At 41.2% G+C, this 72,089-nt stretch overlaps 1 protein-coding gene across 7 annotated transcripts; it reads right to left on the bottom strand.

Annotated features, from left to right (window-relative positions):
- Positions 1-33,384: 33,384 nt before the first annotated feature.
- On the bottom strand, positions 33,385-69,925 carry LOC147884084 (uncharacterized). Of its 7 annotated transcripts, none has more exons than XM_087398285.1 (16): positions 69,123-69,925; positions 64,558-64,832; positions 63,400-64,141; positions 63,205-63,270; positions 61,177-63,106; positions 60,607-61,082; positions 60,295-60,417; positions 59,971-60,051; positions 59,785-59,838; positions 59,532-59,683; positions 59,364-59,431; positions 54,185-54,317; positions 53,954-54,078; positions 47,015-47,147; positions 41,708-41,784; positions 33,385-33,744 (listed from the first exon to the last, which is right to left on the bottom strand). In XM_087398285.1, the coding sequence occupies exons 1-11, from the start codon at positions 69,318-69,320 to the stop codon at positions 59,410-59,412; spliced, it is 4,119 nt and encodes a 1,372-aa protein (XP_087254411.1). In that variant the 5' UTR covers positions 69,321-69,925; the 3' UTR covers positions 33,385-33,744; positions 41,708-41,784; positions 47,015-47,147; positions 53,954-54,078; positions 54,185-54,317; positions 59,364-59,409. The 7 variants fall into 7 exon arrangements, with proteins under 7 accessions (XP_087254411.1, XP_087254413.1, XP_087254412.1 ...); XM_087398286.1 differs by lacking the exon at positions 33,385-33,744 and adding an exon at positions 40,981-41,064; XM_087398287.1 differs by lacking the exon at positions 47,015-47,147.
- Positions 69,926-72,089: the final 2,164 nt, after the last annotated feature.

Raw genomic sequence — 72,089 nt, 5'->3', positions numbered from 1 at the left:
AGAAACTATTCACCTAGGAGGACTGCCAAAAAAACGTGCAGAGTTGCTCATGGGAATAGCGCCTTCTTTGACTGGTCTATGAATTCTCCTCATTCTAGCAAGCATTTGAGCTCAAATTTCAACACAAGGTAGCTTGTGGCATTGTCCACTTGTGGCTATAAGGAATTAGAGAATAGTTGTGGCTATGGGTGGAATTACGTGAAAAGTCATTGAGTAAAGAAAGTGTCAGCACAGGCGACACAGGTGAAATGTAGGGAAACACTTGGAGCCAGAGGTGCACCTAAGAGAGAGGAAACTTCAGATTAGAGGGCTCTGGAAATGGTTGTGTGAAGATGGAGAACAAAGCTAATAAAATTTTGATGAGAAAGAGGGCAAAAATGAAGAAGAAGATGAGGTGGCATATTGAAGCTAGAATGGGCTAGGGGCTCAAGGAGGCTTTGATACCACATGTTGGGGAGTGGGAGAGAAGATGGACATCATGGAGAAGAGTGTGGGAACCAAAGGGAAAAATGTTCAATTGATTTGGGAGGAAGTCCTCTCTTTTATAGAATGGGAGAGAGATTTTAGGCACCTCTCCTACATCACATGAAATCATTTCCTACATCATAGGGACTCCTAAATCAAAGGCACCTCCCCATGTGGGAGCCTTTGCATTACATCATCACTTATGTCATAGTCTAGGCACATCATAGCACTTGGTGTGATACACATACACACACACATGATCATAGGACAAGCCCTTGATCACACAATTCCCAACAATCCATCCTTGGATCATACTCGGTGAAGCACATTGGATCTGATGGTCACTTGCATAAGGGAGGATCTATCCAATTGTTTGTCCAAGGGAGATTTTGAAAAATTGGGGCCTCAGCTTTCAGAAGTGGGTGTCATGCATGTTCTCATATGTGCAGATGTGGTAGCCATGTAGATAATAAACCTGGATACGTGCGTATGTCTTGCCCTTATAATGGCCCCTTATTCACCTTAAGGCAATTTCAAAGTCAAGACAAAGGTGGCACTCTTCTACTATTTTTTTCCCGGTCAGGAATGTCCTAAAGAAGAATTATAATAAGCCAAAAAAAGTGGATTGTAGCTACTCATGCAAGATCAGGAACCAAGCCATAAATGTCATTAAAATTTTGCAATTACTAGACAAAACTGGCTATCATGGTGATGGGAGGGAAGTCAAAGTGAGAAAAATTAAACAACACATTGGGGTTGCTCACTTGAAGGGCCCTAAAATCTCGCAAAGTCCATAGACAACACATTGGCATGTATGTGGGATGTACTCTCTGGTCTCTTGACTAGCTTGGCAATAGATGGGGTCCAAAATTGATATTGCTTTAGTAAGGGGGATTCTCTAGGCCAGCTAGATCCCTACGTTTACATCTTGTACTAGAGGTTTGGATCATAGTATCCACCTCAGGTCTCTCGGGGATGCTCTTCTTGCCACTATTGATAACTTTTTTTAATGAATGTTATGAGTGGTTTTACCACCATTAATCAACCAGATGTATGACCCTTTTAATTGTGCCTTTTGCTATTGGAGAGTCCCTAGATTAATTATGGGATGAAAGTGTTTGAGTAGCTAATACCAATAGGGGTCTAAAGGAATAGCATCTGGTGGAGCTTAGTACTTTCGATGTGACTGGAAACTAAAACTGCTCTTCTTCTTCAATAGATGGGTTTGTGGTAGAAGGAGAGGGAGGTTGGCTAGAGGCAAAGATTGCAAGGGCAGTATAATTTTCCTCTTTGAGAATTTCTTCGGGGTAGGCTACATGAGCTGTTTCAAAATTGCTCATGCCAAATTGTAACAACGGTTGCATGGCTTTGAGGGTGTGGTTATACAATACTATAATGCCAGTCGGGTGGTATTGTTGGACATTATTATAAAGCATATATTCTTGAGTTCTTATGGCCTGTTGGCATGCCTGGTGTTGTTGCCACCCAAGGACTTCAGCCAAGGAATGTGGATCACAAGGCCATGTGTCTAAGTTATTAGGCTTAGAGAGGGAAAAAGAGAGGATTCTTGGATGAGCCTACACCAATCTTGAAAATTTGCAATTATATGGTGTACGTCAAGCTGGAAAATATATGTGGCTTGTTATAGAGCAAGCTCATGGTCTTTGAAAAATGCCATGGCTAGAATGGATTGGCAAAAGATAGTATGTCGGTGAAGCAGGTCCTAGAAGGCATTATGAGGGAGGGGTGCGATGAGGTCAAAGTTGTAGGGTGTGGATTGTGCAATGAGTGGGCATAGAGGAGTTTGAACGTGTTTTCAACTGTGTGAGGGCCAAGTGAGTGCCTGGCAAGATAACGGGATGCATGCATGAGCCAGACAAATCCATCCACTTGTTGCCTATTCGGACTTGAGTATTTTAGGAGTTTCTTTAAGAAGGCCATGAGCCAGCATCGCTACCACTTGCTATCTCTCTCCATTCAGAGAGTATTGTGTAGGGCTAAATTTTGAATATTATGTGCAACTGCTTGTGTCTCTACTATCACTTGATAGTCTTCAAATGCTTTCTGCTACTTCAAATAGTTGTCTTGAGTAGTGAGGTACCTCTGGCACAGCTCTTCATTTTGACTCTTCTTCTTGGACAGTTGGTCCTCCAACTGTTTGAGGCGTGCTTGCATTTCTCCACCTACTCTCTATACTTCTTTGCTGACCTGTATGCTGGCTTCTCTTACTACTTGCACTATTGTTATAGAATGGTGCTCGTTAATTAATTGTTGCTATAACTCATAGTTGTGGAGATTTGCCATTTATGAATTGGGTGTTCGTGGTAGCTTGTGCTTTGTGTAACCATTGTTGGATGATATTGAGTGCCATCTATTGGTACTCGATCATTAACATCATGACCGATTCTTCCATCCGACTGTCCTGATGAAAATTTTGAGCCCTTTAGTGTCATAGGTTGCCAAGGAACAAAAAGCAATCACTTCCTATGCTTTGGTCTAGTTGATTCCATAGGAGAGGATCGATTGGGCTGAGGGATGGGCCATGGTGGTATTGCTTAGATGCTGATGGCCCAGTGGACTGCGTTTGCAAGCGATACTACAAGATAATCTAAAGGGAGTCTAGAATTATTGTTATTCTTTGTTGGCCCAGCGGATTGCGTTTGCAAGTGCTACTACAAGATAATCTAAAGGGAGTCTAGAATTATTGTTATTCTTTGTTTGCTAGTAAGTGTCGTGTACCGCCTCATCGTGCAACTCTAGTACATTTTTCTACTCATCATAGAGCCCACTATCATTTGGGTTCTCAATAGCCTTGCCCTTCTCCTATTCTTTTTCTTATTCATTTTTTTATTGCTCTACTTGTGCTACACATAGTTTTGTAGCCTCCTTTTCATCCTTGTTTCTCTTGTGTTGTTCGATGTCATCCTTGTAAGCATTTTGTACCTTATCCTCTTCTGCTACCTTAGCCCTGGCTACATCCTCTTCCTTTGTGTCTTTATCTTTGTTGCACTTTATTGGTGTACAACCAGTGCTGCCCTATCCTATCTTGTTGCCACTCCAAGACTATCAAGAGCTCTTGGGGTGCAATCTTTGGTGGCCAAGCCAAATTCTCCATGAGGGAATTCCTTGTCCCCCCTCATGTGGTAGATAATTGGAATTAGCATCATTGGGTTGCCGATTTTGTGTTCAAGGGGTTCGTAAAAGTTTTTTATCCTCTTTATGAAGAACATTCTCTAGTTTGTGGGTTGGGGTTGGTGTAAGCAGGCCAAAAAATTTGGTATAATATTGTTGGGATGATCCGTCATCTCTACCTTGATTAAGAAGTAGAGGATTCGAGTAGGCTTGACCGAGATGGAAATCTGAACGGCGTCAAAGGGAATTTTACCTCTATGCTTCTTTGTGGTATCGTCCCACCCCTTGCAACTTTGCAACCATGTTTTGCATACTCATATATTCTTCTACTACCACTAGAATTCTATATGCAACTCGCACTTTTTGATATCAAGATGGTGTTGAGTGAGCTAGCCTTCCTTGCTGTTGTGAATAATTGTAATATCCATGGCTGCATCATAGTTCTCCAAGAATTCAATAATAAGTGACATATTAATGGAACACGGGAATAATTTAGCAAGGCCCTAGAGTCTAAGTGCTTGTAGGCAAGGCTGGACTCTAGGATCTCGGAGGGCTTCATAGCATGGTCTTGTGTCATAATATAATAAATATTCTCCTATGGCATTGAACTTGTATTTGAAGTGAATGGCCTAGCCACCTAGCTCATTGAGCCACTATGCACCCAGAGGGGAGTGTGTTGTTTGAGACATGACATACTCAATGTCATAGCCAATTCCTTGATCTCATCCGCTCCTTTTCTCTTCTCCCTAACCACTACCTATTTGACCTTGGGGTTGGCCTCATTTTTTGCCTCATTTTTGAGTTCCCATTCATGGACCTAGGATGTCATGACAAGGGAGGCGGGGTGGGGGCTAGAGATGTTTATGGACTGGGTTGCTGCTGCTAGGAGAGATGGGTGTGTTTGGGGATGTCAGTTTCAAACTTGAATTTGACTTTTGGATTCATGGGAAGCTAGTATTTGAGGCTCTTAATGAGGGTATCAGATGACATTCAAGAAGGGGGAAAGGTTGCTGGAAGGTAGGCAGAAGCTGAGAGAAATTTTGGGAAAATTTTGGCAAAACCTTCTTAAAAATGTTAACATAGCATGGAGGGTTCCCAAGGCCTATTTTATATAGGATTTCTTAACACAACACGAGGCATTAGTACATTGCAATAGCATGGCATTAGATCACAACAAGACAAGGTGTTAGCAATGATGCATTAGGGGTAATGCAGTGTGTGTGTCTATGATGATATTGCAGCATGGTAGTGAATTAGGCATATTGTGATGTGTTGGAGCATTAGTGGATGTGGCATTAAGATTATAGAAATTCGGTGGTGCATTAGCAGGTAGGATGCTATTATTGAAGTGTGTGCTGTGTTGTGGACATTGCAACCTGATGCTGCATTAGATTCATTGCATCGTGGTCAGTCTAGCTAGGTAGTTAGCTCGGGGAGGGGGGACTGATCTATACCCTTCTTGTTTGGTTCCTTTGTGCACTTAGCGTGTGAGTGCCTAGCTCAAAAACTTACATGGTAGGGTACTCATGAATACGAATTTGTAATTTCCCCATCTTACAACACGTTGGTTAACCTAGAACCAAGTTGTGCTTTTAGACCCTATTCACCTAGTAATTACTTCGCATGACAGAGGTAGAAGCAATCGGTGGACTTGATTTGTGCAAGAGCCCTATGACCATACATCTAACCGACAGACTCACCTAGATGTATTATTTGATTTGTGTGAGTGAGTGTCTGAAATTTATTCAAGAGAATAGCAGAGCGGCATACCTCGTCGCCACCAATATGGAAATGCGTTGGTTGTTTGGGATGCCATCTTAGGTGAGGGTCTCATTGTAGACTTCTCAAGCATGTTAATGGGGACTTTTGTTACTCCATGTTGCTTTGGGGATAGCAGCATTATGTCCAATTGTTGGAGATCATCTATTATAGTAGCTTCTTGTGATACTACCCCCATTAAGAGATCGATTCTTGTGGAGCGGTTGAGTTGGAAGGATGTGAGAGCTCTTCTTTTTCTTCTTCAATTGAAGCCCTATGATGAAGATTGAAAAGATTAAAACATTGAGGGGGTGTCAATGTTGAGGCCAGGGCCTTCCTTGGAATAGTTTCTTGTGGCACTACCTCCATTTTAGAAGCAGGTTCTTGTGAGGCTACCACATGTGCCCTTGGTATCCAAGTGGTGGTCGATTGTTTTTGCTTGGGCTACCATGCTAGTTGTTGTGGTTGGGATGGCAACCCTCACATAAGTGACCTTTGCAGTGGGGATATAAGTGTGTGGATTTAGTAGCCATATGTGACAATCTCCCTTGTAGTACCCTTGAGCCCTCCGTAGTAATGATTTTGGAACCTAGCGAGATTTGTGTTGTCGCCTGGGCATGGCACACTCTTTTCCTTTCCTTGGGGTGAGTCCTTGGCGGGGCATCTTGCTGGACACAAATAGTTTGTGGTAGTTCAACGTCCTTCTTCCTCTAGACTTGCTTTGGTTGTTGTTGCCTTGGCTAAAGTGGGGCGTTCAATGAGGAGGAAGTAGCAACATTCTTAGGTACCTGGGGAGCGGGGGGGCAATGGGGCCGATGCAATTGCTAGGGTGGGCTTGTCATTTTGATCTTAGTGCCATAGAGGCACCATTGAGGTTCATCCATCATTTGTCAGGGTTTCCATTCTTTCACACTAGTCTATCTGGCGGTTGATGTGTGGAAGCACCTTTTCCTACCTAGAATGACATGCTCGTTCATTGTACCTATGGCCATCACATAGGTATGGCTCCCTATTCTATTGTTATTTATAGTTACTTCAATATCTACATAACCAATTACAGGCATGCTTTGACCGTTAACAACTCTAGTACTCTAGTAGGGCTGGTTTTAAGGGTACTACTAATAATTATTCCCATACCTCCTATGAGTGAAACTTGTGACCCAAGGCTACTTCAGAATGTGTGGTTTGTTTGTTGTCCTATAATTGAATCTAGCAACTTAGGAGGGCTGATTGTTAGATTGTCCAAATCATCTTTCTATTCTAAGGTGACCTTAAAATTGTCATCAGGGCTTTTTGACCGTTAACAACTCTAGTACTCTAGTAGGGCTGGTTTTAAGGGTACTACTAATAATTATTCCCATACCTCCTATGAGTGAAACTTGTGACCCAAGGCTACTTCAGAATGTGTGGTTTGTTTGTTGTCCTATAATTGAATCTAGCAACTTAGGAGGGCTGATTGTTAGATTGTCCAAATCATCTTTCTATTCTAAGGTGACCTTAAAATTGTCATCAGGGCTTTTTGTTTAAGCCTAGCATGATGGGCTCGGGCCTCTTTGATGGCTTGTCTTTTCATGTGAGGGACCTCTTTTTCTCTATGAACGGCTTGAAGGTTGTGTTGGGTCAGAGGACCATAGTACCATTTAAGCTTACTCCCATTGATAAAACCATCCATTTGACTCCATCAAGAGTCACAATTTGGCATGTCCCTTGTGGATCTACAATCTGGTACAGACCCATACTGCAATACTTCAATTTATGTTTGGTATTCCTTACACAAGGTCACCTTTGCTAAGGTCCTTATTTTTAAAATTGCAATCAAACCAATGTTTTTTGCATAGTTTCTCAACTTTCATGCCATATGCCACCCTAAGTTAGGTCTCATCAAGTTTCTTAAGCTCTATTAGCCTCTTAGGGATGACTTCTTCAGATAGTGTTTCTTGAACTCCCACCCCTAGGCTTAGTACTATGAGATCCATGGGCATTACCACTTCCACCTAGAAGGTAAGATTGAATGGGGTGCAATTGGTTGCAACTTTATATGTAGTGCGATATGCCCATAGTGCAGCAGGGAGCTTGTGCTCCAAGTCATTTTGGCTAGTCTGTACTGTGCATGTCATTGTGTTACATAGGGTTTTATTAGAGCTCTTGACTTGGTTGTTTGCTCTAGGGGGTTGACGTCCTATGAACAATCACAAATCACTGACATTCTCATACATGAACTTAGTTCTTGCCTTAGCATCAGCTTTGCTGGTTCCCTTGGCTTCTGCCCACTTGGTGAAGTAGTCTATTGCCACTATAATATATCAGGCTTGTGTCCCCTTAGTTGCTAGACTAATAGGCCTTATAAAATTAATGCACCACTTTTCAAATGGTTGGTCTGTAAGGATTCTTGTAAGGGTCATATAATCCTTCTTTTGAGGGATGAAGTTCTTTGGGAGGGGTCGCAATGTTTAGCAAATTTACCTGCGTTGGCAAAGAGAGTAGGCCACCATAATTTGGCTTGCAATACCTTGCAAGATGTAAGCTTTCCTACAAAATGACTGCCTGCTATGCCTGAATGGAGGCTTCTTCCAATACCTTGATTAACTCATCTTCACGAGAGGGAAGGCCTCACAATGGTTTTATGCCATGAAGAACTTCTACCACTATTTGTTGGCAAAAAAATCTGTATTCTTCATAGACCATCAGGCACTTCTCTACTTAATGAACAAGCCTTGTATAATTGGATGCATCATGTGGTGGATGCTCATATTACTAAGAATTTAGTTTCAACATTGTGGCCTATAAGGGAAGGAACATTTTATGGTCGACCACGTGTCTCAAATTCCCAATGGAGAGCCAGCAATATCTGGCATTGATGAATAATCTCCCTAATGCCCCACTATTCCTCATTGATTTAATACTAGAATGGGCTCAAGAGGTTGGCCACTTCTTGGTCAATGGGTTTCTATAGGACAAGGACCTTAACAAAGATAGGGCCTAGAAACTTATTAAGGAAGTGGTTCTATAGTTCATCTCAGCATCTTTATGTTTGCAACATGTGAAGTATGTGGGGTAATCCAAGTTATACTCGCTTGGCTACACCAACATACATCCTATTGTAAAATTTGAGGCATCAATATGCACATGCAATAAAAAATCCCAATTTGGTGCTTGTGAGATAGGAGATGAAGCCAGTATGAGTTTAATGGTTTGAATGAGGCTTGGCATGCCATTGTCCATTTAAATACAATTAAAAGCTTAGATAAAGGGCAAGCAATCTCAGCATAGATATATATTTTATAATAGCCCATATGCCTAGTGACACGTTGGACCAAAGTCAAACTTTTCATCTTATATACATCTTACATCCTAAAGGGAGGGCCAACCCTCCTTCCACACTCTCTCTTCTCTCTTTTTACAATTCTCTTGAACCTGTCTAGCTCCAAGGAATATTCTCCTACACAAGCTACTCTATGATCCTTATAAGATGCCCGTAAATATGTCTCAATATCAAAATGGCACCTTTGTTAGCCACCAATGTGATTAGCATTTATTTGTTGGATGATGTTCGTATTAGAATATATCATGAATACAATTGATGTTTCCACCTCTTTGTTCATTCTATTCATTATGATGAATATGTAGATGATTCTCTCCTGTTACATTTTGTTGTTATCTTCTGCATTTGAGATTGCAACAATCATGAGAGTTGTGAGATTTTTTTCTTTCACAACTACATACGTATTAGGTTTTGGAGTCTATATGTACCCGTAAACAGTGGCGATCATGTTGTTTAACTACTCTACCAACTCTGAGACAGATGATGCCTAGGAAAATGGACCTATGCATTTAAAACAATGGGCAGTTGGAGAAGATACCTTCTAATCAAATGGAATCAATGGATTTTGTACACTTTAGAGGAAATTTCTTCCCATGGATGAGTGGTGATACATTTTAGATTGTCTAATGACACTCATGGTTGAAGTTACTAATGATTGCACTATGACCATTAAAAATTCAAGATTCGGCCGATAGCAGAGTTTTGACAAGACTTGGAAGAATATGGTTATGACATTGTTTTGGATCTGGCCTGCATGCATCAAACTTCTAAAGTGGTTGCCAGTATGAAAACTATGAGCCAAGTGTCTACATGTCAGAGAGTATGAATGATCAAGGTTTTATCTCCTAACAATTTTGAGAGTATAGGCATTGAAGTGCATTAGTGATCCATCTACGCAACCCCTTATGAGGTTTAAAAATTAAGTTTAGAAATTGTAGATTCAAGAAACCATGAGATAATTCTTGTATCAAGGTATACATGTTCCCAGTTACCACATCCTTAATATATATGATGGCATCCCTCTCGCCATTAATTAAGCATGGTAAAATGTCAGAACACTTTAGGGCCTCTAACTTGATCCCATGGGTGCACTCATACATTAGGGTACTGCTCCTCTTGGAAAACCTTGAAATGAGTAATTTGGATTGCAACCAATTTAACTCATTCGATAGTTCATGATTTTTTATTAATTCATCATATTTCTTTAAATGGAACTGTTTATTATGAATATGCCCCAATTGCTCTTTACATAAAGAAATAAAATGGCATTTAGAATTCACATCTCATGAGACATTCATGGCATTCATGATGTCCTCCCAAAGTAAATCTAGACATTTTAAAGGGAAACCCATCTTGCAAGGTTGGCAAGAGATGTGACTTATCAGATATGGTTTGCATGGTCAGGGATGAATTATACCATGTTTTTCACCACCTGTCATGCACAAGGGTCAAAAAACACACTTCGGGGTGTCTTATTCAAATGTGTGAGTATTCAATGGGCACAATACTTTGCACACATTCAATGTCACCTATTTAAAGGTGTGTGCAAAGTACCATGATCATCGTATATTGTTTGCATGGTCGAGGACGCATTATGCCATGTTTTTCACAAGGATAAAAAAACATACTTCAAGGTGTCTCATTCAAACATGTGAGATGGGCATGATACTTTGCACACACCTCAATGTCACCTACTTTAAGGTGCATGCAAAGTATTGTGAATATTGAATATGGTTTGTGTGGCTAGAAACACATTATACCATGTTTTTTTTTTTTTTGAAGAGATAACACCTTTGGGCTATTAATAATAAGAGAAGTAATGGGTGTATCATATCTCCATCCAATAGTACACTTAAAACAATCTCAAGTTTATATCAAAGGAGACTTTAAAGGCTTCAACTATATTAGTCTTTATAGTCATCAATTCCATGATTCTAGTACTATGGAAAAGATGCATTAAACCATATTCAACCTCCCAAAATCATCCACTACTTCTCTTGTACCTATGTTACATTGAGGACCATTTTAGTTTCTTGGCAACGGATGCATCATATTCTACCATAATTGCAAATATTTTGCCCCTATTGGTATGCAAAGCATGGGATCTTTCTCCAATGCCCATGATAGAACTTGGAGAATCATTTTGAGATAGACATTTATGAGGTTTTGACACATCCATTATTTATTTAATTTATATTTTTGAACCTCTATCAGAATGGCTTCTTCCTCCATGATACGAGTTACCTCTTCTAGATCGAGGAGCTGATCTAAAAGATACCTCTTCTAGTGCCTCTATTTTTTGGATTTCAGTGCCCCACTGAAAAAGAAGCTAGTTTAATCAATTCTTCAATAATGATAAATCCATTTTCATTGGATAATTGGCAAATAGATTGGCATTATGATTCTTAGTGTACTCCATGACTCCTTGTACCATGTACTCTCTAAGATAGACGAACCTGACCTATGTAAGAACAGTTGGTCTAGAAAAACCATTTAGCCACATAATGAATCTGTAAAGGATGCATCTAGGGTCATTACTAGATAGAACATCATGTGAGGATGATTCACCATGTACCATAGCATATTATCCATCCATCCACCACAACTGTCAGAAGTGCATGTGCACCTTAAGTATGGATAGCAGACCCAACTCCACCAAAGACTCTTATAGTTAGCTTCTTTATTGGCCCGATATTTGGCCTGAGATTTGAATACTCATCTAACCATAAGATTAATTTGTCTATTGGAGCATTCTTTCCCTTGTATGATGAAAGCACACAAAATATTCACTTTTTTGAAAGCAATAAGGGATTGCCTAAGGGCACCTTCTTGAATATATAAATCTTTGTATCCAACAATGATGCTCAAAACTTTAGGATATCAATGCTTGTTGGGGCCATTAGATTGATATTATTCATTGTCCGCATTACAGGCCACAATTTAGAACTCAATTTCTCTTGTAGGAAGCAAGGAAATAAAGGTCATTCCATAAGGCTCGTTAAATTGTCCTTGGCTTCCTCTTCAAAAAAAGATGAAAGAAGCATTGAGAGACCATATAATTTCTCTTATTTTTGAGAGGGAAGATAGCATATTTTAAACCAAGGAGCATTATTTTCATCATTATCTCTTACTTCATCAATAGGAACTGCTCTCCATGCTTTAGCCTACACCTTCCACTGAATATGACCCGAGGACCTATGCGACACTTGTGAACACCTATGTTATATCAAGCAACAGCACAATTGTACACCCTGAAAACCTGGACTTGGGAGAGACATTGACAACAATCTATCACCTTATTTTGAGTGTCCCAAGTTTTTTAAGGCATTGGCAACAGACAGGTCAAGCCCTTTTTTCATATAAGACACGTTCATTTATCAAGCATAAACATAAATTATATTGCAAGTTCAAACATAAGTTTGTTTGCAAATTCAAACACAAATTTGTGTAGAAGAAACTTAGATTTCTGAAGAAGAAATCAATAGTACAATTTGCTCCTTCCCTTGGCTAATTCTAAGGCATGGCCCCATGGGTGCCAGTCTGCAAGTTTGTGATGCTCAGGCTGTGCTCCACCCAAATGGACCTGAAGGACTAGTGTATGAAAAAAACATAGTAGTAATCACTGCCACCCTTCATGGCCAAGCAATTCTAGGCATCTTGCTTGATGGCGGCTTCAAGGTAAGCTGATTTTATGTGTCAGAGTCCCAAATTCTCTGGTTGAGATCTGACGCCATTTGCGGGATTAGTTCACCTCTAGTACTATTTAAGAGTCAAGCTGTATTTCTAATGGTGTAATGCCAACCATCTATAAAAGTGCATTTTTTTGGTGATCGCTAACTATCCAGTCATTTGAGCATATTCCATAATGAGACACTAAAGATGTATCTCAGAGGTATGATCCAACTACACAAGCTATACAATGGACCACAAATGAACTCCAAGAGATCCCAAGGGATCAAAACATCGATGGAAATGCATAATCCATCCCTTGTACCACAAACACCTAATTGTGCAACGATATAGCGATGTCCTGGAAAAGCTAAACTCCAAGAGATCCCAGGGGATAAAAACATCAATGGAAACATATAGTCCATGTCTTGCACCACGAATACCTGATTGTGTAATGATGTAGCAATGTCCTCGAAAAGTTGAGGACCCTTAACTAAAAAGAACACACTTTTTTTAAATAAACACGATCAAAATTAGCCCATGATGATGGAGTTATGTGGGATCATCTAGGGAGTTTATGGAATAGGTACAAATTACATTGTTCATTATAGGATTGATGTTATACCTTTATCTAAACCAATCTAGCCATCCAAATATATTCACAGGCAAGCTAATCAATCACCTAGAATCAACATGACATATGATCTATGCAAAAAAATGACAGATATACTTTGTGAAGCATGACTTATGATTTCAAATCAACTTGATGTCCTTTTATATTCTCATTACAAAAAATGTGCATTTGTGAAGAACCTAGTAGACTACTAAAAGAAAAAGTGCATTCATGTAATCTCCATTTTGATAGAAGCATTGCTAGACGCCAAAAAACTACATCATGGCACCATTATGGAAGGAGTGACATGTATTCTAGCTAGCAATTGCTTTAGTTTTCTTCATAAAAGACAATATGGACGAAATACAAGGGTGAAAGATAATACAAAACCATACCTTAGATTGAATGATGAAGAGTAATTCTACTTCCAACAAGCATTGTGTATGATTATCACAGTGTCCATTAGAGAAAGTGAACACTTTACTAACATCCACCTCCTACATGAAGTTGAAACCAAATGAACGCCTTCAAAGGTTTCATTTATCTTGCTGATTATGTCAAATTTAGTCCCCAACCCATATTGCCTTTTTTTTTTTTTTTTGAAAAAATAACCCTTCATTCTCCATTCCTCCCTGTCCTCATATATGGGAGGAGTTTTGGGATTCCTTGTACTATGTTCATGATAAAAGGTTTACGATCCTTTTATAATTGCATAACTTGTTTGCTTGGGTAGTTGACCACCAATAGGGCTTACGTTAGAAAAATATATTATTCAAAATAGAGTGAGCCTCATCAATATTGTATAGTAGTCCTTGCCAATATTTGTCAAGAACTCTATGTGTGTGTGTGTGTGTGTGTGTGTGTGCATGCACGTGCATGTGCGTGCATGTGCGTGCATGTGCATGCATGAGAGAGAGAGAGAGAGAGAGAAAGAGAGAGATGGATTGGGGGTTGGCGGGTGTGAGCACGTGTGTGTGTGTGTGTGTGTGTGTGTGTGTGTGTGTGTGTGTGTGTGTGTTTACACATGTGTGTGTGTGTGTGCTCATGTGCATGCAAATGCACTCATATTGTATGTACATGCAAATATATATATAAAGAGAAGGGGGAGGGAAAAACCAAACAAGAGGAAAGGGAACTAAATAAGTAAGGGGGAGGGGGGAGGAAAAAATGGTGTGAGAGTTTAATAGATTTTTAATGTTTTTAAATGTTTTAAAGAAAAAGTGAAAAAATAGATTTAATAAGAAGGAAAAAATAAAGGGAACATAGAGAGGAGGGAGGAGGGGGGTGGGGGGGGAAACAAGGGGTAGCATAGAGAGGGAAAGAGGGGGGGGGAAGAGAAAGGGGTTTTTTTAGTAAATAGAGTCTTGGGAGGGTAGTAAGGTATAGAAGGGGGGATATTATACTAATAAGAAGAAAAAATCGAGTGAAAAAAAGTTGCATTTTGTTTTAATGAAAAACCATAGAGAAGGTACTAACAAGATTAGAAGGGGGACGAGATAGAGTATGGACTCCAGCTTATGCATGACACAATAACTAGAGAAGCTTGGTTCTTGTAGCACAGAGAGATATTGCCATCTGTTGGGAACTTGGGACGTTTATCATTGGCAACTAGCTGCTCTGCTTCCAATAAATGAAGGCTCTAGCTACTCATGACACCCTATTGAATTATTTCATTGACGATTCTACATACCAACAAGGACCTGTACTTGTCGCTATCCTAATGACGAAGCTCACAGGGGGGGGTTTTAATGTATGAAAGACAAATAAGGGAAAAATTTTGAGAATGCATTTCAAAGGTGCATCCGTGACCCTGTGTATAGCCAATGGACAGTCGGAATGATGATTTGTAAGTTCGTATGGCTATGCGCATGGGGCAAAATTGGAAGTGGTACGCTTTGTGGGGGTTAAAGGTCACTGTGCCTTTACCCCAATTATGTACAATACTCAAACACATATATAAATGAATGAAAAATAAGATTAGGGTGTTGTGCACCCATGAAAAACTTGTGTGGCTCTCTGTTTCTCTCTCTCTCCCTCTTCCGTTGAGAGCACTCTCAACTGGTATCAGAGCTCGGGTGATCTAGCTGAGCGTGCATGAATGCCTGGAAGCTCAGCAGCACTATGGGAGGAAGGAGAAGCTTTGTGGGAAGCTTTGTGGGTGATTTTACTTGCATTTGAGTGTGCAGAGACCTTGAAGGAACCTTTGGAAAAGTCACTTTGGTTTTGCGAAGTGGTTTTGAGAGCCTGTTAAGTGTTTTCAAAGAAAAAGTCGTTTTTTTAGCTTTTCCTTATTCCGTTTGACGATAGAGACTCCGTATTGACTTGTAGAGGTAACCATTGCCTGCTTTTGGTGTCCATTTCAGTTCAGGAGCTTGGAAACACCTTCATTCTTGAATTTGGGATCATTTCGTTGGATTTCTAACTCACTATGTCAGTTTCAACGTTTTTTTACCCGGGTGTTGGAACTTAAGTTTGGAGCAACCATTTGCAGATCTGTCAGTTTCGATGGACTCAAGAGGTCCTAAAACTTCTATGTTGCTCGTCATTCACACTCCGGTGGAGTTTACAAACAATTCAGTTTCCAAAAACTTTTTTCAGTCCGTGTGTTGGACCTAGTAATTGGGACCACGATTTCCAAAACTGTCTATCCCATTGCGTTCCGGATGCCTGAAACCCCATATCTGTCAGTTCTTACATAATTCGGTGGAGTATTTTCAGAGTTATAGGTCTTTGTGTATTTGATTTTGTCTCTCTGTTATGCATTTTTCATTCTAAGGTTTTGAAACCTTAGATTTATGCCACATAGCAGTGGATAAGTGTTGACTCCCATTTCTCACTCATCGGTTAGGATTTTGGAGTTCCAATAGAAGAGAGATATCTGCAGATTGTCTTGCTGAGTCCGATTATGCGATGGGGCCCATGTTTTGAGGTATCTCAGGTTCTATTTTCAGTAGCGGTCATTGCCGTAGGACCATGATTTCTTGAGCATACCTTATGCATATCACTTTGGTTGTAGTTTGAGCCATGTGCTCTCAATCGTGGTGTGCATTTGGTTGCAGTGGATGATTTATAGGACATTTGGATGCATTATGATCCTTATTGGATGCACTGATAGGCTCAGATTGCCTTGTGGGATGCTATTTTTTATGGACACTTTGCACATGGATGCTATTTTATGCTAAGGGACAGCTTTGACACATTGCAGTTGATGCACTGATAGTGTTATGCTATCTTGGATGAGATATTGTTGATGCATATGCCCATGAACGGTGTTTATGCTTGAGCCATTTGGCACTTATTGGCATTTTGGATTGCCATTACAGTTGGCATTTTCTTTTGGGCCAAATTTGCTCATATGGATGCATAGTACATGCACATGAGTCAGCTGTATCTTTTGATGATCTGAGTTTTGAGTTTTGGTGATATTTCACTCTATTGTGGCATACACCTTTGGGTGCACCTGATATTCAATGTGATTCTCTCCTGCAGGCACTAGCATTTGGGGTTTTGCTTTATTTGCATCATGGCATCCTCTTCCATGCCTGAAAAGGAGATTTTCAGCATTAAAAAGTTTGATGGGACAAAATTTTCTTTGTGGAAAGAACAGATAAGGGATGTGCTTATTTAAAAGAAGCAAATAAAACCCTTGCAAGGGATTACAGCTAAGCCTACAGTTATTTCCACAAATGAATGGAATGAGTTGGATGCATTGGCAAAGTCTACCATTAGACTTCATCTTGGGGAGACAGTTTATTTCACAGTAGTCACTGAAAAGACTACGGAAGCTTTATAGAAAAAACTGTGTGCTACATATGAGAAAGAGACTACCTCAAACAAAGTCTATCTCATGAAGAGATTGTTTGAGCTACACATGAAAGAGGGAGTATCCATAGTTTTGCACTTGAATGAATTTAATATCATTTTTAGTCAGCTTCAAGCTCAAAAGCTGAATTTTGATGCGGAAATGAGGGCAATATTTCTCTTATGCTCATTATCATCCTCATGGGATACTTTCCATACTGCTATCAGTAACTCTGCACCTGGTGGAGTATTGAACTTTGATGATGTGGTTGGTAGCTTTTTGGCCGAGGAGATTAGACGAAAGTCAATGAAAGGCAACAAGCATGATGTAGCCTTAAATGTGCAAAGGGGCAGATCACAGTCCAAGGGGAAGTTTCAAGAAAGAGGGGAGTCCCGTAGCAAGTCTAGGGCACGAAACATTGAGTGTTACTATTGTGGCAAGAAGGGCCACATGAAAAAGGATTGCTACGAGCTTAAAACAGAGCAAAAGGATAAGAAAAAGAATGCAAATTGGGGTGCAAATCAGAAGGAAGAGAGTCCAAGGGAGGACGAAGGAAAAGTGAAGATCAAGGAGATCAATGCAGTCACACATGATAGTGACAATGACATTCTCTTCATGTCTAGTTTATCTACAGAGTTGCTTATTGATTTCCTCTAGAGCTACCAATGTGCCAAAGGGCATTATCACTCAAGAAATTTCTCTTTGATCTAAGGGCTTGAATCTCTCTTATGAGCTAATGAGTTACATTGATGTTTCCATAGCATCAAAATGAGCATGTCTTCTTAGGGTGGAAGATTTTCAAAGTTGGTGAACTAAACAAGCAAAATTTATGAGATGGCCTTGAGCATTATAGCCAAAAATAGAACTAGAAGCTTCTAGGTTTCTTTGTTTGATAGGAGGCATGTATCTTATAAGGAGGGGTGTATGTTTCAAGAAAATACCTAAAAAAGCAATCTCAAAGATGCACAGTGGTAGAGAGAATGAAGTACCTCCTTAAGAAACATCAACTCTTTTGCATGCAAGCACGATTTTGTTGGCTACATGATGCTCCCAAGGGTTTCAAGGATTCCCTTAAAAGATTGTCAAACATGTATCAAGTCCAACATTTGAATTGCGGTCAATAAGTTTGTCTATGAAGAAAATGGTATTCTCCACTCAAAACAAGTATATTCTTCTTGCTACAAACTAGTTTATAATGAGAATATATCTTACAAACTATACAATAGTTGCTAGAGGTAGAGAGTACCAACATCATACTATTTTAGTTTATAACACACACATGCCACACATGGGTGTTTCGTGTGTGCACGTGCAGGTATACTCACACATGCATACATGTAGATGCACACACACACACACACACACACACACACACATTTCCTATATTTCTCCCCCCCCCCCCCCCACATACACACACACCTTCCTCTCTTGTGGTTAGACCCTGGCCCCCTTCTCTCTCTCTCTCTCTCTCTCTCTCTCTCTCTCTCGGTTTTTAGGTTTATTTTTTAGTTTCCATTTAATTTTTAAATTTTAATTTTCATTGAACTCCCCTCACTTTCCTTATTTAATAACGTTTTCCATATCCCTTATTTTCTTACTCTTTTTTCAATTTTACCTTCCTATGAGATTCCCTCTTTTCCAATTCTCCCATTATCCCTAAATTTTTCTATTTTTTATATTTTCTCCTAATTTCTCCTAAGCTCTTAAATTTTCCCCTTAAATTTTCTCCGAGCCTCGAAGTTCTTCAAATTTTTTCTTATTTTTTTACAATTATTTTTGTTTAGTTTTCTTAATTTTCTCTTATCTTTTACTTTTTCCTTCTTATCCCCTATTTACTCAATTTATTCTCTATTTTCTAGTATTTATCCTTAGCTAATTTTAGTATTTTTGCTTATTTTTTATTATCTTTCATTTTTCATTTTTCCTACTTTCTCATTTTCTCATGGTTCCTATTATCCTTCATGTATTCTGACTTTGCTCTCCCTATTTTTTTCCCAAAACCCCTCTTCTATCCCTAATCTTCCTATTTTTAATCTATCTTCTCCCTATTTTTTTACACACTTCAATATAAACTACACGGAACTAATCCTCCTAAACTACCCCCCCCTCCTCTCTTCACTTACCCTCATCATCATGAAAGCCATTTATCTCATGCTACACTAACTACCTGATTACATGGCCTTAGCGGAAAGACCCCCACCACCACCCAAAAAAACCCAAATGTCCCGACTCGCCTGACTAGCCCTCCCATCAGCCTTACATACTCCCTCTTTCTCCTATGTCTACGTTGATGTCTGCCCGTGCTTATTTACAGCTCTTCTAAGCTCTTAGCTATCTCATAGCCCTGCGGCCCCTGCTACTTACTATTTTATACAGTCGAGCGACGTACGTCTGCCCTTCCATAAGCCATTCTCAAGCTCTACTTACCCTATGAGACAATCGCCAATGGCCCAGTACTGCCCTGCAGAGTGTGAGAGTGCTCTCAACAGAAGCAAAACGGAAGAGGGAGAGAGAGATAGAAACAAAGAGCCACACAAGTTTTTGGTGGGTGCAGAACACCCTAATCTTCTTTTTCATTCATTTATATATGTGTTTGAGTATTGTACATAATCGGGGTAAAGGCACAGTGACCTTTAACCCCCACAACCTCCCACGTAAAGGACAATGTGCCTTTAAGGGAGAACAACTAGTGAGCATACTATCCAATGCCCATCAATGCACAACAATACTCAAACCGTTGACTAGGTAGACTCTTCATCAGCATATCTGTAGGGGGGGATGAGCATTTTCCGAGCGAAATCTTCCGAGCGTTCGAGCGAAGGAAAAAAAAAGCTTCCAACTATGCAAAAATATGACAAAAATAGATAAGAAGAAAACATAGTTTCACTTAGAAATATGAAAAGTATTATAGGAATGCCTATTTTATACATGAATATTTATGTGAATCTTTGGGAATGGTGAGAACATAATGGGATGGCTTTTGAAGAAACCCACATGTAGAGTAGACTTCTCTATGAAAATTCCCTTATGATCCTTCTTATAACTTTTTACTTAATAGGGGGTGACATTGAAAAACCTCTCTCAACCTATCTTCATGAAAGGGTTTCTCCAAAGAAAACTCATTGAAGCAAGCCATCAAGGTAGTTTCGCCAGCGAAACCCCTTTGAACAAGGTCTTTCAAGGTAGTTTCGCTGGCGAAACTACATTGGACAGCACTTTTAAAAGTGACATAACTTTCACATCCAATGTCCAAATATAGTCATTCAGCCACTCAAATTGATCGGAAAACCCCATTTGAGCACATCTATGGAGTTATATTTTGAAAAACCTTGCATATATAGTATTAAATATTACATGTATTTTATGAGAGTGATATATAAGCCCAAGTTAATATACTTTTTTAAGGTAATAACAAGGGTACAAAGGGATGTCTATGAATAAGAAGATTTATGTTATGTAAAAATGAATGAGTGACTAGTTTGTATAATTTTATGATAAAGGGATCTAGTTCTAATAAAAATAAAAGTGTAAAAACCATATTTCCTAAAGAAATACTATTTTTAAAATCTCTTAAAAAACACGCTCGTATAAACCTGCTCATAGGTTTTTGCTCGTAAAATTGACACACCCTCTGTAGGGTTATCATCTATACGAACCTTGACAAGCTCTATGCGCTTGTCCTCAAGTACCTCGCTGATGAAATGATACCTGACCTCAATGTGTTTGGTCTTTGCATGAAAGATTGGATTTCGTGCTAGTTGAATAGCACTCATGGAATCACTATGCAATGTCAGTACATCTGTATGAATCCCCAAATCTCCCACTAGCCGATCAAGCCATATAGCCTCCTTGCAACCCTCTATGGCTGCAACACACTCAACCTCTATGGTAGACAAAGCAACGCACTTTTGTGCATGAGACATCCATGACACTGCACCACCTGCAAAGGTGAACACATAACCAGAAGTGGATCTCCTACTATCCACATGCCCTGCATAGTCTAAATCTGTGTACCCAAGTACACGCATGTCTCCTCTACCAAAGCAGATGCACATCTCCTTGGTACCCTTCATGTACCTCATGATGCACTAAAGTGCCTCCCAATGTCTCTTTCCTGGATTAGCCATATACCAGCTAACAACTCCTACTGCAAATGCAATGTCTAGTCTAGTAGCTATCATAGCATACATAAGACTTTCAACCGTTGATGCATAAGGAACCTTGGCCATCATGGCCCTCTCCTCATCTGATTTGGGACTATCTGTATGACTCTAGGTGCTTGCTTAAGACCATAGAGACTCTTCTTCAGCTTGCAAACTAAATGCTCTTTGCCCTTTTCTTTAAAGCCTTCTGGCTGCAGCATGTAAATTTCCTCATGCAGATCCCCATGCAAGAAAGCTATCTTGACATCCATTTGCATAAGCTCCATATCCTCTACTACCACTAGACCAAGCATGCATCTAAGTGTGGTCATCTTCACAACCGGAGAGAATATCTCATTAAATTCCACACCCTTCTCTTACTTGAACCCTTTAGCGACCAAACAGGCCTTATAACTAGGCACATCATCACTTGTGACCTTCATCTTGTAGACCCATTTACATGGCAATGCTTTCTTTCCATGTGGCGAGAAAACCATGTCCCAAGTCTTATTCTTCATAAGTGAACTCATCTCTGATTGCATAGCATACTCCCACTTGCGTTGATCCTCGCGCATCATAGCCTCTCTGTAGCAAGAAGGCTCCCCGTAATCAGTAAGCATCACATAGTCTACCCCTGGAACAAACCTATCAAGTGGTCTAGACACTCTAGATGATCTTCTCAAGGGCATCTTATGCATCTTCTTCTCATTGAAGGCTACATCATGGCTGCGTATGATCTTCTCAAGGTGTCTTATGCATCTTCTTCTCATTGAAGGCTACATCATGGCTGCGTATGATCTTCTTGGCTTATGGATCCCAAAGACGATAGCCCATCTCTCCACTTTCACCATAACCCAGAAAGATGCATTTCCTAGACTTAGGATCTAGCTTCTTTCAAAGCTCTTTTGGCACATGTGCATATGCCTCACACCCAAATATACACAAATAAGAGTAAGAGGACTTCTTGCCACTCCATGCCTCTTCAGGAATACCACCATCCAAAGTCTTACTAGGTGATCTATTGATCACGTGCACTGCAGTCTTCATTGCCTTAGCCCAAAAACCACCAGAAAGACTTGCATTGGAAAGCATGTATTGCAACCTTTCTTGAATGGTATGGCTCATCTTTTTTGCAACTGGATTTTGCTTTGGAGTATGAGGGGATGTGAGCTCCCTCTTAATCCCACGTGTATCACAAAAATGTTGAAAGTCATGAGAGAGATACTCTCCACCATTGTCAGTCCATAGGCATTTAAGCGTTCTACCTGACTGATTCTCAACCAAGGCCACCAACCAAGGCCAGCCATTTCTGAAATACCTGGAACACATCACTCTTTCGAGCTGTAGCATAAGCCCACCTTTCCTAGTTGCATCATCAATGAATGTCACATAGTATTCAGCCCCGCCTAATGACCGTGTAGGCATGGGACCACATACGTTTGAATGCACCAACTAAATCTTTTCAAATTCTTTCTTTCCCCTTCTTTTATGGGCTGGTTTAGTCTGCTTCCCATAGAGACAGTGCTCACAAAATTCAAAATCAGAGAAACTTAAATGCGGTGCATAACCCAAATGGCATAAGAGTTTCATCCCATTTTGGCTCATATGGCCCAACCGGCAATGCCATAAAGAAGTGCTTAGCTACTCGGTTATTGCAACAACATGATCAAACACCCCTGATACATGCAAGGGATACAAAGTCCCACACTTGGCACCCCTGGCCAAAAGCATACAGCACTTCTGAATTTTCCAACCCCCAGAACCAAAGGTGGTCTGAAAACTAGCATCATCTAGCTGACCCGTTGAAATGAGACTCTTGGTCAGCTTAGGCACATGTCTCACATTTTTCAAAATAAATGCAGACCCATTTGCAAAAGAAAACTTTATGTCACCTACTCCCACTATGTCACATGCATAGTCATTTCCAAGATGCACACAACCTATCTTTCCACTATCATAAGTGGAGAACCATTCCCTATGGGGAGTAACATAGAATGAAGCACCAGAATCCAAAATCCAATCCTGGGAATATGCATATACAAACCCATTTAGGATTAGGGTTAGGGCATCTAACACTTTCCTTTATAGCACTCTATTGGGTTAGTGCTATACACATGTGATCACATGATGTTGAGCATGGTCTCTCAAAACCTTCCCTCAAGATCAACATCATGAAGTAGGCCTTCCCTCAAGATGATGATTCTGGGGAATTGAAGAAGGATGAAGCATTACATTCCATCACACCCCTTTAATGGGAATGTCCTTCCTCTGCAGTGTTTTTCAAAAAGCTCTTTACCGAGTGGTTTGGTAAAGATGTTTGCAACATTCTCTTTGCTATCACAATGCAGCAATGTCATGTCACCAAGTAACACTCTTTCTCTGATGAAGTGGTCTCTAACATCAATGTGCTTTGTCCTGGAGTGATATATTGGATTCTTGGCCAATGCTTGAGCTGATTGATTATCACAGTATATTGTTATTGGCTTTGACTCATCAAAGTAATCTATTTCTGACAATAGTCTTCTGAGCCATATAGCCGCACATGCACCTGTAGTGAGTGCTCTATATTCTGTTTCAGTCAAAGAAAAAGAAACAGTTAGCTATTTGTTTGACAACCATGATATAGCACCTTGACCAAGGAAAAATGCATATCCATGTGTGGATCCCCTGGTCTCATGATCTGCAGCATAGTCACTGTCACAGTATCCATGCAACCATGGATGACTTCCTATGCATTCTATCCCAAACTGTCTTGTACCTCTGATGTATCTCAAGACTCTTTTGGCTGCATTCCAATGAGACTGTTTTGGATGTGCCCTAAATTGTGCAAATAAGCTTACTGCATAACAAATATCTAGCCGTGTGATAGTAAGATATATAAGAGATCCGATGAGTTGCCTGTAGTGCCTATCATTGACTGTATAGTACCTATCTCCGACATAGTCACTATCATAATATCCATGCAACCATGGAACCATGGATGACTTGCTCTGTATTCTATCCCAAACTGTCTTATACCTCTGATGTATCTCAAGACTCTTTTGGTTGCATTCCAATGAGACTGTTTTGGATGTGCCATAAACTGTGCAAATGAGCTTACTGCATAACAAATATTTAGCCGTGTGATAGTTAGATATATAAGAGATTCGATGAGCTGCCTGTAGTATCTATCATTGACTGTAGGCTTTTCTGAATCTTTAGTAAGTTTCAAACTCTGTTCCATGGTAGTGTGGCTGCAACCTTGCCATCTGCCACGTGAAACTTCTTCAAGAGACTGTCAACATATTTGAGCTGACTCATGAAGGTGATGTCTGAATCTCTATAGAACTCAATACCAAGACAATAGTCCATGGATAAGTCCAAGATCTTTCATGTCGAACGCTACAAATAAGTCTTGTTTTAGCTTTCTGATGAAGCTATCCTTGCTTTCGGTCACAATCAGATCATTTACGTACAAAAGTGCAATAGTAATGTCTTCCCCTTGAACTTTGTAGTAGAGAGTATGATCTGCATTGGATTTTATGTATCTCAGATTAGAAAAATACTTGTCGATTCTATTGTACCAACTTATGGGTGCTTCCTTTATGCCGTAGAGACTCTTCTTAAGATGGCAAACCTCATTCTCCTTTCCTGGTTCAACATAACCTACTGGTTGTTGCATATAGACTTCCTCATTTAGATAACCATTGAGAAATGCATTCTTGACATCGAGCTGGTACACATTCCATCTAGTGTCGCTAGTGATATCAAGAATCGTATGGAATCCATCTTTGCTACTGGAGCATAAGTCTCATCATAATCTTGACCATATTGCTGTGCAAATATTTTTGCAACTAGTCTGGCTTTGTATCTTTGAATACTGTAATTTGGATTGTACTTCACTTTGTATACCCATTTGTTTGCTATAGCCTTCTTTCTTGGTGGAAGGTCGCATAATTCCCAAGTATTATTCTTGTACAAAGCATCCATTTCTTTATTTATAGCAGTTTGCCATTCTGGCTTGCCTACTGCATCTTCGAAGTACACTGGCTCTTCTGTAGCCATGATGGTAGTCATAAGAGCATAGTTGGTGGTTTCAACTTGAATTGCTTTGCCTTTCTGAGCATATGTCAATCTGACTGGTGGTCTACTTTCCCTAGTAGACCATCTGAGTTGTTGTGGTTCTTCTCGGGGTGTTTCTGGCAATTCTTGCTCTTCTTCATCAACCACCATTTTTGTAGATGACTGTGAAATCGGTGTGTCTATCTCCTGTGTGTGTGAGGTTTTTCATTCTGATTCCTCATCAAAGATTACATATCTAGAGATAATGACCTTGCGGTTGATGGGATCATACAACTTGTATGCTTTGATTTCTTCACTATAGCCAACCATGATGCATTTGCGTGACTTCGCATCCAATTTCCTGCAATGATCATCATGTATGTGGGCATATGCTATGCAACCAAATATGGGGAGATGCCCAATGTGTGGCTTATGTCCAGTGAATGCTTTATAAGGTGTCATACCCTAAATTGGTTCGGTAGGAAGCTAATTAAGTAAATAGTTTGCAGTGGCTATTGCTTCTACCCAATACTAATTTTGAAGATGCTTCTCACTAAGCATTGCTCTAGCACAGTCAATCATGTACTATCTGCCCACACTGATCAATCGATAATGCCTCTGAACACTCTGAAGTCTGCTCACTGAACTAATGAATGTCTGGTTTCAGGTAATGTAATGTTGTGAAACTGTACATGAGCGTAGGGACTACCGAGTAGGAACTAGTCAGGAATTTTGGGCATCGCTTAGATTGGCAACTTGGAGAGATTCAAAGTGTCTCCTCTATGGCGATCTAGTCTACTCTGATCTAGATCTATACCAACCATCAATCGATGAAAGAACAACAAATAATTTCGTTTCTTTGGTTCTTTTTATGTGTTGGGTCAGATGTGTCGATGTAGAGGCTGATGTGCATGTAGGAAGTGGATTTGTCAGCGAGGCTAAAAAGCGCCCTCAAATTCTTCATGGATCAAGAGATACGACTTGATCTAGGTGGAGGCGCAAAAACGATGAAAATGTGCTTAATGATGTGGCAGTCAGGATCACATGTATACTGTGCTTGTGAAGAGGTATGCCTGTGAAGCACAATGGTGATGTGGCAGCTGTGTGCACATGCTGTGGGAAGACTACTGTGCCTCTAGAGAGGTAACTGTGCCTGCACGGGTTAGTGCCACTTGGCAAATGATGAAGTGGCAACTGGGGTGTGGTGCCATGTGTCAGTTGAGGTGGCACATAAGATGATGTGGCTTGCTGACTGATCAAAGATGACATGGCATGCTGATGTGGATGCTGACAGGCCAGATGGCATGGCTTTGACAATTGGCAAATGACGTGGCAGGATAATGTGGCATGCCACTGTGGTGGATGACATGGCAAGATAAGGTTGAAGATGTGGATGTCGATGATGATGTGGCAACAACAAGATGCTACTAACGTGGCACTGATGATGTGGCTGGGTGATTGGGCAGCTGATATGTCAGATGTGGGGCAGCTTTGCCACGTGGCACAAGCTTGACCAAGCCCCTTAACCCTTCTTTCTACAAGGGTTATCTTAACCCCCGGTCACCTAACCAAGGGTTTCCTCCATGTGGCGGACTGATACGACGTCTGTGGCTGCTGCTGTGGCTATGGCAATGGCGGAGCTGCTGTGGAAGCAGCTACGGTTAGGGCGTAGGAGCGATGAACTAAGTTATGGCGACGATGGCGACTTGCTTGTAGGAAGAGCTTTGGCAGGCCGCGTAGCGTCTGTGTCATCTCGCAGGAAGGTTGTGGTGTCTCTATTTCCCGGGCATTGATCTCGTTGCTGGAGTCATGAGCCGAAGATGAGACGTCTCTGGTGTTGAAGGCATTGCTTCATCCATCGTTGAAGGCGTTCGAGTCTGCCATTCCTATCTTGCTTGTGTCAACTTTGGTGCTAGTATTGAAGCGATTGTTGGTAAAGGCGATGGAGCGTTGACGCTTGGCGGGCTGGCTGCAAGGTCGTAGGAGGACAGACGTTCGTAGGTTGGAGGTCGCCTTTGCCGTAGAGCTGCTGAGGTCGATTGAAGCCGTTAGGTCGGTTGTAGGGCTTGTTGTTGATGGCACAGATGCGGGGCTGCTCGCGGGTGCCAACAGCTGACGATAAGCCGTTTGGAGGCAGAGCTGCTCTTGTGCGGGCTTGTAGCTGTTGATGAAGACTTTAGTCGAGGGAACTCTTCTGTGCTGTGTAGGCCATAGGGTCGTTGTAGATAGGCTCTCAGAGAGAGTCTAAGACTCCATGAATAGAGAGATCTGTCTCTCAAATTTTCAGAATCAACCTTTATGTGTCTCCCTATCTCTCTCTCATATCTAAAGAGAAGGATTCTCCTCACATGAATCCTCACAAGATGAACAGAAATTTCTTCAAGATATCTCAAGAAAGTGATGACGGAAAATTTGCTCAAACGAATAGAAATTCTATCACTCAACGGAAGTGAAAGAATGAACACAAACTCTCAATCTCTTGATCACTCTATCACACTCTCACAAAGATGGTGCCTCAGCGGAAGGCAGAACCATGCGTTGATACCATGACAAAATATGAAGAGGGGAGAGAAGAAGAGTGGAGATGAGGAGAGAGGCCACATCTAGAGAGCACACCATAAATGACTAATTGTACACTAGATTTAGTTGAAAATGTAGAATATATACAAACTCTTTAGGGTTAGGGTTAGGGTTAGGACATCTAACCCTTTCCTTTATAGGAATCTATTAGGTTCTTTAGCATGACCTTCCCTCCTCGAGGCTAATTGACCTATTTTTGCTTTGCGTTTGTTTAAAGAAACTTGTGTTTAATCAATGAAGGTATATTTATGTGATATGGTGTTGTTCAATCACGATTCTTTTTACCCATGTGTTTGCACTATATATTAAACCTCCTTTGCGTATGAAAATCATTTTCTTTGTCTTTAGCAAGTCTTGCAATTCTCTTCCATTTCAAAGGTGCCCAATGGAGTTATTCATGCCCGAACATGAGTGGTTGTAAGTATGCCACTCTCGTCTCATTGATGGTGCCATAAGATGCAACCAACCTCTTTTTGAAATGTTTGCATAAGTTCCTAGTGCATGTGTATCTATGTGCATTTAGGAGTGTATATGGTTATGTGCATACTGGTATCCATGCATATGCAATTGTGCATGTGTGTATGTGCACATGCATGTGCTTGAGTCATGTGTGCATGCATGCACACTTGCACGTGTGTGTGTGTGTGTGTGTGTAATTTTTTTAAACCAAGGAGTTCAGTAGTGACCTCAGGTATAACAGTAGAAGATAGAGCCTTTTCAATTCTAGGCAGCATTTCTTCATGATGACACACATTGGCATCATCATTGGAAATGATTTCATCTATCATAGTTTCCATTTCAAAAAGTAGTGCATAGGCTTTTGTTGTACTTTTTCGGCTTGTATCAAGGACCAAAGACGATTCTTCAATGCCAAGGGTATGTAATAATGTGTTATTACCTACTTCCTTGGCCACCGTGTCATGCTCAGTGATCTTTTTGTGTATCTCCTTGTTATCGATGAGTACCAGAGTAGCTTGTACTACTGGACTAGGAATCGACAGATTGTCGAAATATCCTATGTCCATCAGATTAGCATGCCACTGTAGGGCCATTTGAAGAATAACCATAAGATGTATTGTTAGTCATATAATCAAGGAATCAGGGTGACCAAACCTTGATGGCAATATTTGTGTGTGTTTAAGATTGAGATTAGAAACCCTCAAGAAGGTCCAAGAATATATGAACAACATTTCTACATCAATGATATACGAAGAAGGTATTACTAGAGACAAAAATATGGTTGAATCCTAAAAAGAGAATATTTTTAGGATTATAAAGAAATTTTCCATGACAGAACCTTTGTACTATACTTCAACCAGCAACGCTAATACCTGCCACCATCCAACAAGCTTAAGTTAGGATATCTTAAACCAGAAGGGAAGACAGGTGTCATAGCATTATTGGACTTGTTATCGAAGTCCGAAACATAAAGTAAAAGATTAGACCACGCATTAAATATCCCTTTATAAAGGTATAGCAAAAAGCTAATGCCATTAGAAAAATATATGCATATACTTTTCTCTCTGAAATTCCAACTTGGTAATGCCTTTTCTCTCTGAAATTCTAATTCTCTAACAAACCTAATGAAAAACAATTTTTATAAGGAAAAAAAAAACCCCAAAAGGCCATGAGGTACTTAAGGCATAACGGGCTCTAAAAGAGCCACCATGGACAACTGTCCTTGGTCTTGTTAAAAGGTATCCCGGTTCCAAGGCATAAATAATAGGTCGTAAGGTCCGCTTAAAGGACCTAGACAAATTAGACGAATAGCTTTTATTAATTTTTAACTTAAGTAAAGCCTAAGGTCCTCCAAATGTCTTTAATGTTCCTCCCATGGCTTGTGGTCATAGGACCCGAGGTCCCTCGTACTCCATACTCCCTCGCAAAATGCATTGGATTGCGTACTACGTAGTGTGCCGCTCTATGCACAGTCCATTAATGCCGTAGTGCAGACTCTAGGGACTCCATACTCACCGTAGGCCACAAGACTCGAGGGATCTAGGGATTCGACCCACGCTTTATGTCTTGGACTACTCAATGAGTAGTCCAATTCCTAGTACATGCATAGCTTCCCCACTCTGCACAGTCCAATAAAGGTACTATAGGAGTCTAGGATACTCGTGCGCTCGACTAGTCCACTTAGCCTCCATTGTATCCCAAGGCCCGTGGATTTTAAGGACCATCACTGCGGCGCCCTGCGCAGGCTCTATTGATGGCACTCCTATGTGCATTGTTTATTGCACTCGCACTTAGCAAATCGTGTGAGTGCGTGCGGTCCATGCTGGTCCCCAATGTAGCCTAAAGACCTGCGCCTCTACTCTATGCATGGAAGGTAAGTACATGCTTACACATAAAGGTAGATTTTAAAGATATACTACTGCTCATACCTTTACAGAGAATGTACCGCGCACTCAAAGCTAGAGGTCACGCAATCCACGAGTTGACAGTCAAACCACTTCTTCTCCCCGTCATGAAATATTAGGGAGACTAGGTGTTATTTATAGAGGTTTCAACCCTATAAATAAAGGGTCACCCACGAAATGAAGGGCCGTTTGCCTTTTCCAATTCCTTATGTCTTTTTAGATTCCTTATGCCCTGAAATTAAGGGTCACTTGTTACTATCAAATATTCCACCACTCTCGTGCATACATTTTTATTCTTCAATCAAAAAGCAAAGGCCAATTATATGCTATTGACCAAAATAGCAACCCTTTGTGGTCATGTGCTATATGCCATGAAATTTATGAGGTTACTTTAATGCTTTTGGCCCCATTGTTTCCCCACCTTATGACTAATTAAATGCCATGTACAAAAAAAAAAGGAACTGGCTACTATAAAGCGAATCATTCTTTGACCAAATCAAGCAACGAGCTTTACAACTCGTTAAAAAATTTGGTGTATAAGGAACATCAATTCTAGAACCTGATTGTCAAGAAATGGTGTGTGTGTGTGCGCATGCGCACATGTTGCATTTGTGCACGCAGAAATGTTTTCATGAACTTTACTCATTCATCAATTATAAAACATCTCCATCAACCAATAATGATTTGTAGGAACTTCCTTCTGTCCTTTTGAAACTAAGCATACTAATGGCACATAAAAGTAACTCTTAAGATATTACAATGCTACACGCATACTAATGGCAAAAACTTTTAAGGAATTGATCTCCCTCTCATGTTCGATGGGATCTTACATATGCAAGAGAGCAACCATTACAATTCATCTCAGTGGCGCCCCCACAATTGAATATTGTTATACTAACTTTACAATCATTCCTTTTTATGCACACATGTGCACGCGCACATGCACACACACACACACACACACACACACACATGAACTTATTACAACCATCACCATGTCCATTGTAATCAATGTTAGAATGAGATCAATACATGTGCTTGGATAACACCTTGTCAACTACAATGAGCAAATTTTTGTAAAACTATGGAAGGAAGAAAAAGCATGCTCAATATTCATACTTTACAATCACTAGCATTGGCCATCCTAAGGCACTGTTTGTCATGGTAGTGAGAGAGAGTCAATGGGAACTTTCTCAACCCACCCATCCACTTCAAGCAAACCAAGTAGTCAAGGGCAAAAATGACAAACATTTGTTAGTATTTGTCAACAATTAACATCATCACCTAAAAAAAGGAAGAACAGAAACAAAAGGAAGACCTCTTAATGAAAGTCAATTGTTTTGCTTTTATTTTATTTTATTAAATTTTTTTAACCGCTAACATCAGATCTCTTATCACTTTATAGGTTTTGAGGGCTTGAACCCCAAGTCAGCCCAAGATTGCTGAAACCTTTTCTTTAGGATAATATTTTTTTAATTTCCATGTTACAAAAGATGAGACAAAGGGCACATACCTAGAGGTTTCCTTGTAATGAGTGAAAGTCTCCCAAATCTCTTCGTGTCAAACATCCAAATAAACATATCAAGGGAAGAAATGTGAACAATAGACAACACATTACTTACCCAATATGCAAGGTTTTATGCATAGTATAGTAGGCTATCAACACTTATAATTTTCATGTTATCTAACATCTTAAAATAAATATCCATTGAATCACAACATACATGAAAACAATTGTTCATCCATCTGTGATTTTCAGTGCATCCCAGCAAATAATTGTGTATACATTTTGAGCTTAGCTTAGATGAAGATAGAAATGAATGTTTTATTAGAAATTTCCTATCTTTGTTTATAAAGAAGATTGTGCATCAGGCCACTTGTTACTTGGTCCATTTCCATCCCCCAAAGAGTAGAATCAAGACACTACCCTCGTCGCATTATTTCAACACGCGTCGAAGATTCAAAAGGAAGCAATATGACACCAAATATGTAAGAGGATTATATAAATCTTGCATTGCAATTTAAATCCTTTAATAGGAAACATCTAACCAATAATATTTTAGTAAACAAACATATATATTCCCCTATAACCCAAAAAAATAAAAAAAAGGTGGTAGTGCATTCCGAGCATGTGCATAACTATTTCTGCACTTCAAGGATCCTTTGCAAGGCCTTAGAAAACAAAGACCCATCAATCATGCTTACTATCACAATCGTAAACGTGGGGGGGAAGATAAACAATTCTCGTATCCTTGCTAAGAAAATATCAACATAGCCATGTAACTATACACAAAGATATATGGTATAAAAGGTAAGTAGGATTCCCTATTTTTATCAAGCCCAAGTCAAAGAATCATGCTATGACAAAAGGTTTCCATGTAGCATGGTGCTACTGAATTGCAACAAACGACATTTTAGTTGGCATCATCTCTAACTGTGACAAAATAACATCACTTCTCATAATCACAACCAACAAACAATACTTATACAATTTAACCAACAATTTCACAATCATACTACATGTATGAGAACATTTATAAGAGGTGATGCAAACAAGCACCAGCACAAAGTAACAAGTGATTTGGCATCACTGTACAACAAACAATTAATTGCATGTTGTACATTCCCTATCAATACCTATGACTTCCCATTGAGTAAAATTTGAAGACCCACCGAAAAAAAACAAACAAACAAAGTCATTCTTCAAGAGTTGTACTCCTTTAGAAATTGTAATTCTTGTGATGATAAAGCTACAATACAAGCAACAATTGAGAAGCCCAAAAAGCATAAAGATTTATGTAAGACTGAGAAGAAAATAAACATTAGCATTCTCTCTCTCTCTCTCTCTCTCTCTCTCTCTCTCGTTTTATGACTATGTAACACATAGTATTAAGCATGAGTGATGATGCTCATTGAGTAGCTCCACCCTTCTAGCTTATTGTATTAGGTTTCTCACAGTCTCATAGACCCATCGGTCTTACGGAGACTTTAATAAACTCTCTCTCTCTCTCTCTCTTTCTCTCTCTCTCTCTCTCTCTCTCTCACCCATCGGTCTTACGGAGACTTTAATAAACTCTCTCTCTCTCTCTCTCTTTCTCTCTCTCTCTCTCTCTCTCTCTCTCTCTCTCTCACTCTTTCTTTTTTTCTTTTTTTAAGGGGGTTGGATGGAGGGGTTTGCGGCTAACATATAGAGCCACAAGCATGGACTACAATTCTTAACCTTTAAGTTCCCTCATGTAGCAAAATATAATAAACCAAAGAACAAAGATAAAGGAGAGGCCACTTCAAAGCATGATAGCTTGTGTGTGTGTCTAGTTGCAAGCTTGTTATATCTTAGAGTGGTGTTTGGACTACAATTCGTACTATTTAAAATGTGAATCTATGTTTGTTGCCTTAAGATGACCATAAGCAAGCCCTTCATACTCTACCTTATCTAACTCGTGTATAATCCTCTAGATTAACGAGGCATACACCTTCCTCGACTGAGACCTCCCAAAATTTTAAATGAAATAAGCATTAAAAACAACAAAGATTAAAGGCACAAGGGCCTCCACGTGGAATTTGGAGTTGACGGCCTGTTTTGTCTTTATTATCTCCCTTTCATGACTAGGTGGTGGTTTGATACTCCCTTGTGCCCTTAGTGTGAATTATATAGATGGCATGTAAGAGTTTTGAGCGTATGCATCCCTTCATCCTTAAAGCACATCCTGGTTATGAGCTTCATCTCATGTCCTCGAAAATTTTGGGCCAATGGTTGAGACTTTGACGATGCCAACCAACGGCATCAACTAAACCATGGTCTATATACTCCAAATGAGATAAAATCACTCATTGCTTGTATACGAGAAGTATCCCACCTGTGTCACCCAAGCACCACACATTGAAACAAATAAACAATCTCTCTAAGAACCAAGTAACCACATGAATGGTTGCTAGTTTCACACTCCAATGCCCTTTCTCAAAATAATGTGGGAAGAGCTGTTGCTCTTAGACAATTTTAAACTATTCTAGTCAAAGCATACCTCTAAAATAAATCAAGCATTGCCCACCCTTCCGATGAAAAAAATATCCGCACTCACAAAAAGGCCATACTCAACTCTTAAAGGACCTATTTATTCCCCACCTTAAAACCACCACCTCTCACAACGTGCTACTGTGATATAGAATTTTCTAAACTAAAGCCTTTAGCTTGTGATTTCATATTCATAGATAAAATACTATATACCCCACCTGTACACCTTCTAAAACCTTGTCATTATCATTTCAAGAAGTAACCTAAAGTCCTTACTCCAAAGAACTATTCCATGTTTTCAATCCACTACCCACCTTCTCACACATGGCCCTCCTCTCTAATTCCTATTATGAAAACTACACTCAATACCCTTCATAGTTATACCAAGTCCACTCCCACAACTCTTACGCACTCCAAAAAACAAATGTAGCTAATTTGGAAATGTCATTTGCATATACCACTTAAAAGTAGCACAACACAACATTTGGACTAAAGCCGGAACTCACACAAGTTTAAAAGTAGTAGGGTCCATTAACGAAAGTACTAATTCTAAAAGCGAAAAGGAATTCATACACGATCCTACACACAAATAGACTCTATACATACATACATGTGTGTGTGTGTGTGTCATAAGACTATAATATATCCAATCTTAAAAATTGAACTTTTTCATAAAACAAGCAAGGAAACATTGAAAAATGAGTAAATGAGAAAAATAGAAAAGAAAGAAAAAGAACTTAATAAGCAAAGCTATGCTTATGTTTTCATTAGTACCCAAGCATAAGTTGTCATTTGGGTTTCGAAAGATTCTAGAATCTCTTGGGTAAACCCACTGCTTACTAACTTCTGAACATACAAAGTTGGACTATGCTAAACATACAAATTCATATACATATGTATGCAAAGAGGGAAATAGACTTAGAGATCCTACTTAGAGTATGCTCTCTCTCTCTCTCTCTCTCTCTCTCTCTCTCTCTCTCACACACACACACACACACCTCTCTCTCTCACACACATATTTGTTTCACCTGTGTATAAACGAAAGAAGGAGATCTAGTACTCCAAAACAAGATCCTCTCCCCAACTAAAATTCATTTAACTTAAGTCAAGTACCCTTGCTTTTTTTACTGCATCCATGTACATTGAAGTTCGAATTAAATGAAGGAGATCACTTTCTTAAAAATAAAGCAAAATTTTTTATCCTCTTGTGTTATCTATGGCATACCACACTAGTACACATAAAAAAGGACCACCTACAACAAGGAAGAATAAGATCAATACAACATGCCTTCTTCCCTCTCAAGCTCCCCACTCTCTATCCACTCCTAAATCCTAGACTTTAGATTATAAAGCATTTGGGATCCTTTAGCATAAGTGGAAAACAACCATGAGTAGCCATGCCTTCAATGTGTCAACAACTAGCCATGTTCATTTATAGAAAAGAATGTTGTATTGGGTACCAACATACTCGTATGATTAAACAAAAGGAAGGAGCCAAGCTGAGTAACCACGTGCATTTACCAAGCAACAGATGTAGACACATTTTTATGTGATTTACTAAGTGCTACTGGAAAGGTTGGAACTCCAGTCCCTCATACTCTATGAAACGATTTCGTACCCACCCCCAAAGGATCCATATGTTATTGGTCATGTTAAGCCATGAAGCAAGAAAAACCGTATTTTGTTGCTACTTGACATTTATTGTCAAAATGCAAATGCACAATTTACGGGGCCCGTTTTGCTCTTTTATCAAAGTATATAAGATTACTAGTCCACTTATTGAGTGTGCTTGATCTAATTCATGAGGTGTAGTCTTTTGTGAACTTCATAAGAAGGAATATACACATGCTAGTCAACCATGATAATAAAATAAAGAGACGCAACAGTAAGGGTGGTGCTCTGTCCAACCCTAAAACATCTAGGTAGTCCTAATTTTATCAAGGCAATCTCATACCTATCGACCTATCTAAAGTCTGTGTGTAGGAATGATCTTCCCCATTGTCCCAAAAAACCCATTCCAAATGTAATAATGATAGCCTTCTCTAAGAGCAAGCACCAAGGAAAGGCCACCACAAAAGGAAGATGTTTTGTGTTTTCGCAAGGGTATGTAACAAAGAGGATGCCACACCACGGTACTACGTTTGAGATGACATTGAATCCATAATATATAATTGACAAGCACCATCATGAAAATTCAAGAAGTTGATTTTACTTTTTTCAAAATTTTCATTCGAAGGAAGTATCCAACATTATTTCAAAAGAACATTTTACTATAAGATGGCAAAAGGTCACATGTTCTTGTATGGTAAATGTCAATGGAATCTTGTAAGTTAAAGCTTTATCACTCATTTTTCCATGCATAAATATACAATGGAGAAGAGCACTTTCTCCCATTCATCCTATGAATCTTGAAAGAGGTGATAATGGCTTCATACATACATGTGCGTGTGTGTGTGTAAAGAGAGAGAGAGAGAGAGAGAGAGAGGGTATTATTTTGGGCATCTAGATGTCATCCTTCTAATGCCTAGAGAGGTAAGGTAAGTTATCCTAGGAAACCCACGATTCGTGAGAGAAAGGTGCAGTGATGGCAAAAATCTTATAAGCCCATAAACCATGATTAGTATTGATAATATTTAACTCGACCTACTAAAATGGCTTATCAACAAGCCGCAACCATGTTTGGTCATACAAGCTTGGTCCACATGAAATGGTATCTTTACAATCCTCCAAAGGCATACATCACGTGTACATGAGTTTTATGGTAATTTAAATACTTTGCCTCGACAAGTTCATCGCACTATATTGAATAAAGCTCAATAAACTTTCATTTGGATACTCAACTTACAAGTTGTAGCCATACCCTAAGCCATGCCTAGTATGCAATGCAACCTTAAATCAATTCTAGTGCCCATTGGAGACACGGTGCACATAAGACTTATATATACACTAGCTACTACAACCTTAAATCAATTCTAGTGTCCATTGGTGACATGGTGCACATAAGACTTATATATACACTAGCTACTCCTTCACAATTTGTGGTAGCAATTATTCAAGTCTTTGTACATTGTACCAAAGCAAAATAATTTGTTACAAACGAGAATATGGACAACATGACATGGTATCTTTACACACATAACCATAGTCATCAAAATGCATGACAATCAAGTATATATTTACTTGTAAAATGTTATTGTAACACAATTCAACTTATTAATACTATCTCCTAGGTAAATCCTATTATAATAGTTTTCTAGTTCATTAGATAAATATCATTCTCTCATTGCGCAAATGATATTGTCTCAAGCTCACAAATACATCTAGAGGCCCAAAGAGAGAGACTTGACAATCAACCTTTGTAAGACCGACGACACATGGTATTACAGCAACACAGTTTCGATTACCAAGGGAGCCAATGAGATCATACAGTCCTACACTTACCTAGGCGCAATTTTCATAGCACCAATTTTCATGATGATTCATCAAACCAAGGCACGGCTCATGGAGCTTTGGCTCAAGTAAAGCGACAATACTTCATGCACATTTCTAGGATCCCTCGGTGAACAGCCAGATATGCAATGCACTTCTAGGAGAGTGATCAATCGGCTGACTGAGTGGAGGAAATTTGAGAGGCTACAGGTACTTATGGAATCTCAGATCATTTGGAGTAATCCCTCGGTCTCTCATCAAATAGTACATGCAGAGTTTGCCATGACACCACTCTATATGGATGCCATTTTTCAAACAATGACAATATCTTCATCATATTTTGGCCTTGCCTAGCTAGAGACTACCATTCTTACCGAGAATGGCACTAGATTCCTCCACAAGATTGGCCAATAGCACATATATCTAGATGGTTTGCCAATCAAAGTAATAAGATGGATCGACTTCTGTCTTTTCAATATGATTTGGATGCCCCTCCCCTTACATCGCACGAGATGAGACAACCATATCATACGGTTCGACCTACTCCATCTCTAGCGAGGGGGACACAAGCTCCCCACCAAGCTCTAACTCTATCACAATCAATTCCTGAGAGTATCCGAGGATGGAGTAATTATCACACCCCCGATAGACAAGTCTTGCATGCATTAAGAATTGCTATTGGGCGATTGTGTTTCTCGTCCCATCAACTGAGGATCGAGAAAAGGAGAGCCACGTGCACACTTAGAGACTAACGGATCTGCATGCTATGCACATTGGAGGAGGTGGAGACAGAGGAGCACTTCCTATGTGCATTCCCAAATTCATGCACAATATCATTGCCTTTTCTAGAAGGGACATGGATTTTGGCCAATTTCTCGATTGATCCACTTTCGTGATCAAGTGTGCATTGGTCTCTACTTGATTGAGATGCAATCACATAGAGAGACTCTACTGAGACAAATCAAACATTATGAAGTGACAGTGATAAGGAAGATAAAGCTAGATCGAGCACAGTGGCATGCCACAAACTTCTACAATTTTGAGTTTGCACCACGACATAGCGGACCTAGCTAATATGATGGCAAAGTGGATTAGTGGGAAGAGGTGACAAGGAGTTGTGGAGCCAAAGCAACAAAGACCACGCACAACGGACTAATCAAAGCACACACAATGGAGATCCAACCTATCTCAGAGCTCTACTCACAGGGGCCGTAAGAGTCAAGGTATTAATCTTCAGATGGCCCATCAGATACAGAGATCATGATGTTTGACGGTCAGTCGATCATAGTTGATCACATCTACTCTTTTTCAGGATTTCTGAGCGTTAGTTTTTTAGTATAAAACTCAGCACGGGCCCCAACGAGCCATTGCATCAGTCCATAGTGGCTTTTATGAGATACAACTTTGATTGTACTTTGTCTCATAGGCCCATGAGGCCTCTCTCTCTCTCTCTCTCTCTCTCTCTCTCTCTCTCTCTCTCTCACTCAATATATATATATATATATATATATATAGGAGGCATATCATGTTTGAAGGTCAGCCTATCATAGTTGATCACATCTACTCTTTTTCAGGATTTTTGAGCATAAGTTTTTTAGTATAGCACTCAGCATGGGCCCTAGCGAGCCCTTGCATCAATCCATAGTGGCTTTTAAGAGATACAAATTTTATTGTACTTTGTCTCATAGGCCCGTGAGGCCTCTCTCTCTCTCTCTCTCTCTCTCTCTCAATATATGTATATATATATATATATATATATATATATATATAGGAGGCATATCATGTTTGAAGGTCAGCTGATCATAGTTGATCACATCTACTCTTTTTCAGGATTTTTGAGCATTAGGTTTTTAGTATAGCACTCAGCATGGGCCCTAGGGAGCCCTTGCATCAATCCATAGTGGCTTTTATGAGATACAAATTTTATTGTACTTTGTCTCATAGGCCCGTGAGGCCTCTCTCTCTCTCTCTCTCTCTCTCTCTCTCTCTCTCTCTCTCAATATATATATATATATATAAAGATTTTACAGATGGCCACATGGCCGCCATGTGATGTCCAATCTTTCCCTCAGTAATTGCTCCGAACCACAAGGGTAGAACCTCATCCAATATATGTTCTTTACCAAATGATCAGATCCTAAGAAATAGACTCATACTCTCATCCAATATATAACCGTGCCATTCTCTACCAAATGAGCTAACCGTAAGAAATAGACTTGCCACAATTGTAGCCCTTTAATACAACCTATCTGAGATTCAATACTAACTTTTGTATCAAGTATGAAGGCAATCCTTGTTGACCAGATATGCCACAAACTTGAAAATTTGAAAAAGTGAAAGAAGATCGAAGATTATGGGTTATCAAGCTCATGGGGAGTCCTCCCAAAAACCCAGTCTTTAAAAGTTATGGGATTATCAGTCAATGAAATCCGGATGCGAGCAAAGAAATTCGTTGCGAAAAGATACTGAGGTTTACAAAAAGATGTAGAGAGGTTTCTTCGCATGTAGTACAAAACACACAATGACCAGAAGCAATCCACCACTTTCGCAATTGCTCTCTCATGGCTAGGCCTCCAACTAACATACACTAGATAACAAATTCCCTTCATATGGGATCTTAGACCTCCAACCTACCAAAGTACATACTTCCACCAATACCTACACTTCTAGGTGTACCAACCTTCGCAGTGATCGTTTCGCAGTGATCTAACGGTTATCTTTCATCATCATATGGTACACTTGATTGTTGTTCGCTTGGCTATGTCTTGAGGCTCTCTAAATGCCCAATCTAAGAGAGGTTGTTGATCCTCCAAGTGAGAAGGTCACCAAACAATATAAGTGTTGCCATCTCTCTCTCTCTCTCTCTCTCTCTCTCTCTCTCTCTCTCTCTCTCTCTCTCTTCCCCATACAAGGCTATCATTATGATAGCAATGATTTGCCATTAAGCTTAGCTCATTCATTGGCATTGTATGTGCGGATTCAACCATCGTATCATACTCTACTACTTTGTTTTCTTCTTCTCCCTCATGCACAACACTTGTCAACCTACTATGTTGCCTCCCAATTAAATTCTTCAAACAATGGCCCCAAAATAGTAAATGTCCAACCATGAAAGCCCAACTACCATAAGGAAAAACTTTCACATGATGTTCTTTAAAACTTTCTTACTTCTCAATTTTGCTCCATACATACTTCATGAAAGATTGGTCCCTTTCCAATTCATGTTTCATGAAGTACTGGCTTTTAATGTGACATAGAAAGTTCATTATCATACCACAACAATTAGCCTCACCCTACTTACCACATTCGTTAATTACATGCTATTCTAAACATGGAGTTTTAGAGAATCACACAAAGGAAAAAATTCTCTCTCTCTAAGCCTCAACCTACTCATCGCACCTACACCTTAAGTAACTCATAACCCTAATAAAAATTAAAGTCCATAAAACACTAAGGATTAATCTAATAGTACTTCTCTTGACATTCGATAACAAGAATTTGACATAATCTCCAACGTTCAATGTAGGAAAAAGGTACATTGAATCACCATTAAGGAAACATCATGTTTTGAATACTTCAAAGATCATACCTTGAAATGTCATACCTTGACAAAAAATATTCCCTCACACTAATCTTTTAGTTAGCTCTGTACCCCTTGTTTGTGGGTGGGTTTAGTTTCAAATTGTACCGCACATTTAAATGGACTCATTGTCCCCCTCCACCACATAATATCCTCCTACCAAAAAACAAGCACATTTGCAGCAAGGAGGTCATATTAATAGGCCTCTATATAATCTGAGAAGAAAAGCGTGCCATAACCTAGTTTATAGTATCTTATAAAATGAAAGAAGAGGCTAGGGTGAAAGTAGATTAAGAAAATTACGAGTAAGAAGGGGTTAGGAGAGTATGAAATCAAGAGCAAACATACTTTCAAAGCACGGCATGTTATAATAGATTTTTAAAGAAGACCTAAGGTCGAGTATGCTTATAGATAAAAGCTACCTTAGCAAGTCTACACTGCACCCTTGCAATGAAGATTTGGGTGAGGTCAAAAGGAGGTAACATTAAGTGACAAACATAGTGGTTGTGTCATGAAGTGTGGGGCGTGCCTAGCCTAAGGCTAATGCAGATGCCAATTCAACTTGAACACAATGAGGTGGTGACTACCTCATGAGGTGAGCCAACTGAAGCCCCTGTAAAGAGCTAAAGGTGAAGGAAAGTCTACTTCTCAAATGTCTAAGCTTGAGGCCGGTGTTTGTTAGTCATCGACAAGTCTTGAAACAAAGACAGTAAAAGTCACTTCATTCATGCCACAATCTACAAATTGCTTTAAAAAAGCTCTCATCTCTATTGGATGAACTTGTAAGCAAAGCAAATACCTGTAAAGAACGTCCGATAAAGCCTTGTTGATGAGGAAACAATGTTTCAAGTATCAATTTTGTGTGTCAATGGAGGGCTGCATACAAGTATCGTAGGGACAAATATAAGAAAAATACTAGGAATTACATGTTCTATTGGATGTGTTGAATAGATCAAGAACAATGGCAAAGGAATCATAACAAATGAACTACGAGATTGTTGAAAAAAAAAAAAACCATTACCAAGATTGATATGTAAGCACCGATCAACTTAACTTGTCATGCTTAACTTGATCAAAGATCCATTAGTCAAACTTTACTTTTTCTATCCATGGACTACAAAACAATGTTTTTTTGCCACTTAGTAAACAAGGGTAGGCCAACAAACTTCATATTTTGAATAGAGTCAATAAAGTCTCCAAATTTAACTACTTGAAAGCTAGTCTCAAGAAAATCAGAATATACCTAGATGGTTTAGTTCAGAGATGGTGAAAAAGAATTTCAACCCATTGCCACCACATCTTGCTCTAAAATCATGAAGCTCCTTTGAGAGTTACTTGATTTACAAGTTTTCTAACTTAAATTTCTCTTTATCTACTCTTAATTTCTACTCAATTCTAGTAAGACACATGCCTCTATACCAAGAATGTCCATTTGCAAACTACACTAATGGTACCAAGAACATCTAAACATCTCCCGATGCATACGCTATGGTTGCAAATTTTCAAAAACAACATGCCACAATTAACAAGACCAACTTTTAGAGAGTCTCTAACTAATGGCTTACTCTCTAAACATACATCTAATAGTAAAGAAGATAGTTATGAACATGCAACTTTATCCATGTAAGACGTGTAACGAGTAGCTTGAGCACATATTCATACCAAAAAAGAATATCTAGAGGAATCCAAGAACTGCCCAAAGTCGTCCTCTGAAAGCACAACAAAGTGCAATATCAATATCACACTCACAAAGTTGAAAACCATAAACTCCATCTTGCATAGGAGGGACTAGCTATTACGGCATTCCCACCGTCACCATTAGCGCCCAACAAATATGTATAGACCACATAGTATAATTATATGGTCTCACATACCAAAAGAGAATATTGATTAACTTCACAACTAGAAGCGATTCCTTATGCTAATACTTCAACTAGCAAGGATCCACATACAAAAGTTTGGAGTGATGATGAATATTGCTCATGAATATTGTTTATCCACAAAATCTTAGTCAAAAGGTTTTGCATATGATACAAGTAGACCTTGAAAATTGAGAAATATTAAAATAGAGAAATACACGGATCCACAAAAAAAAAAGCCAAACTTTGTTGGCCAAAGATGAATCTCATTAAGGCCCAAAATAGTTCAATGAAAGGTCAACATATGAAATCGATATTCATGGCTAAAATAGTTAAGTAGAACATTAACATGTGAGAGCGTAACTTCATTACAATATACCTCACTGTATTCCATGCATGGTGCTTCCAAGTCATAGCCATTCAAACAAAAAGGCTCATTAAAAGTGAGTTTTTTTTTTCAATAGAGAAATAAACCTTCTATTAATGCTTAGAAAAATCAATCATACAAAAACGCATGCAGGCCAAGCCTTGCAAAAGCGCTCCCACCTTTCAACAGTCGCTCTAAAACCCAATGTCCCACACTCCCAAGTGGCGCGTAGGGTATAGATGATATCCTACCAGATGGCGAACAAAATGGCTGCGGGTGGGATACAATGCTGGTCCATCACTAGGCTGCAACGCGCAAGCGAAATGCTCAATGTTGCAACGCTGATCAATGTCTCCCACACGCATTCCTCTAGAGGCAAAAGAGGACGATGCCAAGCAATCATGTCCATGTGTCTTATAGGCTAAGGAGATCTCATCAATGTGGAAGGCATGGCCCTCTCTGTGAACCAAGCCGCTATGCCTCAAGTATCAATGTGGAAGAAATGGCCCCCCTCTGTCAACTGGGCAACTCCATAAGCAATGTGGGATCCTCTCTAAAACTATGTCCGTGCAATAGTGGCATCGCCCATCCACCCACATTTGCTCCAATTAAGAGCCAATGGACAAGTCCCCATCGACGACCCACTAGAAGAAACAAGAAATCTTTCATAACCGCAGGTTGAACCATAAACACGTTCAAAATCCAGATCTGACCGTCTAAGACACCTCTTGCTTAGCCCAGTGTCTCTCTCGAAGAGCCGTCATTGTACCATCCACCCGCATTTGCTCCAACCAAGAGCCAATGGACAAGTCCCCGTGGGTGACCAACCAGAAGAAATAAAAGATCTTTCGTAGCCGCAAGCTGAAATATAAGCACATTCAAAATCTAGATCTGAAACCTACTGCTTAGCCCAGTGTCTCCCTCCAAGAGCCATCGTCCTATCCACGTCTGAGAGGAGACGGCCACCTCATCCACTCGCTCTATGTGGCCTACTCTGGACGGCCAAAACTACTCTTATGGGTCCCAATAGACCTTCTAAAGGGACCGTCACCGAGGGAGCATCCTGATCTAAGATGTTAAAGAGGGTCGATGGCCCATTACTCTGCTTATCTACCAATGAAGCGAATCCAAGCTCCCATCATCTCTGGGTCTCCCTCAGCCACTAACTGGTGGAACCTCCTGACCCCACTCTAAAGAAATTGGCTTGATTCTTGCCTCGCCTAATCATAACTGCAAGAGTACTACTATCCTGAAAAACTGATTGTCCATGTCTGAAGTGCTGCCTGCCATGACGCAAGGATGGTTCTCTCTCTCTCTCTCTCTCTCTCTCTCTCTCTCTCTCTCTCTCTCATCCACTTCCCGATCACACCAGCTGCAAATAGAAACAGGGGGATGGAAAAAGATGCCAAGGGAGAGTAGAATATGCCAACTATGTGATCAAGGTATGGTTGAAACAGAAGAACACATGGTAATGATATGCCCTCACTATGCACACATTAGGGAAGAGTTCAATCACCTCCTTGAGGGACATAACAAACTGGCTGATTTGCTGCATAAAGGGTCACCTTCAGCTTTAGGAACATTTGTGTATAAGCTCTTCAAGCATAGGAATCCACCTGAATCCTAGAAGGTGGTTTCTCTTTCCACCCTCCCATCTTCGGGAGGAGCTTTCATGTACTTGTGATATTGTATTGCTCAGGTCCCATAGGCCGGTTTTGGTCTTCAGAGGACGATAATATATTCTTCTTCTTCTTCTTCTTCCCTGTCCCTCGGGCTCCCAACCGCTCCTCTGCCTCTACGGGGAGCCTACTCCACGTCCCAAAACAGTTGACTGGGCTATTGTGTATTGTGCTTAATCTATGTGAATCCGTTGTCCGAGCATGAGACCATCTTGATTCCAAACCTTAGTGTCAAACCCTATACAAGCTCCACATCAATGGAGAATCCTTCCCTATAGGAGGGGCCTCACAAGGATCCAACGATGAGATTGATGCCACTATCCATCTATACGTGAGGTATTTCTGAGAAGCCCACGCTGAAGGAGCTTCCAAGGTTTTGCGCCAGGGGTGAGATCCCACGCAACTAGCTTGTCCAGGAGAACTCTATTCTACAAAACCTCCTCATGCCTATGGCATGTTCCCTGTCTGCCATGCAATTCTGGCCATCCGAACCGGCCCATAAGAAAGTGTGCACCGAGGGCCAGGCGCCTGAGCTCCAATACAAAAGCTTGTGTTGAACACACTAGAACTAAGGCGATCTGCTACTCTGCTGAAATATCAATACTCACCTAGCAGCCAAGGTACCTCGCTCTCTGCCGCTGCGAAAATGACCGAAAGCCAAAGGCAGCTCCCCTCTTGGCAGCCAAGGTACCTCGCTCTCTGCCCCCACAAAAACGACCGAAAGCCAAAGGCAGCTTCCCTCCTCACCCCCTATCAAGAAGCCAATAGATTTGGTCCACTGAAAATGAGTTATGGGAGGTTGGTGTGGAAAAACCTGGACCATGGTTGACGCATTTTTCATAATCAAGCATCAAGATGAATCTCTATGTTATCCAATATTCAGAAAACACTCATGGAGCATTGAAGTGACTTATCTGCCACTTAAAAGATGGTTTTTCTTGGCCTTGCATAGTAATGAAAATACTCACAAAAAACATATTCAGCGACTAAAAGGTGTCCATTAAGAGGGCTCACAAAAGGCATTGTGTGACCAATGTTCATTGCATGGTCAAAAGCATGGAGAAACCACTCTAGGAGATTAAGGGCATAAGTTTACCGAAAAGCCGTAAACTTTTAATCACATATCTGTGCCTCCATCAATCTGATGCTTTCTTTTATTGAAACATCCAATCCCACATTTTGTAGGTTATGAAGTAATAGAAACGCTTCAAGTGGAAAGAAGGTTGAACATTTAAAAATACAAAAAAGACCCATTCCGAGGGCAGGACAAATAAATACAACAGTTGAGGAGGCATTGGAAATCTATTTGCAGCATTACTATAATCACATGGTGAGCAGTGAGAAACTCTTGTCTGTAGGTATATAAGTAACTCCAATAAAGAAGGAGGAGTTATAACCATACAGACACTTGAGGCATTGAGACACTAAGCAGACGGGCAATGGCAAATCTAGAGCGAATGGACAGACTATCATTGCCATGGCTAATGTTTAGGTACTTCAAGATTAGCAGCTCTTCTAATAAAGTCAGAGCTGAACCTTAAGGTTAAATTGATGTTCGCCTCACAAAGCACAAGCAGCTATAATTTGAAGCCTGTGTGGATAATTTTATTCAACTTTTTTTCCCAAGTAGAGAGAATTGAGTCAATCAAGGCCAATGAATTTTTGCTTACAAGGGGAGTTCAAATTCAACAGTCAAGTCACTGGAAGTAGGGACGCTGTGCAAGAGTACTACTCAATTAAGAAAACTTTCCTCGAGTTCTTGACGAGTAAGTAAACCCCCCATTATCCCACTTTCATTGAAGGAAAAAGCCTTCATGAAACAGTGTCAGCAGAACAGCCAAATGGTTATCTTTCTTCATGCTGACATCTGCATAGCTTGAGTGAGTTTTTGGAACACCAAGAACAATGTTTGCATCATAAGGTGACACATAATCCCAATGCATTCTTTACTTCAAGAGTGTTCCTGACAATTATTCTTGAAAGAACATCAAATGATGGTTACAAAGAGACCTAAATTGCTCAGTTGAAATGTCTACAAATCTGCTTTCCAGCGGTCCTTTCTTCAAACTCTTGTCTCATCATCATCTTGACTTGGAACTTGCGGATTATACACAGCCTACAACGGTGTCGACTGTGTTCGTCGTCATGGTTTGAGTACACAAACTGAGAATTATTGCCATGCAGACAACGGAATCACTTACCAGGAAATCTGATTTCTTGCAATTGAGGCTCAATCCACATTATCTTATACTCTGCCTCTGGTAGGAATAAAACCGTGATCAGCCAAAGTCAAAAGCCTCCAACTCAAGATTTGAGGGAAACTCATGGCTTCATCTGCTGGCAAAACACACAAATTTTGCTTCAATTCTGGTAGACATCGTTTAAAACTGAGAAACAAGTGACAAATTAAAATTCTCTGCTGCCAAAGCCAAACTGCAGACAGAATCTTCCATCAAACTGAAGAAACATGAGGGTGTAAGACATACAAAACGGTTAGACTAAAAGTGGATGTGAATTTGGTAAAGAAGAAAAATATCCTTGAAAAGGCAGACTCAAAGATCAAATCTACAGATCATGAGACGAACAGCAATTGCTTGCTTATACATGCTCAGAGAATGTGAGGACAAACAAAGCAATATATGGCTAGCCTAAATTACATGGCTGACTTTTGTTGAAGGGCTGTTCTCATATTCTGAACTGTGATGACTTCCCCCCTAAAAAAAGGGGTATGGAACCTTACATTGACAACAAGGCACTTCAGCCTCTTTCAACCTCTCCACCAGCGTCGACCCTCACTCCAACAGTTCCAAAAGGACAGCTGCTATTGAGAGGCTCAATTTTCCATCACATGTTACAAGAACGGTAACCTTTTTAGGTTAAACTAGAATATGGGCTTATTGTTACACAAAGATGGCTTGCGGCTCATTGTTCCAACATTTGAGGCATTTTACTCTTTCTATTGTTACAAGGTTGCCCTGGTCGTCTATGTGCAAGGCTATGATCCTGAAAGCTCAAGGTATCAATTGCTGCACACATTTCACCATTAAGGGCTATTGATGCACTTTGCCATGTATTTGCATCTTCTTCAGTTTAAGTGCTAGCTTAGGACGGAAGTTAGCTGCTTGGAGAATACACTACAAAGGTATCACTAAAAACAAGAAGACAATCATATCTTGGGCTATAATAGATAATAAGCAAACTATGCATCAGTCTTAGTTACAAGATGTATATCATTTGATAAAAAGTTACAGGAGAATCTTATACGATCATGTTCTCACTCGAAAAGATGGCCATACCCAAACTGAGTTACAGTACTGGTCAACTATGCACACAAATTGTGAACCAAACCTTAGTAGAAATCATCCAAAACTGAGCCTCGGGTGTGGAGGTATTTATAACGATTGAGAAATAGAAATTAGAATGACTAATCCATGAAAATGATAAAGGGCCAACCTTGTCGTCCAATATCATGAATAATAACAGTATGCTGTTTGAGTATTCCATTTCTATTCTAGAAGTTGCACTAAAAGAGCCTCCAATCTTCCCATTCATGTGATCAAAGAAGAAACTTTTTCATGTTGCTTTGCTTTTCTCCAATTGAAGCGTGCGTCTAACTCCATTTGCAATTCCTCCTCTTCCCCCTAAACCTAAGAAGATGTTTCACTCACTTCCAACAGAGTTTCTCCTTTTAATCATGATCTCATTATGCTTGCTCCAACATGATCCTTGTGCCAATTGTTCCACTTCAAATGTCTCTTCTACATGGAACCCATGGAAGAGATAGGAACTTCATGTGTTAACTTGCTCATCACCGCTAATATACCATGGCATCTGTGCATGGATTTGGTTTGCAGAGAATTTACTGACGGGTAAGCTTTTGACTAGTACATTCACTTGACCAATGGCAGAACACATCCAATGCCTTACCTATAGCTTGCTTGACTCTACAATATACCCCTACTAAGGCCAATTCCCTCGTCTTAGCAAAAGCCAATGCAACCTTACAGCCATATAGGCCGTATAAAAAAATGTTTGCTCCATCCAAGAGGATACACATGGCATTATAATATATATACACACATGCATATGCATATACATACATACACATAAACACGAACATAAATACACCAGTCACAACAACAACATTTCTCATGCTTCGAAACGCTTCTTTACGTCCCTTCAATGTAAAGCAAAAGTTCAAAAATAACACCCATCTTTTGGAAGACACAAATGGCCAAGAGCTTCCTAGACGTACCAATGAGTACCGGATAAAGATCTCTTATCCTCACACCATGGCCAATAGACCCCCAAGGCAAGCTTAGCACTCTGCTAGGGGAGGGAAGATGGGACACAAAATTTGGATATCTACTATTTGGTATTAGTATCGCTTTTACGTATGTTTGAAAAGCTTGTTGAGATCACGTGGTAGCCTTTTTGTGAATAAGATATTACAAAGGTTTTAGAAAGCTTGGCACTCTGCTAGGGGGGAGGAGATGGGACACAAAAATTGGATATCTACTATTTGGTATTAGTATCGCTTTTGCGTATGTTTGAAAAGCGTGTGGAGATCACGTGGTAGCCTTTCTGTGAATAAGATATTACAAAGGTTTTAGAAAATAGAAAGAATGAGTCATATAAAGAAGTGGATCTCATGTCCATGAATGTAAGAGAGATCACATGCCAAAGTCTGTAGAGGGCATGTGAAGGAGTGTGAAAGATTGTGGGATCAAGACGAATCCTTCTAGAATTCCTATGTAAAGTAGAGAGGGTGTGGGCATATGGAAAAGAGAGGGTCCCTATAAGCCCCATGTCGAAAGACTCTTTGACTTTCTCAAATTTTAAATACTCATGAGCATCTTGTGACAAAGAAATGTTTGCAAAAATATCATATATAAGATTTTAGGAGTTTTTCAAAGCCTTCTCAATTCGCATGCCTTGGCATGTATGGTCTATACATTATTGTTGACAGTTGTCTGCTGAATGATAAATCTAATGGCTGGCTGGCTGCTCATCATTTATGGTCTTACTTGTCTTTAATATTGTCAACACTTGTTTGCTGAACGATATAATCTGATGGCTGGCTAGCTGGCTGTTGATCATTTATGGTCTTCACTATTCAATGTCTATGCAATTGGCTCACATTTTACTCATGAGTCACGTTATTTGAATTTCTTGTTGGATAATGGATTTCATGGGCCACGGCCATTGACATTTATGAGCTCTTAAGTAGGAAATACATTTTACAATATATATTTCATACTTCTATGCTTTGTATGCCATTGTCCGGGGCAATATTATTGGAATTCCACATGTTAAACATCATTTTAACTTACCCTGTATGCGGGACATATTATACACCAAAGAGTACAACTACGCATTTCAAAACTTCTGCTTTTTTTTGAAATGTTCCACGGTTCTATCTTTCGAAACGTTTCTGGTGAATATGAAATACACACATGCATGCATACATAAATAAAATGCAACACTAGACACCGTAAAAAGTATGTTCTCCATCGAACAGAATATCACACTCTGCTTGCACCACTCACCCACAAAAGAAAGCACACGTATATGTGCATGGAAAAGATCGTGTATCAATTCATGCATACTACCAAGAAGGAAGAAAGAAAGTTTATTAAAGTCTTCGGAAGACCGATCGGTCTTTGAGACTATGAGAAACCTGATACAAACAAGCTGAAAGGGTTCTAATAGTAATGAACAGTGTTGACGCTTGCCACACTCAGATTGCTCATGCCTACTTGATGCAATCACTCAATAAACACAAAAAGGAAGTCTCGATACGATAGAATTCCATTTATATAGTGAGCAAACATAGCTCAGATCCAATTTGCAAGCACACACTCAATTGCCTTTTGTGCATCACTCAATGTGTGTACATTTGTCTCTTGAACTCTATCTCATCTATTGGGCTCGAACAACTGAAGACTTGGAACATTCTAAATATCTTAGAATCACCCACCTTCCGCATGCGTCTCTATATCCATTTGTTCCTTGTCATTTGGAAGGATCTCGTATAACTCCACATGCATAGGACTTGGTTATCATCTAGCAAGATTTAGTGAAGCTGAGCTTTTATGAAGAGCACTGTCTACAGATCTTAAAGGAGGGTTTCATCGTGCAAGTGTAACAGTGCAGAATCAGTTCTGTTAGTGGCACTGCTACTGCAAGATGCAATTGAGTTGGTCCTCAGAACCTGCATACTCGTATGCGCGAGTCATCATAAGGATGCATGCACATGGCTACCTTAGCTTATTAGTTTTGATTCTAAGCCCCATAGGAATCTTGTATGTGGTTCTTATTAAATCCAGATGTGGGAATTTCACTGAGATCTCTCACTCGATGAGTTATATGATCAGTTGAAAAGCTGCGTCAAGTTGTTGTTGTTGTCGTTTTTCTTTCTTTCTTTTTATTTTCTTTTATTTTTTTCTCTTTCTTTTTTTCCTTTTTTTCCTTTTTTTTGGGAGGGGGGGGGGCTCCAAAATCCACTAGGAGAATTTGCTTTGAGACCAAAGGTTTGCTACAGATCATACGTGCAATCAATCAAACCTAGAGTCTCTCTACTTGAACCTAATCCATCTCTCATAGGTTGGGGCTCATCAAGGAGACTCATACATACCAACTGGGCAGACCAGAGAGTCGAAGAGAAGAGACGTGGTCCTAGGATTCTAAAAATGAGAGAGGAAGCACCAGCACTCGAGCATAGCAAATGCAGTACCCTACTGGATCGGACTTGCATAGTCCGTCTCATTATGAAATCAAGCTGGAGAACACTCTTAGAGAGAGAGAGAGAGAGAGAGAGAGAGAGCAACAGTCTCTATTGGCAACCCATCGAAAGTAAGTTGCTCTCTATGCATGACTTCCAAACGCGTTAAGGAATATACCCTTGATTTTATCAAGGTTGACCTTAAGATCATGTGTCTCAACAATCATGCTCTTGATCTTCTCCGTCCAAACCCTACATGATACAAAGTGTCAAGAATACCCCATACCCTAGTCATCTCCTCATCGTCCTAGATCATGTAGGCATCTGATGAGGCAAGCTCGTGGCATTATATCGAAAGCCTGGTGAGCAACAATGAACCTCTATTTCTATGCCCTGATGCACCCCACAATGTAAGGATGTGAAACAAGGTCATGTGATAACATATCCACTAGCTCTCAGTCCTGCATGCCGAGACATAAATCTTAGACATGGCATGCCCAATCATGATGGTCTTGTAGTCTTGTAGTTTTCCAAACTCATGGGATCCATTGAGTTATGGATTGGGATGATGGTATAAATGGTGCACGTGTGGGAAAAACTGGTGCAAATTGCTTCATTTAAAAGTCTTACCAAGATCAAGACTAGGGTACTTAGTCTATATGCAATATACAATACAGTCAGCCATTATGGAACTTCAAGGCTGCGTGTCTGATGTCATCGGTGATGGTACACAGTGCACAAGAGATGGGATAGGGTATTTGTGAGACGTCGAGGAACAACTATTGTAAAGAGTACGTGCATACTAGTGCCAAAGAGTGGTGTCAATGATAGAAGGAGAAGTACATCGCTCAAGAAACTACCGTCAGAAGTCTTCCGAGTTGCTGCTAAACAAGATATTTAGTAAGTCCTCATTCTGGCAGATCAAGACTTTCTTCTTTCAGAGAACCAAGCGGCAAATACTCACATATAGTCTCCGTTGTGCTTAAAGATGGTGCTTGGTTTGTGTCGAAGTTGGCAACGTAATGCCTTACACTCATCATTGTACCAACTATTGCAAGGGATTTATACAATAGGTAACCGAAGGGTGGAGCATGATGTGTAGAAATAAGTGTAGAGAGCGGCAGCATGAAGAGAGCGCATGACCAGAGCAGCTCGATCCTCTAGACCTCAAGTAGGATACAAAGGCAGGCGGATAACCCATGGAAGTAGTGTATTTTGTGGTATGTGACGTGTGTGGAAGGTGTCATGTATGGTGTGACGTGAGTAACGAATAACCTTTGGTCGTAACATATTTCATAGTATGTGAAGCGCGTGATGGGAGATGGACAAGCTAAAGAAAAGATAAGTATGATAAACTCTGAGAGAAGCCCAAGGAGGGAGAGGGGGGGGGGGGCAAACATACATACATATACACACACATGCACATGCACGTGCGCATTGTAAATATTTCTATGCGAATGTACAATATTGTATACATGCATACATATTCATACGCACATGCCAATTAAGATGTCTTTCTCACTTATAAAGGACCAATTTCATGCCAATTGGTCCCCAACAACAAATCCCCAATGAGTCCAGGAACATGCCCAAACTCATCCTCTAAAAGCACAGCATAGTGCACTTTCAATCTCATGATAGTCACTCGTAAGGTTTAACTCCATCACGCATAGCAGGGACTAGCTACTATGACATCCCCACTGACGTCATCCGCGCCCAACAGTGGGTGTAGACCATAGTATAAACACATGCTCTCACACATACAAATCCACACACCCACACATATTGAGCATCCATTTATACTTGGCCCCCAACAACATTGTAAATCATCTTTAGAGCAACAAATAGGACAAAAGGCATTGAAATCATCAGCCTGTTATACCATAAGGTTGTCCCCTTCCCAAAGCCTGTATTTCAGAGCGGTATAACTACCTTGAGCTGCACAGGTCAATGAAGCCATCGCACAACTTGGATTTTGGCAACTGAATATTTAGCCTCACCTTCCTCCATAAAAATACCAAGCCTTCACATTTCAGGCATGCCCCTATTACTTGCACATCGTAGCACTAACACAGGACCATGAATTCACTAAGGAAAAGTTGTATTACTCCAATAATCAATTAAAGGAAAAGTAAGTGTTCCAAACTATAAAATATTTGAAAGCCTTTAACAAAACTCAGAGACGACAGCTGGGGTAAAGAATAGGCTTCTGGTTTAATCCAAAAGAGAGCAAAGTAAATGTTAGGATTTTCAACAACTCCCCTCAGCTAAGGAATTCTAAACTGTGCAAAGTTACACAACTCACAAAAGGAAAAGAAAACATAAAAACATATATTGAAACAAGCTCAAGCATTAATGCATACAAAACTTAAATTAACAAACATCTGCAAGCAAAAACAGGCTTGAATAGGGATACCTGAGCGACAGAACGTACTCCCAGGATTGCCAGCATCTTGTTGCCATGATATTACTCTCTATGCCTTGCTGCGGATGGTGGGATCTTTCTCCAATCAAACAGCTCAGTGTGAGAACTGCCAGCAGCTTCACAAGCCAAAAGCCAATGTAGAATGTGATAAGTACGGATCACAAGCTATTAAATCCTGATTTCCTCGATTACAGCCTAAACCTTGTAGCTGCTAACTCTCACCTTGTATCCAGAGTCACTCTGCTCCTGTCATTTCCTAAGGTGTATACTGGGTGGAGCTGCTGCAGCAGCTCCACCCAGATGTACTGTGCCTCACCGTTCCTTTCTTCCCAAAAGCAAGTAGCATACTTGATCACTGCAACAGCATGATAAAATAGAATTCAGCAACTATATGGAACGTAACAGAGGCCAACCACCTGTCCACCTCTCCCAAATATCATGCAAATAAACTGGTACAGTTCACAGATTCCAGCATGCCCAAAAAGCACACGATCTATATTTCAGGAAGTTATTACTGCAAATCTGTAACAACAGAATTATCCTCCATAGTAACATTATATCTGTGACATCCCTGGCCAATCCAATACACAAAAAGAAGGCCCCAGGTATTAGAACCCTGAAACCCCCCCTCAAAAAAAGCAAAATAGCTAGATCATAAGGCTTTCAAGCTTGGCTCCATCAACTGAAAATATGGGTGAAACAGAATCAGAAAACTTCAAATAATTACCCCAGCCTCAGGCTACATGTACTTACCCACACCAATCAAAACATTGGACACTCTTAAAATGGGAGTGAGAACACGTAGGGAATCGGAGTCACACTCTCATCATACAACCAGGTTACAGAGATACATATAATGAAATTTTAACTGTAGAAATAGATAACGACTTAAAAATTTGCTAAGACGTTTAGGAGGCTGTGACACGCAAACGAACGAACAGGTTGCAATAAATGGACTGCCAAATGGTTACAAAATTGATATAACTTGGAAAAGTTCTCACAGAATACAACCAATTGAAGGGAATAACATCTACAGAACATTCCATAGGAGTTCCACAACATACACTGGCTGAATCAGAAAATCGCATCATTAATGAATATGACATTCAGAGGGGGCTGAAGACATGAGCAACAGCAAATAAGGCAATGGAAGAAGGTTGTCCCAAAGAGTGGCATTATTTAGTGAGCAATAGTGAAGGGCATTATTCATGTGGCTATCTTTCCCACTGTACTGCTCCTGAATGTGTGGTGATGCAGCTTCAAGGATTAAACGGTCATGCATACCTTGCTCTCGATGCACAATCTGCTTCTTAGTAGATTTGCTTTGGCATCCTTTGTTATCATCACCATGGTCTTCAATATTTTCTTCCTTAATGGAGACCATACAACGCTGGATACTTACCTCCTCCTCAAAAAACTTTGTCCTCAAAGTTTGCATGCCTAGACATGTCAAGTGCAAGTGCATCCACATCCTTACCTTGCTGGTCAACATCCGCATCTTGATTTCTATCACAGATTTGCTCATCTGTCTTTTCAACCATTTGGCTTGCTTCATTGTCACTGTTATGTAGGCTTCTGCCATCACCATGCATACATGTATTCCTTCCATTGGTATGCTGAACTGCTAGGGCATCGTCTGGAGCAATGTATCGGTCCTGCAAACTGATATAACAGCCCCCTTGATGTCCATATTTGTTTCCATCACGTGGGCTGCTCTTTTTATCGGAGCAGCTATCCCCAAAAAACCCATTTGTATTTGCAGCTGTAATTGCCTTGAAATAATCAGATTTGTGTCCTGCATACAAAGGCATGTTCACTGGATTTGAAACATGATTTGGCTGTGTACTAGTGGGAGGCATAGGATGGCTTGGCTGCATTGGCTGTGTTACCCACATTTGCACATGTGCATTCTCCTCAGATGTTGGGTAGCTATTTTTATCGGCCTGCTTAGCGTGTGTCATCACCCCTCTAGTAATCATAGATCCAAAAACAGGTGGCTGCTCTATGCATTTGTATCTCCACATTTAGCGTGGAATGACCCTAGGAATGACATCTTTGTCGGTTCTAACAGCTGAATGTGTAATGTATATATCCCGACCTTGCAAGCTGTTTTGTGCTTGCAATGCACTAGCCTGTGAGGCATATTGTAGTTCAGCTTGTAGACCACCTGAAATCTGATGCATGACAAACTTCTCGATAAGCCCAAAGGGGGAAAATACTTGATGCAACACATCCAATGTAATAGGGTACTGTAATTGGGTACAAGAGGTTGTAGATGGTAATCGAAAGAGTTCCCTTGGACTGAAATCCTGTTGTGCGTGCAAAATCTGCCATAAAAACTCGGCGTGGTGTAGAGAATGCATTATGGCTGTCTGATTGGACCCCATCCTGGGGTATAGGCTGCATGCCTTTGTCCGGTAATGCATGTGCGACAACCTGGCCAATCTGCTAAGACTGCTGACTAATCATCTGCTGTCCCAACTGTAAAGATGTATCCTGCTAGAGCATGGAGGAGAATGCTGCAAGGAATTGAGTCTGAACAACCCGAGATGTAGGAGAGAGGGCCTGAGTGGTAGTAGGAACATTTATACCACTAGTGGATGCACCCACTATGGAAGGCTAGTGCTCACACTGGGCAACCTCATCACTGTCATCAAGTGATTCAAGAAGGGGAGGTTGGGGTGCCATGGTGAACTACCACGGGAGAGTTGAATGTATGGCTTTCCTTGCAAAGAAATTCCCAAACTGATATAGTGTAGAACCACGAAAATGTCAATAGAGAAGCTCGAGAGAAAGGTCGATGAAGAAGCTGCAAAATGTGGCCCAAATAAGCCCGAAATGTGAGAAAGAGGCTGGAACGAGGCTCTTTTCTTTTCCTTTTTTCTTTTTTCTTTTTTGGGGGGAGGGGGGGAGGGATCCTAAATCACCTAAGATAGTTATGACAGCCCTAACCTAAGACTACAACTGTTATCGACACCGACTTATGCTAACCTAACCCAACTTTTAACCTTGGTTAGTACTAACCTAACCTAGAGCCAAACTAACTAAACCTAATTGACTACACCTAACCTAACCCACTCCACTAACTAAACCTAACCAGCCTAACTAACTGAACCTCAAGAGGCGACGGAGGCGGCACGGCGTGGGTAGGCGGCGCAACCGACGACGACAACAAGATCAAGGCAAACAAAGTCGACGCGAGCACACGGGATGGTGCAAGCAACTAGAACAAACGGGATGGCGAGGGACATGGTGCCGATGGGACTACTGGTGTAGCACGTATGGGCTCACGGATGGCAACTGCGGGACGGGGGCTGGCGAAAACAAGAGCACGCGATGGAACCACGAAGGCTCATAACTCCTTCAGACGACAGGGCTGTTGTGGATCACGCAATGTAAGCTGCTTTAGGTGCAAGTGTCACTGATGGGTGGGAAGGCTAGATGAGGCTGTCGATGGAGTGCTCTGCTTTCAACCGGCTTGGGCTCAACAGATGGGTCGTTGAGCTACCCGCACAAGGATCATGCTCGATGAGCTACCCGCACAAGGCTCTCTTTGCGCACAACCATGGCTCTTAGGCAGAATATCTTCAGTGCTATCTGTTGCGTTGATTTTGATTGTTGCACGCTTGTGAAAAGCTGCAAGCTTGAGCTTGTGCTGGCGTTTGAGCTGAACAGGGCTGGGTAATAGCGTTGGCATTAGTATGGCAGCTGCTATCACGATCTGTGACGTATTCCTTTCTCTATTTCTAGACTTATGGATGGTTTGACGAATGGACACTTGTGGAAGGGTATGCCCTTTCGACAGGACACTTCCTATGAGGCACAACCCTTCACAAGAGACATTCTATTGAAGAGACATTTCTATTGTAATGTACCCTCTCATTAAGGGTCACACCCTTCACAAGGGGTACACACCACTTCATGCACATACCCTTTGGAGTACACACCTTTTCATGTGTGACTCTTCACTCTCTATATAAGAGAGGCCCAATTGTATGGATGACACATTACATACCCTACAGACATTCAAGCAATACAATTATTCCTTGTTCTCTGCTATCTCAGTCTCCTTTCTGTTCCTTAGCACATTTCTAAATATAGTAAATCTAGGATTTCCTACAGTGGTATCAGAGCAAAATTCGCTCCTGCCTGTAGGAAATGCCCCCCACCTTCTAGCGCCGATCTGATACATCTTTTCCGCTAGAAGGATATCCGTGCACATTGTGCATGGAAGAGATGGAGAGGATGAGCGTAAAAATTTTTAGCGCCAATCCTGCCTAAAGTCATCTATGGCCTCTCCATCTCCCACACATCACGAGTTGATGTGAATGGACACGACAAAAATCGTGTCTTTTGGGCTGTCCCAAAACCAAGGGACGCACATTTTCCACCATCGGACACACCTTTTGATTAAGAGTCTCGACTCCTCACTCAAGGGACACACCCCATCGTGGACAAAAGGACACACCTATTCATGTAAGGACACCCCTTTTAAAAACAAGGACACACCCCTTCATGAAAAGGTGCACCTATTCCAAGGGTCACACCCCTTCGAATAGGCACACCTTTTAGGCACCAAGCACCTATAAAAGGGTACCTAGAGAGGGGTAAAAAGGGAAAAAAATAAACCCAGCCCCTACCCTTAGGTTTACCCTAGCTACCCTAGGGTTAACTAAACCCCCCAATTAATTTTTGGGCAACTACCCAACCTTAGGCAGCCCCAACGAAAAGAGGCGAACCGCTTTGACGTTCCGTACGGATCTCCACGCGCAGCAGCCCGCCTCAGCCCCTCGCCGTACGGATCTGCACCATACGGATCAGCCCCGTTCTGTACGGATCTGCACCGTACGGATCTCCACGCAGGTTCGCAGCCCCTAGCCTCGCCATATCGCAGCCTCCCTGCGCAGCCCCTAGCGGAAGAAGGGAGGAGAAAGGGTAGAAGAGAGAGAACGAGGTAGGAAAGAGAGGGAGAGATTGAGAGAAAGTAGGGGAGAGAGAGAGAGAGAGAGAGAGAGAGAGAGAGAGAGAGTGAATGAGCGTAGGCAGGAAGGAGGAAGGGAGAGTAGATAGGATTAGATGTCACATCAAAAGTTCCGTACAAAGGTGTGGAGGTGGACTAATATAGTCTCCCTCTAGGCCTAAAAATCCCCTAAGCCAAATCAGGCCTAACCCTCGCTAACTTGGCCTGATCTTGGCCTTCATTACATAGGACCATTGTGGTAAGTTGCTTGATAGCCAAGCTTTAAGAAAGCATTTTAGAGCAAGAATTCAACTGGAATAAGGGGACCATCTCAAGCTGGTTTCAGACCCAAGCACTAATGCTCAATATCCAACACATGCAGATTTGATGCTTTGAGTGCTAGCATGAAAAATGCTTCAATTCTTCACAACAAACACTCACCATCTGTGAGCAGGAGTACATCTCCCCAATAAGTCACATCACTGCATCAATTCAAAGAGCCTCGGCACCTGTGTCTCCAACAAAGCAACAAAAAGTTGTGGAGTCCACACCATCATGAGCAGCAAAGGAAGCAAAGACTTTAAGAAACAAAAAAATGACACCACTCACTTTATGGAGCCACAGTGGCAGGGTATTTTGAGCTCTTCACGCGGGAACTTGTAGTCATAGGTAAGTTCCTCTCCAGCTCCAATATGCCTCTTCGAATATATGAACACCTTTTTTAGTCCTTCCACAGTTATAATTTTTGTATAGCAGTTGGGCTGCACAGAAAGTCATGCAAATAAGATGAACACACATCGCCCCTCACCTCATTTAGATCACAAGGGTACAAATACATGGCATGGCAAAGGACTAAGCTTACTTCACAAGAATGATTTATGAATCTTGCAAGGCCACCACGTTTAGTAGCATCCACCTGTCGCCCATAAGATCCATATTTCACATCATCTTCAACACATCCTAAGATCTAATACAACGGGCCATCCTAGAACAGTGATTACACAAATACCAGAAAATAATTCAGGGCAAGCCAAACTAGTGCACTTACCACAGTCTCACTATCAATACGAAACAAGTAACTGCTCCCAATACCCATTTTCTCATACTGCCGCTCCCTGATGTCTGATATCTGCAATTCCATAATATTTTGGCAGAACAATGTAACATCGCATAAGAAAAAACATCGGCACCGCTTTGACTGGAAAAAGAAATAGTAATGCTAAAAAGGCATGTCAACACGAGTTTTGATGAGAAATGCAGAAGAATAATGCAGTACCTTCCAAAATATGACTTTTTAAACAAACTATATCCACATTGTTGCCACCTTTCTACTGCAAACAATCTGCTAAGAAATAACTTAATCAAACTCTACCTTTGGCCTGATAAGTTCACCCACATACTCTATGACAAAATCACCCGCTTCAATTGGTTCGAGGGCAAACACGCCCCAATTATGTATCTTGCTCCTTTCAAATTTCAGTTTTTTCTTTCGAGCCTGCCAATAATTGACCAGCAAAAAGATGTATTATAAGGATTCCCGGGTAAATGCTACAGATCAGGGGGTTTGTTAGCAGTCAAGTTCAACATGTCGAGTGACAAAAAGCATCTGGGTTATCCCAAAATTCCATTATCAAGGACATAGTGAGAGAATTAACAAAAGATTAACACCCAGGATGTATGATACCTTTGACTGAGTGAGCTTTAAAATATCAGATCCTTCAGCAGCAGCTGCCAGTTTACGAAGTTGTGCACGGTTTGTTCGAGCTGCTTGTATGCTGCTTTGAATACCAACCAAACTTGCATGCAGATCTTTATTCCTATTTATTTGAACCAGCTGAGACCCTTCAATATTCTGCACTTGACTTCTTTCACTCGGATGAACATTTCGAGCCCACTTATGCCATGCCCACCCATCAATGCAGGTTCGAGCGCAACCATCCTTACTTTCATGCAGTGGGGCCACACTTGTACAAGAAACATCTGCATAGTCTTTTTTCGAGGCCAGTTTCCTTCTTGTCAACAAAACTTTTTTGGCATCTTTGTGCTTGGATTTTGATGTCATGAGCATCAGCTGTTTCAAAGACTTCACATGTCCCTTCTTCTTTCGAGACAGCGCAAATGATGGTTCAGCATCCCAAGGAAAGGCATCAAAATTGATACCTACAAGTAACCCAGATGAGTTTACAGAAGCATCTGATTGGCATATGCAGAAACAACAAGCAATGAAAAGTTAAGTTACTGTCAGATTACGTACCATTGAGTTCAGTGGAGGCAAATGTCTGGCAATTCTTTCCAACCCCATCATGTACTTCGTCGATCAGCTGTTGCACCTCCTCGGAAATTTGCCTATTTGCTTCAAAACCACTCCCAGACGTCTCCAATGACTTTGGTAGTGCATTTGAAATTCTATCATCACTAACACATGGGTCTGACCTTTCAAGATCAAGAAGCATCTCCTGGGCCTTTCTAAGGTAAGGGAGAACCTTTCTCTGGCAAGCATCAAAATCATCATTTTGATTATTCATGTCTGTATTAGTTGCCCTAAGTTGCCTACAATCATTTTGCCTGCTCATCCCACCATAACCCCCATAACTCTCATCACCACCTGGAGTAAATTTAAGCGACCCATATAAGAATGCAATGTTGCTCACCAAGCTATCAATACTTGACATGTAGGAAGTATCCACATCTGCACATTGTGCAGCTTCCACTTGTGATGTAGCCTCTTCTATTCCACAGTTTCTGTCATAGAATGAACTTTGACCACTTGCTGCTAAAACATTTGTACTGCTGTTAAGTCCAGCTGGACCTTTTACCAACCTGACAATGCCTTCATTCTTAGATCCCTCTTCTGTATTTCCAAATCTATCTGCAATAGATTTTCCCTTTGTAAAGATGGATCTGCTCAAGTCTTCTTTTGGATACAGGACAGCTTCAGAATAAGGAAGAGAAGAAAAAGTATCTTCTGCATTTTTTGGCTGCTCTTTTATGTTCAGCAATGATCTAGTAATTCTCACTCCATGAGAACATACAGACTTGCTCGACTCTTTTTTGGCACTCATCCAACTTGCCAAACTTTCGCTGATGACAGCACTCAAAACATTCCTAGAATAACTCTTTATTACAGCTGCAAGGATCTCCTTATGAATCAATGCTAAAGCATTTAATTGGGAAACTGATGGACAACAACTTACAGGAATAATGCCGTCCATAGAATTTTTCTGTATGCAAGCTTTGCTATTTGCTTTGAAAAGAATTCTTGATTCTTCCACAGGTGCTGTTACAGCCACAGGTTTTGCCTGCCCAAATTCCACCTCCTTACAACCATTACCCTGTACATCCACACCAGGAGGGGGTGGTTCGGGGGATCTCACAAAGCTTTGTCGTACAACCTGTGGGCATTGTGATGTTCGAACTGCATGTTCTCCACAAAGGGCTGAGGCCTCTCTATTTTTGGAGTCCACAACAATCTGGCAAGGCAGAGCATTTCCGTCAAACTTCTTGCTCTGCAAGCTGGTGTTTCCTAAAGTCCACTTCTTGACCACCGGATTACCTACTGGGAGACCTATACAAACTGTAGGACAAGGAAAACCAGCAGGGCAACCTTGCACTTCAGGCTCCAATAATTTAGTAGAGGAATCAGGAACCGAAAAGGCAGTCCAATTGAGAGGCCTGCAAGGGTCTCTCCTTGGATTTTTTATCCCCTGAGGAAATTCATTAGCTTTCCAGGCAGGTTGAAACACATCTTGCTGGACTGTGAGACTTTGGGACTGCACATGTATGGTTCTTGGTGAATCAGGTTTTGAGGCAGGGGTGCCTGATGATTTGATCCAACACCGGAGCTCAGAACTTAATTGAGGCTCAAAAAGAGACTTTTCAACCGACTGCATGACTGCTGTATGCAATTGGCTCTCAATAAAACCAAGTACATTTTGCTTAGCACATAATATACCTTCAATATCTTGTTGAGAACCTGACTCTGATGATGCCCTGGTTACAGCAATACACTCAAACCCAGGTGGGATTGACACTTCGGTGTCAACAAGATCTACAACTTCAGCAGAGCACTTTCTAACACAAGGCGAAGCTTTTGGAACAAGGCCTACTGGGCATTCAAACCCGGGTGGCAGATCCACTTCATCAAAGTTCTCAGAAAGTTTGTTAACAAGCTCTTCTGCTGCAACCTGTATATATGAATTCAAAACCAATCATCTACATAAGACAAACATCACAACAGCCTTTTGAGTTTATGATTAGCATGTAATGGTTTTGGCACACTTACCTGTTGCCCAGCTGTTACAGGGGGTAGTTTACAGCTCTCATTTGGGGCAGCAGCACCATCCTGGCCCTAATAAATGCAGAAGCTCAAACATTTCAGACATCATCGGCAATAGAAAACCAAACATATACATCTGAAGCTTGCAGACATAAAGCTCTGAACAAAAGATAGTTGCCTTAGGCTCCCAGACTCGCACACCTGAATTTCCTGCATCAATGAAGGCAGACTCGGTGAGCTCAAACAAGAGTCGTTCACAGCTGCAACTTCTTGCACAGCAGTTTCACTGGCTTTCCAACAGCTTGAATCCATGCATGAAAACTCTGCTATGGCATTTGAATGCATGTCGACAGGGTTTTTTTCCTGAGCTTCAGAAAAACCTTGGAGGGTGAACGGTGGAGAGGCTTTTGGCTGAGGGGAGGGGCTTTTGGCTGAGGAGACACCTTGTGAAGATATCCATTGCTTGTGAAGATATCCATTGTCAGTGGAGGGGCTTTTGGCTGAACCTCGTGAAACTATCCGTTGCTTGTTCAAGGACAGTTCACACTCAGAAGAAATGTGATTGAATGGCTGCCCTAATTTTGGCTTTGGAAAATCACAAGATCCTTGAGTTTCAAATAAGACCTTGAGCGCCACAGCCTCTTCCAGCTTCCCCTGATGAACACGATGTATGGGTAGATCCCCAGGAAGAAATCCAATTCGTAAGCCTTCAAACAGCTGCTTCAGAGAATATGGCCCACTCATCTTTGCATGTTGATTTAAATACATCCACTTTGAATCCTCACTGATCATATGTGGCTTGCTCTGCATATTTTTTGAAAAAGGAATTTCTTTTTCAGATCTTCCTGGAGAGGCATGCCAGTTGTCCCATGGCTTATGCTTCTTACCAGCTGGTCCAAACCGGAACTCTGGAGGTCTACCCCTTACAGGCCTGTCATTTTGCCTGCATTCAATTCAAAAGAAAAGCAAAAACACACAACATACCTCAGCTCTATTGCAGATTTTGCACTAGACACAAAATAAACATGCAAAACATTCAGTCTTGAGTCCATTCGGAATTTCAAACAATAAAATTTGCTACATATAGCACACAGGTAGGACAGCTCTACGTGCATTTCCTGTGTCCAAGGTACAATACACAGACCAATGTGCTGAGTTTGTGTCACTTCTTCTGATGGAAATAGAGGATCAGCCATTCTGAGGTTAGAACTCGAGAGCAGAGCTTACCAAATGCAGTTAGTGGAAAACCTCATCAGAGGCTCACAAGGCCACAAATACAGTTGAAAAGAATGACTCGTAAAATTAAATTATTTAACAATGAAATAGCAGTCACGTGTACCATAGGGACTGACAAAGCACCTATTTAAAAATGAATGGCCACTCCACATGTCAGTTCCATTTGAGATGCACGCAGCATTGGCTTTCAAATGGTTCAACTCATCGTCATTGTTTATTTGGTCAACCTTCAACACTGTTTTGAAGAATTTGGGCCTCTTTGGCTCAGAGACATAATTACTGTGCCATGCAGTACCATTTTCTGCATTCAGATTTGCAGGCCTCCATTGGGGACCTAATCCTTGGCCTTCACCCTGCAGACTTTCATGCTCTGGGAAAAATCTTTTCCTCTTGTGAACCTGCAACAGATTAAACATAGGTGGTCATCACTAAAAGGATATTCTTCCTTTGTCTTCAAGATATAAAATACTCAACCTTGATACTTAACAAAAGACATACAGAACACCCCCCAAACCCAAACCCCAAAAAAAAAACATGCTTCAAATTCCCCATTGTTTAAAAAAAGTCGTAGAGGAAGAAATGCCTATTGCTTAATAGCACCCTCCCCCACCACCAACCCCCAATCTTTTTCCCAAGGTAAATGATGTAAAGTTCCTGAAGGGTGATGCTATATTTCATTGTCCCATGCTCGGTGATGAGATGACATAAAGGGATTGAGTCATATAAAATTAGGTTGTTTTTGGACACATGAGGTCTATATGTGCATGGAGAAATTGTTTTGTTTGTTATCAGCTTGTAAGATTGTCATGAACTATTGAGGACTTGTAGAATGAATGTTGAACTGATTTGCTCTGTGTGTGAATCAGACTACTAGAATTTTTGCATCACTAACATTAGTCATACGTGATCTTCTTGACATGTTTTTTGAATTACCATTCCCTTGAAACAGCTCACTAGCATTGTTATAACTGGTCTCCTTGGCATGCTTTGTCAAATTACAACATTTCTAAGAGAGATCCTTGACATAGTGGATCCAGCAACTACCACAGTCATCACAGAGATTCCTGAGAGTTCCAATTCCAATCTCAAAAAATCTGCTCGTGAACGAAAGGCACTTGAGAGGTGGACCTACAAGAGCAACTATGCATTCAGGGCCAAAGTGGTGGAATTTGATGAGACGACCTCTTTAAAGATGCAATGCAAGTATTTGAGTGGCAACATGCAATGGATGCCACACAACATGCACACAGCCCCGAGATGTATTCCAGAAAGGAGTCACACAAGAGCTGTATTGACACTCTTCCCTATGTGCTTTAAGTTTTAAGCGCTCTACAATATTTACAACCTTCTTGCCTGCAATCCCTTCTCAAATTCATAAATTCACATGCATTTAACTTCTTTTGATGCATCATGTATCTATGTGCACATGGGGTCTTTGGAGGGAAAGGGTATAAAGTATTTTGGGGCCACAAAGAGGGCAGGGAAGGCAGAGAGAGGGAAGTAATAAGTGTAGAGTGATAGAAAGGGGCCAAGATCCATTATCCACAAAATGATCATTTTATATAGCTGCCCTCAAAGATAGCCCAAAGCGCCTTTTCACATCACAATCCGGCCTAAAGCTCGAAGGTGGTGCTAAAGTACAACTAATTTCATCTTTATTCCTATGTTTCCACTCACAAGGCACAATCCCTTTACAATGTGTCAAGCATAAGGATGTTGTGAACTTGGGACCAACAAAAGCATGGATGCACCGATCGAGTCGATCCCACGAGATGAGATTAACCGCATCATACGGTTAGATCTCCTCCACCTCCACACATCTTGCACTAGGGGGGCCAAGAGTTCCCCACCAAGACCTAGCTCTACTATGACCACTTTCTGAGAGTATCGAAAGATGGGCTCATCATCAGACCTCAGTATCTCGACGACAAGAGTCTCACACGCACTGAGGATTGCCATCGGGTCTCATCCCATCAGCTAAGGATCAAGACAGGGAGAGCTGCACGCATACCCAGAGAGCAACGGACTTGCAAGCTGTGCACGATGGGGGTGGTCGAGACAAAGGAGCACTTTCTATGTGTCTGCCCAGCCTACTATGAGATCCGAGGACGCTACCACTGCCTTTTTCAGGAGGGGTACGGTTTTGGCCCACTCTCACGACTCATCCACTTCCAAGACCGGGCTCTACATAATGGAGATGCGACAACACAGGGAGACACTACTACGACATATCAGAGAGCTCGAGGATGGGACCACCGCACCACAGGGTACCAAGGTAGACAGAGCACAGAGACAAGTCACGGATTTCTATGCATTTGACTCAGCCCCAGGGCACTCTAGGATAGAGGAGGAGGAGCTAGCCGACATGAGAGATATATGGATCAATGGAGGGAGCCGACACAGCACTACCAGGCGAGGGACACAGAGACCGTACACGGCGCGACAGGCGACAAGAGCACACACAATCGAGGTTCGACCTGTTTCAGCTCTCCTCAGGTGAGATCGACCGAGGCGAGGCATCACCCTTGACGTAGCCGATCGGATCCAGAGAACGAGGAGACCACGCCCTCCACCACCACGGGAGACATCTCGACAGATGCGGATACGTGAGCTCTTTGCATCTCATCAGAGAGCCATCATGGAGCTTGGATACATGGAGCCGGTTCATGCACTTGGGACTCTAGCTCTGAGCACTTGATATTTTCATGCCACTCAGCTATTTTGCTACTTTTTTGCTATTTTGTACTAGTATAGCATTTTAGTATTCAGCAAGGGCCTTAGTGAGCCCTTTGCCCCGGCCCACAGTAGTCTGTATGAGTTACTTGATTCTGTACTTTTTCCCATAGGCCCATGAGGCCTCTTGCGAACGTTAATCTCTCTCTCTCTCTCTCGCCTCTTGAGAACGTTAATCTCTCTCTCTCTCTCTCTCTCTCATTCATTAGTCGTACAAGTCGTCAGCAGCTCCTACGACAATGGCAAGTACCAGAAGACTTCTCCACATCAATGCAACCTGCTCTATGTCAACGCAACCTGCTCAAGGTTAGCGCAATCATACCAATTATTATAATAGGACTAAATGCGGCACTAAAGCCTCATTTACCAGCTATATGATGATGATGTGTTCTATTTGCGAGAGTTGAAAATGGCTTGCAAAGACCCTTGCATGGCTTAATTGAGTTTAACCGCTTTACTAAAATGCCAGTGAACATCACCTCGGCAAAAACCCTGATTTGGTTAGAAACGACAAGCAAGTCACATTCATGTTTCGAGGAAACAATCTAAAGATGGCTCAACCGCCTAGAGCTCACAGGAATGCATGCATGGAAGGAGGACATAAAGACAAAGTGTGTCACTCCCTCATAGGCTACACAAGAGGCTCAATGCAAACACATTCATTACCTCATTACATGAACTTCCTCGCAAAGCAATGGAGGAGTTTCCCTCCACGTTTGGTGCATGCCTATAATTGAATGCACAGTCTAGTGAGGATAGGCATATGACATAAGAATTACTCCAACCCTAACTTATAGGGGACCCACACTACTTTATAGGGGATAGGAGTATCATCAACATCTCTTTCTTGAAAAATAAATTTCTTTAAATAAGAGGACAAAATAATTCTCGTATGCCATATTATCAACCACAAGGAGAAAGACATCATCGTGAGGACAAACAGCCTCTTTGGCAACCTGAAAAATGTGTGATCCTAAGATATTATAGTAGGTTCTTGGAAAGGACAGACATCCTTGCAAGATTGGTCATGAGCACGAGGACATACTCGCAAGATTGGTCATAAGCATGAGACATTAGAACGTTTCCCATTACAACTATCCATACAACTGCAACTCATAATATTTGGTGCATCTCTCTCTCTCTCTCTCTCTCTCTCTCTCTCTCTCTCTCTCTCCATACAACTGCAACTTATAATATTTGGTGCATCTCTCTCTCTCTCTCTCTCTCTCTCTCTCTCAGCCTCAGCCTCAGCCAGGAAAAAATTGTGTGATCCTAAGATATCACAGTATGGTCTTGAAAAGGTCACGCATCCTAGCAAGATTGGTCATAAGCATGAGCACATTAAAATGTTTCCCGTTACAGTTAACAGAGCTGCAACTAATAGTATTTGCTGCAGGACCAGCGTTTGTCATCTCTACATCATAACAAAAAGCATTAACACACACACCTCACTTGAGACCGCACCTAGCACTAAGAGACATGATATGGAGAAACATTGTAATGTCATTTTTGGCTCCCATAAAGCATATATCACACACATCTCTCTCTCTCTCTCTCTTTCTCTCTCTCTCTAATAAAATTTAGGTGAAATCAGGGAGAGCGTCAACCTAAGAAATCCAACACCTCTACAAATAAAGAAAGAATCCTTGGAACCACATCAAGCAAGAAAGACAGCAAGCTGTTTATCCTTTGTCAAAGTTATTATCGGCCATGTGAAAAACAGGCAGGCAAGAAGAGAGGCAGAGCATAAAACTTTTCATCCCAAACTTATTACCCTCGCCTTAAATTCATGGTTCAGAAAGGCCCTTTCCTCAAATCCAGTTAAAAAAGTTAATGGTAGCCTTAGTCTGTACAGACAAATAACATCCCAGAATCACTACCTCTTGCGTCTAACCCACGACAAATTCTTTTATTAGTGAATGTGCTGTACAAGATATAGCCGGACCACATCCCACCTCTTGAAAAGAAAACTGCCTTGTGACGTCCGCACTCGAATTGGAACAGCAAGTAGAAGGTAGTCGGGATGCCTGCGTCACGTCCAGTCTATAGGACTGCCTCTGGAAGGCCGTAGTGTTTGCTGCTGAAAAAGCAGTTTGCTTGGGTAACGCAGAAGACAGAAGAATGCCACCGTTGCAATTTTTGTTCGGTGTCATCTTGAGGACTTGCTTTTCCCGTTCTGTCCTTCCGACTTAGCAGAGGATCAGTTCAGGGCTTCCTATGCAACTTTCGAGCTCTGTCGCAAAAAGCTTTTCATCGAACCGCGTCAAGGACGACAAACAGAAGAATGTACATGAACTCAGCTCCTACTGATAAGATCGGGGAATTTCAGAAAAGGGGAGGACAGCTGTTCTAGGCATCTCTTAACGGGCTTGGGGTAGGAAACGGAAAAGGATCGGAGTATTTCATACCGGTGGAGAACGCACTAGAATATGCAGATTGCGATGAATACACGATATGCGCAAAACGCAGCAAAACCCAACCGGAGTGAAACCCTATTTCCTTGCGGTTTCGGAGCAGGCCGGAAGGGGAGACGTACGGGAGGGACTGAGGGCAAATTTTTTGCAAAATTGAGGCAAATCTGAAGGGAGGAGACGGGAATCGGAAGCCAAGTCAGGAAATCAGGGGCGGGGAAGCAGAATTTGGCACCAGATTGCTGCGGCGAAGATGGAAAAGAGGCGAAATCGAAGCAGGAAAACGAGAGAAGAAGAAGAACCTGAAAAGACGACGCAGCAGAGCAGAGCAGAGCAGCGGTTGAAAGCCGGCCGGGTGCACAAATGCCCCCTCAAAGCCTACGCCCTTCCGTATTTATAGACCCAACCAGCCCCCCCCCCCCTCTTGCCTAGGGGAATGCACGCCGGGAGGACACCCCCTCCGCGCACTTTCCGGCCCGGCATGCCCCCTGAGGAAGGCACGCGGAAAGTGATACGTGGCAGCCCGAACGGATGGTGTAGGGAATCGCCGTCAAAAGGCGATTCTCGGGAGGAAACCGGTGGCATCGACAACTGACCGCTAGGTCGAGAGCCAATCGCGTCAGCTTTCGATCGAAATCGTCGACCGTCGGTGATTCTCGGCCATCGATGGATGGGGGAGGGCGGTGACACTTGTCACACATTCATTTGCAACTTGGGGGCCCGTGGACGGATGGAGGAGGGCGACACGATTTCATTGGTTTGTTTGGTGGCGAGTTGGTTGTCTAGCAGAGCTGCAGGTGTTGATGTGTGGCGACAAACGGCAGACTTGATCTAACGGTTGTGGTAAGGTGCTCATCGCGGGCCGTTGGATCATGCGTGTGTACTTGAAATAGCCAGTAGACTCGTCAAAGAGCTGGTCATAATGTTGGGCACATTTTACCATTATTAAAAGATCTCGATTGGCGGCTTGGATCACGATTTGGCCGACCCCAGCCGTTAACGGTTGAGGTAGTGGCAGGTGGGTGGCTTGGCCGAGCATCACACATGGCAGATTTTCGGTTGTCGACCGTGGGGGGCCACGTCAATAGCTTGATCTAAGGGCTGTGATCGCAAGCACTTGGATTGAAATCGCTACAGGATTGTGCGCATATGGCAAAGAACTATACTCAGAACATGATATTCCGCTTCAAAATGTGCGGTGATTAGACAGGGAAGATTTACTCCCCGTCGACCCAGGGGAGGACATTTTGGGACAGTAAAGCGCTCGGAATCTGCTTGCAACTCTATCGATTCCCAGGCAAGACAGTGCTCAAAATCCGACTTGAACGTGACCGTGAGCCACATTCCAGGCACTTCCTTGCCCACAATGTTCGACCCTGGTTCATTCCCCCACATGGAGGGTTAGAGAGAGGCATCTCCTAGCTGACTATAGTAAGAGGGTCAGTCAATTGTGTGATGGGGTTTGATTGCCTATTTCTGAGCGAACTCTCTTGCGCCTAGTCGAAGCTCTTCGGTTAGTGTGATTGGTTGCTGCACTTTGCAATCTCTGTTGTAACCTTGCGCTGTGCCATGTGTCCACTAGTTTAATTGTGGGCAAGTTATGTTCGTAGGATGGTTAATTGTGGGTAGATTCCATCTATGAAAATGTGAAAGGGCCATGATAGGATGGCGGAGATTAATCCTCCACCGACTCCAGACCTTTATGACCTGACCTCGGTCCATCATAAACCCACACTCCTCTTGTGATATAAAGGACCTTTCTCTGCGGTCAAGGGCGTGACTTGGTGGTTGAGTGGGTGCGTGAGTGCAGTGTTTATGTGTGTGTGTGTGTGTGTGTGTGTGTGTGTGTGTGTGTGTGTTCAATCACAAGGACTAGGTTTTGCTTCCGTGCCTTCTCTCACATGCTTCTCACAATTGCAATGTTCTTGAGTGGAACTCTAGGAGAGAAACAAAGCTGAAATCATGGATGCTCTATCCCGCGTGCTCGCTAAGAGTTGCAAAAGCTATTTGTCTAACAACATTCAAGTAGGACAAAAGCACCAATGTGTTAGTCTCCCTGGTCTTGAATTGAAAGAGCTCGTCCCCCAATTTTGCAATGTTAAAGGGGCTCCATTTTGGCGCAAAGGCAGAAAAACGATGTGAGAACACCATTGTTGACTCCAAGGGTGGTGTATTTCTGTAACACGAGAATGCCCTCTAATCACATAGTGACAGCTAGCACAAGCGTCAGGTTGGCCTTTCGCCCCTCTTAAAAATTGGGTCCACTCTATGGCGCAAAGGCCTCCTCTAGGCCTACCCCTCACTCTCAAGCATTCTCGTGGGTGGGAGGTGTGTATAGCATGTGTGTGTGTGCGCCCGCGCACATGTGTGTGTAAGCTCACGACAGGCAGCTACACCAAGAGATTGCGACGACTAGGAGGAGGTGGAAGACTGTAGAATGGGAAGAGGCTACCGCGAGCAACCAACAAGGAGGCAGGATGCGCTATGGCTTAAGTAGAACCATGTGCCGTT

This window comes from Dipteris shenzhenensis, chromosome 27, assembly GCF_047967505.1.
Source record: "Dipteris shenzhenensis isolate YYH24624 ecotype China chromosome 27, Dip_SZ_1.0, whole genome shotgun sequence".
In the NCBI taxonomy this organism is placed as follows: Eukaryota; Viridiplantae; Streptophyta; class Polypodiopsida; order Gleicheniales; family Dipteridaceae; genus Dipteris; species Dipteris shenzhenensis.
This window is presented reverse-complemented; position numbering and strand designations above follow the sequence as displayed.

What these genes read in the sequence shown, in the direction of transcription:
- LOC147884084 (XM_087398285.1), bottom strand. Translation starts at nt 69,320, where the DNA reads ATGACACCGAACAAAAATTGCAACGGTGGCATTCTTCTGTCTTCTGCG. An exon ending in CATTGATGCAGGAAATTCAG is followed by an intron (nt 63,271 to 63,399) that starts GTGTGCGAGTCT and finishes TGCATTTATTAG; the next exon opens with GGCCAGGATGGTGCTGCTGC. An exon ending in TCATAAATCATTCTTGTGAA is followed by an intron (nt 59,684 to 59,784) that starts GTAAGCTTAGTC and finishes CTTTCTGTGCAG; the next exon opens with CCCAACTGCTATACAAAAAT.